The sequence below is a fragment of the Suncus etruscus genome, chromosome 15, assembly GCF_024139225.1.
Source record: "Suncus etruscus isolate mSunEtr1 chromosome 15, mSunEtr1.pri.cur, whole genome shotgun sequence".
Taxonomy (NCBI): Eukaryota; Metazoa; Chordata; class Mammalia; order Eulipotyphla; family Soricidae; genus Suncus; species Suncus etruscus.
Genome location: NC_064862.1, coordinates 34,336,788 through 34,408,660, shown reverse-complemented (window position 1 = coordinate 34,408,660; position 71,873 = coordinate 34,336,788). Strand labels below are relative to the sequence as shown.

General features: G+C 44.8%; 1 protein-coding gene, 1 non-coding gene and 1 pseudogene across 2 annotated transcripts; 1 reads left to right on the top strand and 2 right to left on the bottom strand.

Moving 5' to 3' along the window:
- Positions 1–3,310: 3,310 nt before the first annotated feature.
- Positions 3,311–3,474, bottom strand: LOC126031476 (U1 spliceosomal RNA). The gene has a single exon (XR_007503337.1). It is a non-coding gene; the product is annotated as a U1 spliceosomal RNA (small nuclear RNA).
- A 7,843-nt stretch (positions 3,475–11,317) lies between these two features.
- Positions 11,318–36,317, bottom strand: LOC126029792 (ankyrin repeat domain-containing protein 13C-like; annotated as a pseudogene).
- Positions 36,318–43,365: 7,048 nt separating this feature from the next.
- On the top strand, positions 43,366–65,488 carry CCDC117 (coiled-coil domain containing 117). The gene is made up of 4 exons (XM_049789024.1): positions 43,366–43,535; positions 44,364–44,414; positions 59,975–60,112; positions 64,832–65,488. Exons 1-4 carry the CDS (start codon positions 43,366–43,368, stop codon positions 65,067–65,069), a joined length of 597 nt encoding a protein of 198 aa, XP_049644981.1. The 3' UTR covers positions 65,070–65,488.
- The last annotated feature ends 6,385 nt before the right edge of the window (positions 65,489–71,873 follow it).

Below are 71,873 nucleotides of genomic sequence, written 5' to 3'. Positions count from 1 at the left end.
TGCTATCTCTCCAGGCCCTAAATTGATATTTATAACCCTCTAGTCTAGATGGACCCCTCCTAGATTTGTTTGTTTGTTTGTTGCTTTTTGGGGGGTTTTTTTGTTTGTCTTTTTTTTTGGGGGGGGGTTTGGGCCACACCCGTTTGACGCTCAGGGGTTACTCCTGGCTATGTGCTCAGAAATCGTCCCTGGCTTGGGGGGACCATATGGGACGCCGGGGGATCGAACCGCGATCCGTCCTACGCTAGCGCTTGCAAGGTAAGACACCTTACCTCTAGCGCCACCTTCCCGGCCCCTGTTTGTCTTATTTTTTGGTTTTGTTTTGTTTTTATTTTTCTTTCCCTTCAAACAGAACCACATAACTTGAATCATCTTGTTCTGCCTCATAAATTGAGGGGGGGGGGGGGGGGAATGAATGGTGCCACGACCAAACAGTTGTATGAACATTGAGTAGAAAAAAAAATGATTTGTCTTAAACACCAAATCCAAAGCCAATGACAACAGAATCGATACCCATTCTATAACAAACTAGACACAGAGGGAACCATTTATTCTAGCAGCCCGGGAGGCAAAAGAGGGGGATATGGGATGCATGCTGGGAACAGGGTTGGAGGGAGGACAACACTGGTGGTGGGAATGCCCTGGGTTCAATGCCACTATGTACATAAAATATTACTGTGAAATATTTGTAATCCACTTTGGTCACAATAAAAATTATTTAAAAAAATCATTGCACATGTCAATTAATACAGTGCAATGTAAACATTATTAAGGATAGGGGAAAACAACAAAAATAATCACTCTAAGTTGCCTTTGGGCTTCAGCACATTACACATGTTAAGCAATATGTCAAAAAAAAAAAAAAAACAGAAAAGTAGTTCTCTGTGACAGAAAGCATTGTTTTTAACCAGGGAAAGTTGAGGAACATTCATCAACACCTCTAGTCCTTGGAAAACTTAGCTCTGAACTATGCACATATATTCCTTGATTAAAATGTAACATTAACATGGCAAAAAAAAAAAAATAGTCCTTACTTTGCTGAGACTGGAAAGAAGAAGCAGCTTTGGATCTGGTACCTGTGTGAAACTTGAGGATGCATGGCAATTCAGAAAGAAAAAAGATCTTTAGTAAAGGGGAATATTGGGGCCCGGAGAGATAGCACAGCGGCATTTGCCTTGCAAGCAGCCAATCCAGGACCAAAGGTGGTTGGTTCGAATCCCGGTGTCCCATATGGTCCCCCGTGCCTGCCAGGAGCTATTTCTGAGCAGACAGCCAGGAGTAACCCCTGAGCACCGCCGGGTGTGACCAAAAAAAACCAAAAAAAGGGGAATATTGGTGGTGGGAGGTTGCACTGGTTAAGGGGGTGTTCTTTTGTTATAACTGAACCCGACGACAAATGTATTTGTAATCATGGTGCTTCAATAAAGATATTATTTAAAAAATAAATTAAAAAAAAAACTTTAGTAAAGCAAGTCCTCTCTGAATTTACAGAACTATCAGTTCCAGGAAACACCTGAAGACACAGGGACTGAACCCTAAAAATGTATGTGCAAACAGCAACCAAAAACTCTGCATCGACTGGGGCCAGCCCCTTTGGAAGTCCAAATTCCATGGGTTGATGAGCCACTGTGGTGTGAGAAAGTGTTGAAGTGGATTAGCAGGAGAGAGAAAGTAGACTGGCTTGAAAGTCACAAAATTCGACTGATGGAAGAGGCAATAAAGAGAAGAGCAAGTCCAACCTGTGTGCTGTGTATCTGAAAGCTGTCTAAATGGCTGAAAGTGGCCATGCCAACTGTGCTGCCGTGGAAAAGTTTGAAGGAAAGTTCTGGCTCTGGCCCTCCTCCTGACACCCCCCTCAACCAAGCCCGATGGAATGTTCCCCCACCCAGGCCCTCCTGTCGTTCCCCCCCACCCCAATGCAGGATGCCCTGGCCCAACGTTCTGAAGTTTACATTCAAACAACTGCCTCCTCCGCCATTTTGACTCTGAGCATCTGCGTGAGCAGTTCATTCTCTGAATCGTGGTCCCTATATTCTTCATTGTGAAGGCTGATAAGCGGCATTGGCCCCTGACTCAGTGAACTGGGATGAATTCAGAAGGAGGTCAACCTGTGAGGGGGGTAGGAGAGGTTGAGTGTGTCCTTAGTGTCATCCATGGTCAACCTAAAATGACAAACAGCTACTGAAAGCTGGAAATCTCCCATAACAGTCTGAGTCAGACTGTCATTATCTGATCTTTTCAGTCCCTACTGTTATCATGTTGAAGTTCATGAAACTCGGGGACCCAGTGACAACTGAGGTAAACAGAAAGACTGAGGAAGTGTCTAGTGTTTAAAATGGGTGGTATACAAATATAAAATACCACTGGATCAGGGACTTGTATGCACTTTTGCCCATATTGAATAGAGAATAACAAAAATATTTAAAAGAAATAATGAGAAAAAAATACGAAAGTTTAATGGAGGATGAAATGTTATGTTTATTATTGATGTTAGGAAATGACAAAAATTGTTTTGCTGGCTACTCAAATCTCGTCCCTTACCTATTTTCTGAAATGTTAGGAGTTATAAGTATGACTGCAAATCTAACCTTTAATAACATAAATACTAAATGAGTGTTAAAACCTCAACCTCAGAAAAACTCTTAAAGCTAATTTCAATGATAGTTTGTTTTTGTTTTTGTTTTGGCTTTGGTTTTTGGGTCACACCCGACAGCACTCAGGGTTACTCCTGGCTTCACGCTCAGAAATCGCTCCTGGCAGACTCAGGGATCATATGGGATGCCGGGATTCAAACCACTGTCCTTCTGCATGCAAGGCAAACACCCTACCTCCATGCTATCTCTCAGGCCCCTCAGTGAGAGTTTTGTTTTTTTTGTTTTGTTTTGGTTTGTTTTTTTGGGTCATACCCAGCAGTGCTCAGAGGTTACTCCTGGCTCTACGCTCAGGAATTGCTCCTAGCAGGCTTGGGGACCATATGGGACGCCGGGATTCAAACCACTGTCCTTTTGCATACAAGACAAATGCCCTACCTTCATGCTATTTCTCCAGCCCTCAGTGATAGTTTTTATGCAAAGCAGTTTTAGAACTCTGGTTTTCAAATCCAGATTTGAATCTACTTCACTTTCTAAAATAATGTATGTAATGGTCATCATTGTTTCCATTTAGAATTTAGTTGATGTGGGGGAAAAGATACATTCAAAATTACAGGGGGTAGAATATACTCCACTTGAAAATGATATTAGGGAAAAAAACTTTTATGACAAAGAAATTTCAAAATATTAATTTGAATAGCAATATTGGTGGTTTGTGTGTAACAAAAAACTTAATCTGACAACTATTGTATTTTTGTTTTCAATAATTTCTTTTTTTTTTTTTAATTTTTGCAGGGGTCAGCACACCTGGAGTGCAATGGGTGAGCCTCACCCTGGGGAAACCACCTTCATGATCATGGTATCTTCCCTGACAGGTAAGTATGTTTTTAAGAATTTCTATCACAGTTCAAAAACTAATGTTCCGGGCCAGAGAGGCAGCGCAGTGGTAGGGTGCTTGTCTTGCACGAAACTGACTCAGGCCAGACCTCAGTTCTGTCCCCGGCATCCCATATGGTCCCCCAAGCCAGGAGATATTTCTGAACACATAGCCAGGAGTAACCCCTGAGTGTCACTGGTGTGTGGCCCAAAAACCAAAATAAATAAATAAATAAAATAAAATAATGTATCAGGTTTCCATATTTTAAGAACATAATTTTTAACTGCCATCACTTAACTGACTTAATCATTAGATTACAACTCCTGAGCCATGACATTTGTCTTACAGTCCAGAATTTTCAGTGTAACAAATGAACTTCATGGTAAGTTGGCAACAGTTTACTACTAAAAATTGTGGTGGATTCTCACGTTTATGTCACCTGCTTAGTACTGACTATCTCTTCTATGAGGACCATCCTGAGAAGATGGCCATTATCATTTGCCTTTAAATGACATCAGATTTTGGAAGGGCTTTCTGTGAACTTTGATATAATTTTTATAAACATTTTAGAAAGGATAACACCATTCTGTTTATTCACTAATTCTGTTCATTAAAAGAAGCCAGGGACAGTTGATGGTATTCATGAGGCTTTAACAGTTCCTCATATTAGTTGTATAGTAAGGAAATAAAGCACTAACTTAATGTGTAAAACAAAAATGAGTGGCATAAAGCCTATTTGGTGTTGATCATGTATCCTTGGGATAGTTCAGCCACTATTGGTGGCTGCTCAAGGCCTTTAACCCTCAGGCTTATGACCTGAGTACACGTAATACCTTTCCCATGAGTCTGTAAGGCAGAGGTCCAGGGTGTTCATGCTCTCAGTGCAGCTATCACACCCAGATGCCTCACCTGAGCACTAAACTCTGGGTCTGGATGAAAAATAACTGAGCTTGAGGTGAAGGATCCCACGGAGTCAGGAACCCAATGCTGAGACAGTGTTCACTGCCCTTTACCCGCAAAGGGCCTTTAGTAGTGAGAGCTGGGGCTGAGGGATTTCCCCGGGGAATATAGATGGACATGAGTCCCTTCCCCCTTGCACACTCCTCACTCTCATCCCCCTTTCCTCTGTCTCCACAGCATTTCCTGAGCTGCTCCCAGACATGACCCTGAACCCTGGTCTTGCCCTTCTTCACTCCAGAGCCTATCCAGCTGCCTTCCCGAAAACCAATTTGGTTGCCCCTTGTGGTGACCTCGGTCATCGATCCTGAAAGCCCTCTGTTGCTCTCCCCTTCCCCCACAATTCCCTGGTGACAAAAGATGCAGGACATGGACCTCATGACGCTGAGCCTTGTACGGCCATTATCCAGATTGGACCTGAAGCAGAGCTTGAGGCATCAGTCCAGAAACAACCTGTGACAATAACATAGGTTACACCCTACTGGGATGCAGCAGGTCTCTGCCTGGGGGTGCTTGTTATCCTGCACTCCTTTTCTCAACATCCTCTGTGCAGAAGACCTTGATGCCCACCACAGCCTCCAGTGTCACCCAGGCTGTCCAGGGGGGCGGGGCTTTGCTCCTCAAGCTCCACCCCCAATGATCCATGTGGGCCCCAGGGTCCTCCCATCTAATGATGGGCCCCTGGCCCTCTGGATAACTGAGGACATTGGTGTAACCCCTGCCCAAAGCAAAGTCTCCCATGAAGATTCTTGCAGCTTCCAGAGTGTTTATATCAGAACTACCAGCACTGGCAGCGCTACAAGCCCCTGGCCCGAATACCTTCCTCAGATTCTAGACACTGAAGCCCTTCCTTGCCTGCTTTCTTATGTGAGTCCTTTGGAGCCTCAGGCTCATGGGAGCTTTTCAGAAGGGACAGCTAGAGGAAGGACCCAGTCCACAGGGACTGCACACACACAAGAGGCCCCCTCCACGTTATAATGGCCTTCAGAGCTGTGTTCACATTGGCCAGCACAGTAAGTCCAGCCTCACTATCCATATGTCCTCAGAAATGCCATCAGAAGAGTTCTAGATTCAGTACCCGATAGTGATCGAGTCATGCCCTAAACACCTCAGGAGATGGCTCAATAACTCAGCGGTAAGGAATTTGCCTTGCACACAGCTGACCCAGTTCGATCCCCGGCATCTCATATGGTCCCCCAAGCCAGGAGAGATTTCTGAGCGCATAGCCAGGAGTAACCCTGAGCATCACTGGTGTGGCCCAAAAAGCAAAAACAAAAAACACTCACCTCAGTCACCTCATTGGGGTCCATGCCCAGCCTCTGGAACCGAGGGACAGTTCTCAATGTTAGAGCATGATATGCAGTGGTCAAAGAGACCCATCTCTGTCTGGGGCTTGGGGAGGGGGGTCTTCTTATAGCACCTTTCACAATTGAGGGTGGCCAGTAGCAGGACAGTAGGGTGGTGTGTGGCAGAAAGAGTCCAATGTCAGAGGCCGATTGCATAGGAGTGGAGGCACATGGCTGGGGCAGACACTCACCCTGACTCTGACATTCCAGCCCAGTGCTGGCTTGCTGGCCCGCTTGAAGCCCACCATGACTTTGGAGGAAAGCCTAGGAAGGACCATGCAGGAATCGAAGTACACAAGCAACTCTGAGCGACTAAACTACTATGACATGGCAGCAAAGTGAGTCTGGCCTCAGGCTTGGGGTTGACTGCAAGCGTGGGGTTGCTGGGGCCTCTCCAAAGAGAGGCTGTGTGGGGTGAGGGCTAGAGCACAGGGGCCCTGCAGCCCAAAGAGGCCCTTCCCTGTAGAAGTTTCTCCCTCCCTGGGGCCCAAGGCATTCCCCATCTCCAATCTGGGACCCTGACATGACACCCTCGACGTGCCTTGAAATTCCGACAGCATATGTCGTCTCTCACTGGGTACACAAGAGCCCATGTCATTCCTATTCTTAAGAGTCCTGGGTTGCTGAGCCACGAGAACCCCAAGACCCACTCCCTTCTCCATTGCCCGTGCCTGCCCTTGGACTCTGTTAGAGTCCGGCTATGCCTATCTCAGAGGAACTGTGCTCCCCCACTGCAGGTTCATTGAGTTTGAGGCAGAGGAGCAAATGCAGGCACTGAAACTGCAGTGCAGCAAAAGGGAGCAAGGCCTACAATCCCCCATCCCCTCAATGCCTGAACTTCAGGGGGTAACACCCCCAGCTGTGGGCCAGCAGCCAGGTAGGAGCCTAAACCACAGGGAAAGGCCACAGGTCATGACAGGAACGCTGTGGGTGGATCTGTCCCTTTGCAGGAGCCTTTGGTCTTCAGAACCTCCCCAGTTCTGGAGCTCAGCTGCTCCTGGTCCTTTGGTTTCTTCCTGTCCTTCACCCTGTCAGTTCCTCACACACTCCTGTGAGAAGGGGGTAGGAGCTCTGCACACAATGCATCCTATCCTCACACTGAGGGTCTACCCCAGGCACGGGGCTCAAGGGTCCTGACACAGCCTTCAGAAACCGTGCCCCCAACTCTGTCCTCAGCGCCATGTGCTTGTGTAAGAATCTGGGCCCCTTACCCCCTTCTTCCTGCCTTCCCCTCAGCCGGTGTTCCAGGAATGGCAGTCCTGCAGGCCCTGGCAGCTCTATCCCAAACACACAACCATCAGCAGCAGCTCCCCAGGACCCAGACACTTCCTGAGATACCCCTGAGGTCATGCAGGAGTACATGGACCTTATGGATGAGCTGCTGAAGGCCCCACATTGGAAGAGGCCAAAAAGGAACTAGAGGAGGACACCAAGCCTTGGTCTGACCCCAATGACCCAAGCTATCTGGATGAGCTGTGCTCCAGGAGAACTTTGTCCCAGGTGACTGGGAGGGTAATGGAGGGTAGGGATGGTCCATGGTTATGGAATGACTCTGCTTTCTGTGTCTAAGCTGTGTATATATGCCCGTGTGTGTCTGTATGACCACTGATACATGAGTATGTGCATTCTTGGGTTGAGTTTCCATATTTGAGTGTACATGTTGGCTCCTCTGCATCTGCTCATGTGCGAGCACCTAAGTCTCCACATTCATGTGTTTTGAGCAGCCATCCCAGCCCCTGCCCTGTTCCTGAGAATTGGGTGTGTTTGCTCCCTCATCCCTCCTGTTCCCTTTAGTGATCTTCACCCCACTCCCTTCTGCCCAGGTGGAGACCATCATTGATTTCCAGTTCCTGGATCACCTGCTCTCCCCAGATCCCCAATTGGATCCCTCGACCCTGGCAGAAGAGTTGGAAGAGATGGAAGGACTCACCCTCTCACAGGGTTAGTTCAGGGAGGGACTCCATTGAACCTCAGAGAGAGTAGGACTTGGACATGGGGGTGAAGAGAAGGACCATGGGCCATCAGGAACCTGAGGTGCACCAGCAAAGCTGAGGTTGTCTATTCCTTAGAAGACTTGGGTCACCTTGTCCCCCACATAGCTCATCACTGCACACCATCCTCTCATCTACTACTTTCCCCTTCTTCCACCCCCAGTTTGCAGATAAGCAGCTGCAGGCCCTCCATGATTAGCAGTTGGGGAAAATTCATCTCCTACACCAGATGACCCCTGAGGACTCGATACCAGATGAGACTGAAGCCATCCACGGTGACCCAACACTCACTTATTGTGTGCCAACAACTTACTCTGGACGCGACCCAAGGCCTATCCTCGTAGAAGCTTCCTTGTTGGCAACTGAAGCCTTTGACCCCAAACCCAGCCAGTGTCCCCAGCCTGCTCTCCCCACCCTAGACAGCAGGGCTGACCACATGCTGGGACAGGACCCTTGTGGCATGATAATGCCTACATCTACAAAGAGTTCTAGTGAGGAGGAGAAACTGCCCAGCTTGGCCTTCCTCCTGGCCTCTCAGCAAAGCCTGCAGCCCTGCGACTTACCCCTGGGTCCTGCAGCTGCTCCTGGCCTCCACAGCTCTAAAATTTGTGTGGGTCTCAGGCCTCGCCCTCCTTTGAGAAGGGCCATCCAGACCTCTACCCCTAATTCTGTTCCATCTCCGAAGCCTCGTGTGGTTAGGCGCCCAGGGTCTGTCCCTGCTGAGCAGATCCCAAGCCCTGAGGGGCCCCCAAGGATGTGTGGAGTGTACACTGTCACTTTTGTACCTGACAACCCACACTCTGTCCAAAGAGGAGGGCTTTGTCCTTGAGTCCTGCCCCTGCCTCTGACCCCCACTGCCCTAGTGGTCGGGAGGGTCTCCAGCCTCACCCTCCTCTGAGAAGGGCCTTCCAGCTCCCTGGTCCTGCTGCTCCCCCATCTAAAAAACGTTGCATTTGTGTGGACTCAGGGTTTTGCCTGAGGAGACCCCCAGAAAGTGTGGGCGTGTGACTGTGGAGCTGGATGGCCCCACACTTCCTCCTGAAGGTTGCAGCCTGTGGTGGTCCTGAAGAGGATTAAGATTCCTGGCACCCCTTAGAATAGGGGTGTAGGCAACTCCCTCCTCAGCCTCACCTGGGGTCTGAGAGCCCCCAAGAGCCTCCTGGGGCTACTCCTCCTGACCCTTAGATTGGGCTGTTCTGTGTTAGGGGAGGGTAGAGAGGGAGGGTATAAATAGTGCATTGTTGTATTATTATAAAATATAAAGTCTCTAGTGTTGGGGTGAGGCCTTTCTCTGCATGGTGCCTGTACCCTTACTGCCAGCTGGTCCGAAAGCACAGGATAAGGGCATAGAAATAGTCATAGTCATTTCCTGGAGCCATGGCGCAAGCAGTAGGGCGTATGCCTAGCATGCACTAATCTAGGACAGACCTCAGTCTGTCTCATGTGGTCCCCCAAGCCAGGAGCGATTTCTGAGTGCATAGCCAGGAGTAACACCTGAGCGTCACCGGATGTGGCTCAAAAATCAAAAGAAAGAAAAGAAAGAAATAGTCACAGAGTTTCTTGGGAGTCAGCTCAGTTTATTCCACAGCCCTACTGCCATAATGCCATTTATTTCCTCATATGGTTTCTATGCTAAGCCTTTTCGGAGCAGTTTCTCTGCTGCTCTCCATCTTCCTTGCTGCTTTTTTCTCCTCCCTCCCCACAGGCAACACCTTATATTCTTTATTCAAGATACCCCCCCATCCCAGGTGTGGGTGGGTCTGACCATCTAGGTAATATTATCATACAGTATTGAAAGAGGGGTAACATTTCCGTCTTCTTTGTTTAAAAAAAAGTATTTACAAAGCTTTTGTATTCCTGTTCTCTGCCAAAGGGGTGAACTCTAATATAACCCCAAACATTAAAGTTTAAATTGTGAGTAAGCCCTGAGCGTCACCAGGTGTGGCCCAAAAACCAAAAAAAAAAAAAAAAAAAAAGTTTAAATTGTGCACAATTTCTCTCAAAACAATCAGCCTTTTCCATGTCTTACAGATATCACAAATTTTTTTCCTAGACTTTTTGGTTTTTGGGTCACACCCAGCAGCGCTCAGGGGTTACTCCTGGCTTCACGCTCAGAAATCGCTCCTAGCAGGCTCGAGGAAGCATATGGGATGCCGGGATTTGAACTGATGACCTTCTTCATGAAAGGCAAACGCCTTACCTCTATGATATCTCTCCGGCCCCTAAATATTAGAACTTTTCTACATATACTTAGAGTTTGAACAGTATTTCCAAGGCAGGGAAAAGTTTCCAGTGCAGCCCTGCAGCAGTGCATGGGTGATGGAACTGGGAGTTAGTTAAGCACAAAGGTGCCCAAAGCATCGCTTTCTTCTGCAGAGTGAAGGCTGAACCCGACCCTGATTCACCACCCCTATTATAGAACTGGAGGCAGCACGCAGCAACCACCTGCCACCACCAGCAGCAATCCAGAGCTCTGTTGGGCAGCAGTCCTGTCTCAATGTCCCTTCATCAGAGCCAGCCTGCCCTGGCACAGTGAAGCCAGGGGTGCAAGTCTTGCTACAGTGCCCTCTCCTCTTGGGCATACAGAATCACATTTGCAGAGGGCTGGGTGACCACTGGGGCCCACCACGCTGGCTCCATAGCTAGGTTCATCATATACCAGATTTCCCCCAGCAACGGGGCTCAATCTTGTACCACCAGGCAATACCTGGTCTGGAGCCCAACATTCAGTCGCAAGTTGGTACATCTGTTCACGTTAGTTTCCAGGCCCTGCAAATCTGGTGCTTGCCTCCAGCAGGTTTGCGGAAACTTCCCTATTTATTCTATGTTGGGGCCTGGGACTCCCACTTTGGGATCTGGTGTTCATTTCCTATGCCTACACAGTCCACACCTGGGTCTGGGGATGGTTTGGGCCATCACCAGAACTGGTCCAGTGATGGCATCTGGAACACTACCCTCTGATCGTTGTAAATGCTGCTGCTACATCTGGAGTTCAATCCCAGGTGATCCCTTCTGGGGATCAATACATCCAAGGCACACAGGGTCCGGACAAGGTGAACACAAAAGCCTGCCAGCACACAACAGCCACAAATACTTGCATGAATTTGGTAGCAGGGCACATGGTCATTGCAAATCTCTGTGACAGTCTCTGGAGTGATTGTGTCTCACCCAGGAAAACCCCCCAAATTTGACTTTTCTTTAACCAGGCCACACCGTAGGATGAAGGAGGTAATAATCCAATAATCCCATCATCAGATCACATCCTAGGGTGAAGTGTGAATATTGATTAGGGTGGAACCAGTAATCCAGCATACATATATAAATATACTTATTTATATAGATATTTCAAGAAGTGTAAAAATTTAAAAAAAAATCAGCACTTAGAGCTGTTTTACATAAGAAGGACTGAGGGTCATTAAGATGTCAAACTATCCATTTATGGTTACTTTGAAAAAGCCTAAATAAATGGCCCACCAGGAAATCTTCTGAAATCTTTAGAGGTCCATTTCCTTATATTCCTGATGGGTTAGTCCCATATGGAAATTCCCTTTTCTTCTATTTGGGTATACATCTGAAATCTTTGAATTCTCTTGCTCTCCTAGTTTTGGCAGTGTAATGTTTCCAGCCATTATAGGTTAAGAAATGAGCTTGGGTCTTGAAGTCACAGGTAAGAGTGAAGATGAAACCATCAAATTCATTGAAGCAAAACTCCTGAAAAGTGGCTGTGATGGCAGGAAACACGGGTATGTCTAGTTTCACAGGAAAGCCTAGAGGAAGCTTCTTCTGAACAAATTATCTGAGCTTGTTAAAGTGCTTGAAAAGAACTATTCCAAAATAATGACTTGATTCCCAAGGGAAACTGGCTCATGGCAATTGTGATTTTCAACGCTTTCTTTCTTTCTTTGCACACCAAGATGAAGAGCTTTTCTATTTTCAGCAGATAGATACTGATGTTCTGAGGGGGAGAGGTAAGGCTCTTTGAACCAGTTCAAAATTTTGTTTCATAATATTTCTGCCTTTACTTAAACTCTCCATAATGGCCTTATTTAGAAAAATGTCGTCTTCAGCGAGCTGTTCTTTTCTTTTTCTTGATTCTAAAGCAAGTCCATTGACCAGAAAAATGTCTGCCAAAGTTTCCTACTCTTTTTTTTTTGGGGGGGGGCTAATTTAATTATATTTTTAATAAATTATCTTTATTTAAACACCGTGATTACAAATATAATTGTAGTTGTATGATTACAGTCATGTAAGGAATACCCCCCTTCACCAGTGCAGGAGTCCCACCACCAATTTCCTGGATCTACCTACTCCCCACCCCATCCTCACCTGTACTCGAGACAGGCTTTCTTTTTCCCTTATTCATTCACATTGTTACGATAGTTTTCAGTGTTGTTATTTCTCTAACTGCACTTATCACTCTATGTGGTGAGCTTCATGTCATGAGCCGCACCTACATGGGAAGTTGGGGGGAAATAAGGGTTGGGACTGAGGCAGTAAAATATTAGAAATGAGATTTGTAGGGCAGTATCAAGGTCAATACAAGATGGATGTTATGGATATATAAAATATATGCATACAATACTATCAATAGGAAAACAAGGAGAAAAAAATTCCAGTGACTGTCCCAACATAAACCAGTGCTAGAATGGCCCGCCCTCCACCCAAAGCGAATTCCCATTAGTGTAGGGAGAGGTAGGGGGGAATCCTGAGGACCATTAAGAGTCCACCTGAACCCACTTCTGGCCATCTGAGCTGGCACCCAGGGAAGGCCTGGAGTCAGGGGGAAAAGACAAGGATAGCTGGGGGCCTGCCAAGCCTTCCAGCACTCCCCAGGCTAGGGAGAAGGGCTCCAGTATGGGGCCTCCCCAAACCCCATACCTGGCAAGAGCTGGTCGCCAGAATCAAAGAGGAAACCGGAAGCCAGATGTCTGCCTGCCCTAGTTTCCTACTCTTTTGGTTTTATCTTCCCAAAAGAGCCATCCTACTTAGACATATATGAAAGAAAGTGATTTGGTTGATAAAGATGCAGAATAAATATCACTACTCATCAAAATGTCAGCCTCCTCTTCTGTTTCCATCTCTGATTTCTCATGGTGTTCTCACTGATAAACTTTGTTCATTGTCTAATACTACAAAAGATACAGAGGTTACCACATCCCCTCTGAAAATGAAGCATAGAACCCCTTGGTGGCACTTCATGTCAGTAAGTCTATAAGAGTAGTGTCAAGCCTGATTTAGATACCTTGTTTGGTAATCTTACATGCATGGGAAGGCAGAATTCAGGAAAGTAAGGGCACCCAGCTTTGAAAATCCCAGTGAAGTTCTAGTAAGTCACTGAGCTCTTTTAGAGCTTTTAATAATTGAGTCATTTTTCTTTAACACTTTCCCTGGATTGCTGCTTAGACTTCCTTAGGAGAGTTGTCATCATCTATCACCACAGCTGATGGCTTTGCCATTGGGCTCCATCCTTGAGCATTTTTCACCTATACTGAAGCATTTTGAGTCAACAGTAAGTGGGCACATTCTTCATTTCCCAACATCACAGCGAGATGCAAAGGATTGTTTCTGTGATTATCTTTTTGCCCGATATTGTGCCTACAGATGAACCAAGACTGTCTCTGCACATTCCTTTGAATATACACTCTCTTTCTATGGGAAGTGGAAGGATACAGAAGTTCACTAAGGAAAAGGTCAGTTGTGTCTACAGTTCAAGTGTTTGGCTTGTTATGGGTGGGCTCTGGAGCATGACTGGGCCAGTCCTGTGATGTTCAGGCTGCCTTACTCCTGACTCTGCACTTCAGGAATTACTCCTGGTGGTGTTCAGGGGACTATATAGGATGCCTGGGATGGACCCTAGAACTGCTGCGAGAATGGCAAGAGCCTTACCTACTGTACTATCTTTCTGGCCCTGGGATCATTCTACATTTAAGTGACAGTTTGAAGGAGCATCACGGAGAAGTACTAAATCTTAGTCATATCTGATTTATTCCTGTCAGCTAGGTACTGGCCTAATGTCTCACTTCCTGTGTCCCAGAGGCAGATGGGGAGACAAGGAAATAGCAGAAGGTTTCTTGGTAGGTTTGGGGTTAGTTTGTTGTTAAATAAGCTCTTTATGTTGCCTTTTAATTTGTATGTTAGGGGGCTACACTCAGCAGTGTCATGGGTACTCCTGGCATGCGAAGGGAAACATATGGGATTATGGGAATTGAACCCAGGCCAGCAGCATGAAAGGCAAGTGCCCCCTCCCTGCTATGCTATTTCTCTGGCCTCTAAGTTACAATTTTTTTTTTTTGGTTTTGGGGTCATACCTGGCAGTGCTCAGGGGTTACTGCTGGCTCTATGCTCAGAAATCACTCCTGGCAGGCCCCCTAGATTACTTTATTTTAAAATTAAACCACTGTTTGGGGCCAGAGAGATAGCATGGGGGTAGGGCATTTGCCTTGCATGCAGAAGGACGGTGGTGCTAATTCTGGCATCCCATATAGTCCCCCGAACCTGCCAGGGGAGATTTCTGAGTATAGAGCCAGGAGGAACCCCTGAGCACTGCTAGGTGTGACCCAAAAACAACAACAACAAAAATTAAACCACTGTAATGTATAGACTTAAAAAGCATTTGGTAGTTGAGTTTCAGTAGTAAAATATTCCAACACCCGACCCTTCACCAGTCTTCATTTCCTGCCACCACCAATTTCCCAGTCATCCTCCCTGCCCTGCCAAGCACACACCCAGCCTGCCTCTGTGGAAGACATTTTATTCACTCTCTCTAATCTCTCTTTCCTTTTATGCACCATGAGTGCAAGCATTCATATCTTTCCCTTCTCTCTCTGACTCATTTCACTCAACATGGTACTTTTCATACTATCTATGTATAGATAAATTCCATGACTTCATTTTTTTTCTAACTGTCCCATAGGATTCCATGCTTTCTTTATCCTCTCAGTTCTCAGGTACTTAGGTTGTTTCCAGATTCTGGCTATTAAGACTAGAGCTGCAATGAATGTAAGAATACAGATGCCTTTTCTGCATTGTGTTTTCCCCCCTGTGCAATATATTTCAGAAGTAGTTATAGCTGGGTTAAATGAAACTCAACTATCAGGTATTAGAGGAATGTCCATTTATTTTCCCAAAAGTTGAACCAATACACATTCCACCAGCAGTGAATGAAAGTCCCTTTCTCCCTCTATCCTCAGAAGCACTGGTTGTTATTATTCTTTTTTGTTTTGGTTTTTGGGCCACACCTAGTGACTCTCAGGGGTTACTCCTGGCTATGCGCTAAGAAATCACTCCTGGCTTGGGAGACCATATGGGATGCTGGATTTGAATCACCGTCCTTCTGCATGCAAGGCAAATGCCCTACTGATGTGCTATCTCTCCAGCCCCCTATAATATACTTTTTGAGTCAGGTAACATGGTGCTCTGATTTTTAGTCTGCTCCCAATGCCCCCCAATTACCTAGGAAATCTTTAAATGTTGTTACTTAGGGCCGGAGCAGTGGCTCAAGCTGTAAGACATCTGCCTTGCCTACGCTAGCCTAGGACAGATGGCAGTTTGGATTCCTCCCATATGGTCCCCCAAGCCACAAGTGATTTCTGAACGCAAGCCAGGCAGTAACTTCTGAGCATCACCCGGGTGTGGCAAAAAAAAATGTTATTTACTTATTTAAACACCATAGTTTACAAAGTACTCATAATAGAGTTGTTTCTGGCATTCTATGATTTGACACCAGTATCCCACTTTCAGTGTAACATTTTCTCGTCCACCATTCTCTCCCAGTTCCCACTCATCTGCTAGCCCTGCCCCCTGAGAAGGCCCCCAATATTGATTTTATATTGATTTTTTTTTGTTTTGTTTTTGGGGCCACACCCAGCGGTGCTCAGGGGTTTACTCCTGGCTGTCTACTCAGAAATAGCTCCTGGCAGGCACAGGGAACCATATGGGACATCGGGATTCCAACCAACCACCTTTGGTCCTGGATCGGCTGCTTCCAAGGCAAACGCCGCTGTGCTATCTCTCCGGGCCCTATATTGATTTTTTTTTAATTAAGTGGGCTATGGCTTCAGGAGGTGAGGACCTCAGCCCACTCTCCTCCCAAAGTGTCCCAGAATTTTCAGCCAGATGATGGTGTTCCCAATGAATTTTAGAGGCTTGTGACATCTCTTCCAAGATTCACCACAAAAGTGAACTACCCAACGTTTTCCTTGATTATAGAGAATTAACTCTAACTCTTGTGTAAGCTGCTTACCACTTACTGAATAAACTGTTTTTTTTTTTGAACTTCCCAAGTAATGGTGGGATTGTGTAAGATTATGGCATGCCAGCTATATGCCAGATATGTGCCAGGGATTGTGTAAGATTATGGCATGCCAGCTATATGCCAGATATGACAATAAAATTGATAAAAAAAAATTCGAAACCACTTTAACCAGAAAAAAGTAAGAGCGAAAGTCAACATTATTATCTGGTGAAAAAGGGGGACATCTCAACTGTTATCATGGACATTGAAAGTATAATGAAAGAATGCATTGGTCAACATAGGTCACAGACTGTTTGAATGGTAGATTGTATGCTATTATTGCACATGACCTGATTTTCTTTCTTCAGCATGACATGCTCCTGAGCATCAACGAAAATGGCCTACGTTGGTCCCCAAGCTCCACTCAGATGTACACTGTCCCTGGTTTTGGATGTGAATTAAAAAAAAAAACACTAAATGAAAAAAACATGTTTCTAAGTCTAGCCAACATGTCAGCTTACCCTAGATTTTTTTTTTTTTTTTGGTTTTGGGGTCACACCTGGTGGTGTTCAGGGATATACTCCTGGCTATCTGCTCAGAAAATCGCTGCTGGCTGGCACAGGGGGACCAAATGGGACACTGGGATTCAAACCACCTTTGTCTTGGGTTCGACATGCTTGCAAGACAAATGCACTACCATTGTTCTATCTCTCCAGCCCCTTACCCCCCTGGATTTTAATGGAAGTCTTCTCCTCTGACAGGCCCAGCAAGTTCATGCATTTGCTTCTCTTGGAAGCAAAAGAACACAGCATCTGCCAGTCTCATTATGCCAGCATTTATGCAGAGTTTTCTGCTTGATGTACACAAGAGATTAGTGTATAGATTGGTTAAAAGCAAGAGATAAGTTGCTGATGAGTCATTCTCTGAAGGGGAAAAAGGCAAATGGGATGAGAAAAAGTAGAAAAATAGAGTCTTTGTCTTAAAATTTGTAATGCCTCAAATGTATAGAGACTTGTGATGCATAATGCTACCTCTAGATTTACTCGTCTGTTTTTATTGATTGTTTCAATTCTTACTTTACCTGCAGGATTCCCCTTGAGGAAACATATTCTACAATTTACATGTTATATCCAGAAACCCAGTTGTAAAAATAAATAAAAAAATAAATTCTGGTTCTGTGACAAGTGTAAATCAAAGGTGATTATCGAAAATTGTGCCCTTTCTTTCATTGTTTCAGTGTGACTTGAATTAAACTGATCCTCCATGAAGGGAAAGTTCCATGAGAGTGAGGCATTTGTACTTTTACCTGCTGTATACAAACACTGAAACACAAACAGTAGATACCAGGTTAATAAATGAATGATAACTTAGATTCTTATTTGTCAGTGTTCACACAGTGAGTTGTTTAAGATCTAACCATTTTGAAGACTAATGATAACAATGCTATCAAATAAACAGTAATGTTTTGGTCTTGTTTTTCCACATCCAGTGGTACTTGGCTTACAACTCTGTCCTCAGAAATTACTACGGGTGGTACTTGGGGACCATATGCAGTGCCGCGGATCACTTGCAAGGAAGGTGACTTAATACCCTATATTATCTCTTCAGCCCTCAATATCAGTACGTTTTCTAAGATATTTATTTTTAGGAAGCTGCAGGTATGTGGTGGAATTTGGGGTGACATTCGCCAAGTGTTTCTTTGTGTTGCTGACCAGAAATAGTGGCTCTTCTGTGAAATTTCACAGGCTTAGCGGGTCAAATCTGACAGGCCATTTAATCCTTATTATGGTTACGAACTTTTTAAGAATCTCTGTAGTCTTGTCCAATTCTCAAGAGATGCTGGAATACATTTCCTTGTTCCTGTAGACACTCTAGTCAGACCACCTTGTTAGTGTGTTCCATGCTGGTCATTGCTGCAGAAAATCAGCATGAACTTTATGCTGAGCTTTCATTTTATGGACACACTTTAGAGCTTCCAAGCTCAGTAATTCATCTTATTTATCAAAGGAGTGCTATTAGTAAAACAACCACCACAATTATATGTAGTAACATAATGCTACTGTATCGTAGTTAATGTATCTTGACCGTGCCAGGAAACATTGAAAATTCATTTTCTTCTGTGTCTACAAAAATTGTGAACACTAGATTTGACCTCTAATTTCTGAGGTTAGAGAGGCAGAGTTAAACATTCTTATCATACCTTACCATATTCACCAACAGAATACACTCTTGTCATACTCTCCTAGAATATTCTCCAGACAGTAGTTCAAACTGTGAAACACAACACCCTGAATTTAAATAAATATAGACCAGACAAATGAGAAATAGGTTCCCTGGACAGGTACCTATCAAGTAAAGGAATATAAGAAATAATTAATATTTCCCCAAATTATTAAAACTCACATGGTTTCACTGACGATTTGTATCAAATTTTAGCAAAATAAAAATCTAAAAAAAAAAATTTAGCAAAGTTAATATACATTTTCTGAGTTCACCAGAATAAAGATCTTTACACAGGTGGCCGGAGAGATAGCATGAAGGTAGGACATTTGCTTTGCATGCAGAAGGATGGTGGTTGGAATCCCGGCATCCCATGTGGGTCCCCCGCAGCCTGCAGGAGCAACTTCTGAGCATAGAGCCCCCAGGAGTAACCCCTGAGCACTGCCCCACAAAAAAACAAACAAACAAAAAAAGATCTTTACACAGGATCTTGTTCCGAAGTGTTATAGCCCCTTTAGTGATAATAACCAAAGAGAAAGTGATCAATGTATTTCAAAGGGTGAGTTAAAAACAGAAAGACATACCAAGCAATATGGTTTCTTAGTTGGGCCAAAGAGATAGTACAGACCATAAGGTAGCTTGCATTGCAATAAGGTTCCCCAGTCCCTCCAGGATTGATTCCTGCACATTGCCAGGTATCACCCAAAAGACAAATTAAAATTATTCCAATATAACTAATGCCATCTAGCCACTAAAAGGTTATTAATGGGGGCTGGAGAGATAGCTGGAGGTAGTGGCATTTGCCTTGCAGGCAGAAGGACAGTGGTTCAGATCCCAGCATCCCATATGGTCCTCCCGAGCCGGCCAGGGGTGATTTCTGAGTATAGAGCTTGAGCGCTGCCAGGTGTGACCCACAAACAAATAAACAAAAAAAGGTTATTAATGAACATCTAGGGACCTCCAGGGGTGAATGCTGGAGATAGAACCCAGGACAGTCGCATGCAAAGCAAGCATACTATCCACTGTGCTATTCACTGCAGCCCTTTTTGGGTTTCAGACTGCACCAGGCAGTGCTCAGGGGTTTAACACCTGCCTCTGAGCTTAAGAAATCACTCCAGGGGCCCGGAGAGATAGCACACGCGGTGTTTGCCTTGCCAAGCAGCCGATCTAGACCAAAGGTGGTTGGTTCGAATCCCGGTGTCCCATATGGTCCCCCCGTGCCTGCCAGGAGCTATTTCTGAGCAGACAGCCAGGAGTAACCTCTGAGCACCGCTGGGTGTGGCCCAAAAACAAAAAAAAAAAAAAAAAGAATCACTCCTGGGGGCCTGCGCGGTGGCGCAAGAGCTAGTGTGTTTGCCTGCCTTGCACATACTGACCTAGGACAGACAGCGGTTCTATGCACCGGTGTCCCATATGGTCCCCCAAGCCAGGAACTATTACTGAGCGCATAGCAAGGAGTAACCCCTGAGCATCACCGAGTGTGCCCCCTCCAAAAAAAAGTTAAACTGGGGCGGAAAGATAGCACAGCGATAGGGCATTTGCCTTGTTCACAGCAGACCAGGATGGACCCAGATTAGGTTCCCAGCATCCATAAGGTCCACTGAGCCTGCCAGGGGCAATTTCTGAGCAAAGAGCCAGGAGTAACCCCTGAGCGCCATCGGGTGTGGGCCCCTCCAAAAAATGTTAAACTATGGACAATGCACTGAAAGACGGTCCATTCTGCGAAATTTTAACAGTAAGTTGATACCCAACATTAGCTTCACATAAATAAACACTCGAATTGTAATTTTTTGTTTGTTTTTTGGGCCATACTTGGTGCCACTCAGGGGTTACTTCTGGCTATGCGCTCAGAAATCACCCATGGCTTGGGGGACCATTTGGGACGCCAGGGGATTGAACTGCAGTCCATCTTACGTTAGTGTGTGCAAGGCAGATGCCCTACCTCTTGCTCAGGCTCCAACCTGTATTTTTTTTTTTTTGGTTTTGGTTTTTGGGCCACACCAGGGGCACTCAGGTACTCCTGGCACTGAACTCAGAAATCGCCCCTGGCAGGCTCAGGGAACATATGAGATGCCAGGATTCAAATTGGGAACTGTCCTGTGTTGGCGCATGCAAGGCAAACGCCTTACCACTGTGCTATTGCTCCAGCCCCCAGGAGTAATTTCTGAGCACCACTATCCATGGCCAAAAAAAAGACCAAAGAAAAATCTACATATAAATAGCATTTTGGGGGGGGCCGGAGAGATAGCATGAAGGTAGAGTATTTGCCTTGCACGCAGAAGGACGATGGTTCAAATCTCAGCATCCCGTATGGTCCCCTGATCCTGCTAGGAGCGATTTCTGAGCATAGAGCCAGGAGTAACTCCTGAGCACTGCCGGGTGTGACCCAAAAACCAAAAAAAAAAAAGAACATTTTTGTTTGTTTGTGAGCCACACCTGAGAGCTCTCAGGGGTTACTACTGACTTACTGTCTCTACACATAAATCACTCCTGGTTGACTCAGGGACCATATGGGTTGCTGAAGATTAACCCAAATTCATGCTGAGTCTGCTGTGTGCAAGGCAAACACCCTACTGCTGTGCTATAGCTCTGGCCTCAACAGAACTTTTTTTTGGGGGGAGGGTTTGGTTTTTGGGACACACCCGGTGCTGTTCAGGGGTTACTGCTGGCTCTGTACTCAGAAATCGCTCCTGGCTTGGGGAACCATATGGGATGCAGGGGGATCAAACTGAGATCCATCCTGGGTCAGCCACGTGCAAGGCAAATGCCCTACCACTAAGATATCACTCCGGCAGAACTCTTTTAATCAAAGATTTTCAACCTTTTATACCTGAAAACAGTGACATTAGGAGAAATATGTTGTGATCTCTAAGGAGATATTTGGGGGGGGCAGTTTTGGGCCACACCTGGAAGCACTTCGAGTTCTTCCTAACTGCACTCAAAAGTTCTTTTCCTGGGGCCTGAGCAATAGCACAGCAGTGGGGCGTTCGCCTTGCACGTTGCTGACCTAGGACAGACCTGGGTTCAATTTCTGGCATCCCATATGGTCCCCTGAGCCAGGAGCGATTTCTGAGTGCATAGCCAGGTGTAACCCCTGAGCCTCACCTGGTGTGGCCCAAAAACCTAATTTTAAAAAAAAGTTGCTCCTGGCAGGCCTGGGGGAACCATATGGCATACCGGGGATCAAACCTGGGTCAATTTCCGGTTGGCTGCATGCAAGGCAACCACCCTAACCACTGTGCAATCACTCCAACCCTAGGGAAGATTTATTGTTGTTGTTTTTGTTTTTTGGGCCACACCTAGTGACACTCAAGGGTTACTCCAGGCTATGCTCTCAGAAATCACTCCTGGCTTGGGGGACCATCTAGAAGGCCAGATTTGAACCCAGGTCTGTCCTGGGTCAGCCAGGTGCAAGGCAAATGCCCTACTGCTGCATCACTGCTCGAGCCCCACTAGGGAAGTTTTTTTTTGGGGGGGGTCACATCCAGTGGCACTCAGGATTACTCCTGGCTTTGCACTTAGAAGTTGCTCCTGGCAGGCTTAAGGGACCATATGGGATGCCAGGATTTGAACCAACATCCCTCCTGTGTTAGCTGCATGCGAGGCAAATGCCCTACAACTGTGCTATCGCTCTGGCCCCCATCGAGGCAAGATTTTTAATTTTATAATAGGGCCAGAGAATACAGTGGGTAAGGTATTTGCCTTGCATGCAGTCGACCCAGCTTCAATTCCTGACATCCTGTATGGCCCCAAGCATCATCAGAAGTAATTCCTGAGTGCTGAGCCAGAAATAGCCCCTGAGCATTACTGGGTATAACCTGCTGGGAGACCTTATAAGTGGCAGGTAACTTAGCTGAAATGCAGGGCCTTGTGACAGGCACAGAACTTTGTTAAAAGCAGGCAGCCTTGAGAAATAAATGTAAACATTTAAGATTTAAGGCTTGTACAAATAGGGCCGGTGAGGTGGCGCTAGAGGTAAGGTGTCTGCCTTGCAAGCACTAGCCAAGGAAGGACTGTGGTTCGATCCTCCAGTATCCCATATGGTCCCCCCAAGCCAGGGGCAATTTCTGAGTGCTTAGCCAGGAGTAACTCCTGAGCATCAAACGATGTGGCCCGAAAAAAAAAAAACAAATAATAGCACCAAGCTACCCAGGTGTGCCAGTTTTGAGCTGCAATCACTCTTGAGGGCCAATTCTGGGCCTCAGACTGTTGAAAGTCGTTCCTTACTACTTATTTTGCTCCCAGTAATCACAATGCAAACAAGTGTTCTGAGTTTGCTGTCCTTGCAGAGAGAGAGATGAAAGGGCTGTTTGAAATAGATGTGAAAAAAAGGGGGCGGGGAAAATGAAATAGATCTGCAATCTTCATTCCTTCACAACAATGATCACAAAACAATCTGACCATAAAAAGAAATCAGATTAGTATTGCCTAAAATGACAGCTTTGAAGAGACTTCAGAGAAACTCCCCTGATTTGTTACTCTCAGCTGGAAAGGTCAGTGGGCTTCCAGGAAAATAATTTCTAACTTAGGAGATAAATGAACAAACTTTTTGAGTCACAGCTTCTGAGTCAGTGAAGTGTGTTCCCATCTTCTGCATTCCTTCCCTTTAAGCCTGAACTTCAAGTTTAGCTGCACTTTTTTTTTTTTGGTTTTTGGGCCACACCCTGTGACGCTCAGGGGTTACTCCTGGCTATGCGCTCAGAAGTCGCTCCTGGCTTGGGGGACCATATGGGACGCCGGGGGATCGAACCGCGGTCTGTCTCCTAGGCTAGCGCAGGTAAGGCAGGCACCTTACCTCCAGCGCCACCGCCCGGCCCCTTAGCTGCACTTCTTATTCCAAGATTCCCCCCCACACTTTCTTTTGTTTTTTGGGCCACACCCTGTGACGCTGAGGGGTTACTCCTGACTATGCACTCAGAAATTGCTCCTGGCTTGGGTGATCCTACGGGATGCTGAGGATCGAACCATGGTCTGTCCTAGGTTAGCTACATGCACCATAAAAGCTTTACAGCTGAGGCCCCCTGCTTCCAGGATCCCTTTTAGTTTGTTTGTTTTTGGGTCACACCCGGCAGCAATCAGGGGTTACTCCTGGCTCTATGTTCAGAAATTGCTCCTGGCAGGCTCAGGGGACCATATGGGATGCTGGGATTCGAACCACTGTCCTTCTGCATGCAAGGCAAATGCCCTACCTCCATGCTATCTCTCTGGCCCCCATATAGAGTATTTTTTGCATGATTTCATCAAACTAAACCCATTGCAGCTCATTTCACAGATGAAGAAATGAATTCTCAGAAAGTAGAAGCTAAGAGCTGGGATTCCAATCCAGTTCTACTTGCAAAACCTTCTCTTTTAGGAACTCTGAAGTAAATACTAGTCAAGGGACTAAGCAATGTGTAGGAAAGATCACTCATTAGAGCCTGCCAAGCAGTAGCTGCTTTGCTGCCAGTCCTGTTTCTCAAGCCCATTTCTATAGCTTCACTGGGCACAAGACTGTTAGGCACAGTAAGAGAAAAGAAGACTGGGATAACGTGAGAGTACAATGGGGAGGACACTTGCCTTGCATGTGGGTTGACCTGGCTTTGATCTTTGGCATCCTATATGGTCCCCTGAGCACCACCAGGAGTGACTTTTGCGTGTAGAGCACCACTGAGTGTGGCAAAATAAAACATAAAAAAAAAAAGGAGGGAAGGAAAAGGCTTTGGGGAGAAGAGACAAATCTAGCTAAACAGACAGAAGTTTGCCAAGGGTTCCTTGACCAGCCCCCAGTTCAATTAATCACTAGGAGAACCCAGAAAACTCAGTCTATGGTCTTTCTCAGGATGCTGACTGACTTACAGCAAATGAACACAAAGCTCCGTCAACAGAGGGGGCCAGAAAGATAAGCAGGGCTTAAAGCATCCCAGGACAGATGGTGGTTCAATTCCCGGCATCCCGTGTGTTTCCCCAAGCCTGCCTGGAGCGACGACTTTGAGCACAGAGCCAGGAGTAACTTGTGAGAAATGCTGGGTGTGGCCCCAAAACAAACAAAGAAAAACAGGCCTGAAGGCCAATCTTTGTTTGATCCTCAGCACAGTTTATGGTCCCCTGAGCACCACCAGAAGGGATCCCTGAGCACCAAGCCAAGAATAAGTCCTATGCAACACCGGGTGACCCAAAAACTAGAACCAAGAGAAAAACCGCCTGGGTGAAAAGTCAACATGAAAGAGAAGGCAGGGCCCGGAGAGACAGCACAGCGGCGTTTGCCTTGCAAGCAGCCGATCCAGGACCAAAGGTGGTTGGTTCGAATCCCGGTGTCCCATATGGTCCCCCGTGCCTGCCAGGAGCTATTTCTGAGCAGACAGCCAGGAGTAACCCCTGAGCACCGCCGGGTATGACCCAAAAACCAAAAAAAAAAAAAAAAAAAAAAAGAGAAGGCAGTTGCAAAACAGGCAACAACCCCCATGTGTCCTCTTCTGCAGAGTCACAACCCAGGATAACACTTAATTCTTCCAGTAAACAAGTCTGGTTGGCTAGGAAAATTTGTAGGAGACTCAATATGAGCAATTCCTTTTAGTGCTGTTCACCCAAGTTCTCTTTGATTCTCAGCAGGAAAACAGACATTGAGAATCTATGAAAATTTGGCCAGAGCAATAATACAGTGGTAGAATTGCCGGTAGGCAGCTGGCCTGACCTTCAGCACCCCAGATGGTTGCCCAAGCCCTACTAGATGTGATCCTTGAGCACAGAACAGGGAGTAGGTCCTGAGCACTGCTGGGAGTGATCCAAAACCAAAGAAAAACTAAAGGAAGAATCAGCCCTGGAGCAGTAGTACAGAGAGTAAGCCTTGCACATGGCTGATATAGGTTCAGTTCTCAGCATCCTATCTGGTCCCAGAGCCAGGAGTAATAAATATCTGAGCACAGAGCAGAAGTGAATCTGAGCACTGCCAGCTGTGGCCCCCAAAAATAAAAACCATGGGGGAAAAAAAAAAAAAGAATCAACAACTCTGTGTGGGGCCGGAGAGATAGCATGAAGGTAATGCTTTTGCCTTTCATGCAGAAGGACGATGGTTCGAATCCCGGCATCCCATATGGTCCCCTGTGCCTGCCAGGGGCGATTTCTGAGCATAGAACCAGGAGTAACCCCTGAGCGCTACTGGGTTTGACCCAAACAAAACAAAACAAAACAAAAAAACCAACTCTGTGTGAATCACGTAGGCAGGGAGGGCCAGGACTTTTGGTAATAGGAAACCCTCCCCCAAATCAAATTCTCAGACACCAGCCTAAGACCAGCTTCCTGAGCAGACCTTTCTGGGCCTATAGCCTCACATCTTGCTATGTTTTGCTTTTTGTTCTTTGGGTCATGGAAGCCCTGGGCAATCCCACCATTAAACAGATCAGATCATTTTTATTTACTTACTTATTTGGGGGGGCACACCTGGTGATGCTCAGGGGTTACTCCTTGCTTTGTGCTCAGAAATTGCTCCCAGGGGCCGGGCGGTGGCGCTGGAGGTAAGGTGCCTGCCTTGCCTGCGCTAGCCTAGGACGGACCGCGGTTCGATCCCCCGGCGTCCCATATGGTCCCCCAAGAAGCCAGGAGCAACTTCTGAGCGCATAGCCAGGAGTAACCCCTGAGCGTCACAGGGTGTGGCCCAAAAACCAAAAAAAAAAAAAAAAAAAAAAAAAAAAAGAAATTGCTCCTGGCTTGGGGGACCTATGGGATGCCGGGGGATTGAACTGCGGTCTGTCCTATGCTATCATCGGCAAGGCAGAAGCCTTACCACTCCACACCACCACTCTGGCCCCCAGATCAGATCATTTTAAATGATTAACTAGATTAACTAGTCCAGAGAGGCAGTTTCCTCCATTGCTGACAGCCATTTTCTCTGCGTGGGCAAAGCAACCATGCCACCCTGTATGTTCAGTGACTAGCCACAAATGACATCAGACTCATGAACATAAGATTTGCTTTTACAGAGAATTCCTTTGGTTGTTACTGTTTGTGACACGGTTATTTCAGATGTGGCCTTATTTAAAAAAACAATAACACAGGGGCCAGAGAGATAGTACAGCAGTAGGGCATTTGCCTTGTAAACCCAGGAGGGATGGTGGTTCGAATCCTGGAATCCCATATGGTCCCTTGTACCTGCCAGGGCGATTTCTGAGCACAGAGCCAGGAGTAACCCTTGAGTGCCACTGGATGTGGCCCCAAAACAAACAAACACATAAATAACAAGAGGGGCCTAAGAGGGAGCCAATAAGCTGAGCAAATGTGTTTTGAAAGCTGGAGGCCTTGTTTTGATCCTTAACACGGCATGGTTCCCCAAACACAGAGTTGGAAGTAGCCCCTGAGCACAGCCAGATGTGGCCAAACCCCTCTTCTACATAAGAGAGGGCTGGGAAGGCGATTCAAGGGAAGAGCACATGCCTGGCATGTAGAGAACCTCCTAGCACAACAAAGGAGGGACAGAGAGAGAGAACAAGAAAAAGAAGAAAGAAATGGCTGGGGAGATAGCTCAAAGGACTGGTGTATATGCTTTACTTGCAGGAGGTGTGGGTCTGATCCCTGGTACCAGCAGAAACACAGAAATAACCCCAAGCACTGAGCTTAGAGTAGTTACCAAGCACTGCCAGATCTCTCTCTCTCTCTCTTTCTCTCCTGCCAGGAGCGATTTTGTGTGAAGAGCCAGAAGTAATCCCTGAGTTTCGCTGGATGTGACCTAAAAAAAAAGAAAGAAAAGAAAAAAGAAAAAGAAATAGTGGCATGGTCTAATAGTGATGTGGTCTCAGGTGATAGATAAGCCCTTAGCTGAGGCAGCGTTGTGAGGCAAATTTGAGAGATTTGGGACGTTCTAAGTTAAGAGACCTAAAGTTTCCAGTATGAGCACTGGAGGGTAGGAAGCCCCTTCAAGTTGAGGAAGGGCTGAGCTCGAGTCCATACAGGCTGAATTGGGGGGTCTTGAGTCTTCCAGTGCCAGAAGCAACTAACGGGGGGTTTTCAGCTGAGGAAATGAGAGGCAGGCTGGTGGGTGTGTTAAAAAGGTGCTGCTATGTTCCCTTCTAATGATCTCCTCCTCTAGATCCCTCAGTCAGGGCCATCACCATATCCATTTTCACAGAGGGTAAGAAGAGGCTGGGGCTTGAAACGGCTCATCCAAAACCTCCCAGTGACCATTTGGGGGAAATCAAACTCATGCCCCAACATTAGACAACAGGACTTGACTCCTGACTTCAGCGTAACTTGGGAAGATGAATAGATTCTGGTGAGGCGCGTAGGGCTTGCCCATCTGTGAGAATGTGCTGAATGCCACAGACATGCAGCTGAAAATGGTTAAGGCAGCAAATATTTATTTTACAAATCCTGCAGCGAATCCTTGTGTAATAAATATTTTGACAAAGCATAAATATTTTACCACCACTACAACAAATGAAAGGAAAAGATGTCCTTGTGCAGCAGTGCTACAGTTCACACCATTGTTTGAGCGAGTGTAGCTTTCTCTGAGCTCTCGTTAGGCGAGGCCACTGTCATGGGGATGTTCCCTTTTTACTTTTTTGGTATTGGTGGTTGTTTTGTTTCTTGGGCCATACCCAATAGTACTCAGACTTGCTCTTTGCTCTGTGCTCGGGTATTATTCATGGTAGGGCTTGGGGGGTGGGGGGTAATATGAGGTGCCAGAGATTGAACCTAAGTGAGCTGTGTCCAAGGCAAGTGCCCAATTCATTGCATCTTCACTCATTTATCTTCAGCCCTACTTTATATTCTGTCTGGCTCCTATTGTTTCAAATTCTTTTTTTGTTTTTGTTTTTGGGCCACACCCAGCGGTACTCAGGGGTTACTCCTGGCTGTCTGCTCAGAAATAGCTCCTGGAAGGCACGGGGGAGCATATGGGACACCGGGATTTGAACCAACCACCTTTGGTCCTGGATCGGTGCTTGCAAGGCAAACGCCGCTGTGCTATCTCTCCGGGCCCTATTGTTTCAAATTCTTAGAGAAGAAGACAAGCCTCAGATGATTGTGGGGCTAATAGACACCCTCTAGACAAAGGGCTGTCATTTGAATCTTCTCTTGAGTCTTTTCTCCCCACCCCCACTGCACCTCAATAAATCCTGCTCCTATTCAAACAAGAAGAAATTAAGAAGTAGGGCTGGGGGCCGGGCGGTGGCGCAAGAGGTAAGGTGCCTGCTTTGCCTGCGCTAGCCTAGGACGGACCTCGGTTCGATCCCCCGGTGTCCCATATGGTCCCCCAAGCCAGGAGCAACTTCTGAGCGCATAGCCAGGAGTAACCCCTGAGCGTCAACGGGTGTGGCCCAAAAACCAAAAAAAAAAAAAAAAAAAAAAGTAGGGCTGGAGCAATAGCACAGTGGTCGGGCATTTGTCTTGCACGTGGCTGCCCAGGACAGACCTGGGTTCAATCCCCGGCATTTCATATGGTTCTCCCGCCGCCCCCAGCCAGGAGTGATTTCTGAAATAGTATCTTATAATTTTTATTTGAAATTTAGTGATGGGGCCGGAGAGGTGTTTGCCTTAGACGCAGGACAATGGTTCGAATCCTGACATCCCATATGGTCCCCCAAGTCTGCCAGGAGAACCACTGTCCTTCTGCATGAAAGGCAAACGTCCTACCTCCATGCTATCTCTCCGGTCCCTCCCTCCCTCCCTCCCTCCCTTCCTTCCTTCCTTCCTTCCTTCCTTCCTTCCTTCCTTCCTTCCTTCCTTCCTTCCTTCCTTCCTTCCTTCCTTCTTTCCTTTTTTTTTTTTTTTTGGATTTTGGGCAGCGCTCAGGGGTCACTCCTGGCTCGATGCTCAGAAATCGCTCCTGGCAGCCTTGGGGGACCATATGGGGTGCCGGGATTCGAACCACTGACCTTCTGCTTGCAAGGCAAACGCCTTACCTCCATGCTATCTCTCCTGCCCCTTCTTTCTTTCTTTCTTTCTTTCTTTCTTCTTTCTTTCTTTCTTTTCTTTCTTTCTTTCTTTCTTTCTTTCTTTCTTTCTTTCTTTCTTTCTTTCTTTCTTCTTTTCTTTCTTTCTTTCTTTCTTTCTTCTTCTTTTCTTTTCTTTCTTTCTTTCTTTCTTTTTTTCTTTCTTTCTTTCTTTCTTTCTTTTTCTTTTCTTCTTTCTTTTTTCTTTCTTTCTTTCTTTCCTTTCTTTTCTTCTTCTCTTCTTCCTCCTCCTCCTACTTCCTCCTCCTCTACTTCCTCCTCCTCCTCCTCCTCCTCCTCCTCCTCTCCTCCTCCTCCTCCTCTCTTCTTCTTCTTCTCTTCTTCTTCTTCTTCTTCTTCTTCTTCTTCTTCTTCTTCTTCAGTTTTTGGGCCATACCCAGTGTTGCTCAGGAGTTACTCCTGGCTCTGCGCTCAGAAATTGTTCCTAGTAAGCTCAGGGGACCATATGGGATGCCGGGAATTGAACCAAGGACTATCCTGTGTTGGCCACGTGCAAGGCAAATGCCATACTGCTGCGCTATCACTCTGGCCCCATCTCTCTTCTTTTTTTTTATTTGTTTTATTTGGGGGCTGTATCCAGCAGTGCTCAGATGCGATGCTGGGAATCAAACCCAGATCAGGAGCATGGAAGAAGGCAAGTACCCTACTCACTGTCCATCTCTTCAGAAATCGTTCCTGGCATAGGAGACCATATGGGACACTGGAGGATAGAACCGTGGTCTGTCCTGGACTAGTGCAGACAAGGCAAATGCCTTACCCCTTGCGCCACTGCACTGGCCCCCAGATCACAATATATATATATATATATATATATATCTTTGTGTGTGTGTGTGTGTGTGTGTGTATTTGGTTATTTGGTTTTGGGGCCACACCCGGCTGCACTAAGGGGTTACTCCTGGCTCTATACTCAGAAATCACCCCTGGCAGGCTCGGGGACCATATGGGACGCCAGGATTCGAACCACCGGTCTTTTGCATGCAAGGCAAACATCCTACCTCCATGCTATCCCTTCGCCCCCCCTTTTTTAAATTTATTTAAAGAAAATATATTACATAGTTAACACAATTGATCATAATACATTTGTTTCAGAAAGAACAAAGGCAAAGTTATTAAAAAATAAATAGAAGGGAGCCGGAGAGATAGCTTGGAGGTAAAGCATTTGCCTTGCATGTGGAAGGATAGTGGTTCAAATCCAGGCATCCCAAATGGTTCCCCGAGCCTGCCAGGAGCGATTTCTGAGTGTAGAGCCAGGAGTAACCCCTGAGCGCTGCTGGGTGTGACCCAAAAACAAACCAAAAAAAAGAAAAAAAGAAAAAAAGAAATTGCCCCTGGCAGGCTCAGAGGACCACATGGGTCAGTACCAGGTCAGCCACTGTGCTATTGCTCCAGCCCCCAAAATGGAATTTTTCTTATTTTGTTTTGTTTTAGGGTCACACTCAGCAGTGCTCAGGACTTACTGGCTCTGCTTTTATGGATTACTCCTGACAGGGCTTGGGAAACAGAAGGGGTGCTAAAGATCAAAGCCAGTTCAGCAGTGGGCAAGTCAAGTGCCAACTTGCTATACTATTACTTCAGTTCCCAAAGATTGAATCTTAATACTCAGTTAAGGTAGCTAAAGAGTATAGGAGTTAGGGACTTATATCTGAATATGTCCAGGTATAGCCATCCAGCCATCCAGCCACACACACACACACACACACACACACACACACACACACACACACACACACACACACACAAATACTGCCCTAGCAATTGATCTTATTCTGAGTCTCTTGCTATTATGAAACCATGACACTACTCATATACAATTATAGCCAGACTTTACATGTTAAAAGCATAGACTTAAGTCCAACAAGCCTCTTTTATTTTTAGGAAGGCCTCACTATCAGTGCTTAGATACTCTAGGGCAGGAGTCTTCAAACTTTTTAAAGTGGGGGCCAGATTATGGTCCCTTAGAGAGCTGGAGGGCCGAACTATATGAGCTACTAATTCCTACTCACACTGCACATATCTTATATAAATAAAATGAAAACCATTTATAAATAAACAGGTCACGCACCAGTATTTCAATGGGAACTGTGGGCCTGCTTTTGCTAAAGAGATGGTCAATGTCCGGTTCCATATTTGTCACTGCCAGCCGTAACAAGTGATGCAAGTGGGCATCAGTTAATCTTGATCTGGTTGGAGATTTCAGATGTTTCATTCTGAAAAAGTCTGTTCACAGGCATAAGTGCTGCCAAAGATGGTTACCATTTTGAGTGCATGGTTCCTGATATTTGGATATACACTGAGTGTATATGCTGGCAGGTATCTTGGCAACCAAACAGCGCTCACTGCTGGCAGGCTGGATCAGACTCCTCTGCGGGCCACATGTGGCCCGCGGGCATAGTTTGAAGACCCCTGCTCTAGGGACTATGTGGTGACTGGGACTGACTCAGGGGCTCCTGCATGCAAAGCATTCTCTCCAACCCACAGAGAGACATTTCCCTAGGCCTAACATGAATGTGTTTTTCAAATAGTAATCCTCTGGGATTCTCTAACCATCAATGCTTCTGATATATTGGTTCTAGATTAGAGATGTAGATCAGTGGTAAAGTGCTTATGTTGCATTTGTTTTATTTGTTTGTTTGTTCTTTGGGGGGCCACACCTGGCAACGTTCAGGTTCTGGCTCTGCTCTCAGAAATCACTCTTGGCAGGCAAAGGAAACTGTATGGAATTCTGGGAATGGAATCTGAGTCAACCGTGTGCAAGGCAAACACCCTACCCACTGTGCTATTGCTCCAGCCCCTCAGCTTGTATTTGTAATATCCTGTATTCATTTCTCATATAATATGGTCCACTATCACTGTTGGACACAGCACACAGCACTGGATGCTGGAACAAGAGTACAGTAGATAGGTAGGATGCTTGCATTACACACATCAGACCAGGTTTGAGTCCTGCACCATCCATATATAGTCCTCCTAGCCCTGCCAGGAGAAAACACTGTGCATCAAGTCAGGAGCACTGAACTGAACTGACCCAGGCCCCTGAGCACCACTGGCTATGGCCCCCAAACACAAAAATAAAAATAAAACATTAAACCAGATTTCTTGCTAATTCAGTAATTTCCCATGATCCCTTTCAGGCTCAGTATAGTCTCTTCAGTATATCACAGAACTCTATCACAGTTGTATAATAAATTATACAAAGGAGATTAACAGTTCAAGATCTGGGGATTCAGAGCTTTTGTGTGTGTGTGTGTGTGTGTGTGTGTGTGTGTGTGTGTGTGTGTGTGTGTGTGTGTGTGTGTGTGTGTTTTCCCTCTGGGAATCTGAATAAGTCCCCTCTCAGCACTTCATTTTCCCTAACCGAAAAGCTCCACTGAGCCTAGTGTCCAGAGTTATTGGGGGCTGTTATTATATCATATCATATATTATATTATTTCTATTACTAACTGAATTTATTATATTAGTTTATTTGTTTAAATAATAATAAGTATTATTATTTGGGGGAACCATATCTGGTGGTTTAGGATTTATTCCTGACTCTGCTCCAGCATCACTCCTGGAGAGGCTCAAGGGACCAAATGGAATACCAGAGATCAAACTCTGGCCAGGAGGTCCTGAGAGATAGTATATTTGTCTTGCATGAAGACCTAGGTTCGCTCCCAGGAGTCCCATATGGTTCCTTCAACCCACCAGGAGTGATTCCGGGCAAAGAACTAGGAGTAACTCTTGAATACAGCTGAGTGTAAGCCCCTTCCCAAACAAAAACAAAACTCTGGTTAGCTGTATCCAAGGCAAGTATCTTTCTTGCTCTATTGTCTCTCCAGCCTTTTGGTTTCTTATACAAAAGTTTAGCTTATTGATTTGAAGACTATTCTTTTCTAAAATAGACACTTATAGCTACAAAATTCCCTCTGGCATTGCTTTTGATGAATCTCATAAGGTTTAGTATTTTGCGTTTCCATTTTCATTAAACTGAAAGCATTTTTTTTTCTTTTTTTGGTTTTTGGTCACACACGATGACTCTCAAGGATTACTCCTGGCTATGCGCTCAGCAATCACTCCTAGCTTTGGGGACCATATGGGATGCTAGGGATTGGGACTCCGAGGATCGAACCACAGTAGGTCCATCCTAGGTCAGCCAAGTGAAAAGCAAATGTCCTACCGCTGCGTCACCTATCTGGCCCCTGAAAGCATTTCTTAATTTCTCCTGTGACTTCTTGACTCCCTGGTCCTTGCAAATTTTATTGTTGTTACTCCTTTGGTTTAGTTTTGCTTTGCTTTGCTACCAATTTGAATCTTCCAAGTTTTTGTTTTGTTTTGTTTAGGTTTGGTTTTTGGGTCACACCAGGCAGCACTCAGGGGCCACTCCTAGCTCTGCACTCAAAAATCACTCATGTCATGCTCAGGGGACCATATGGGATGCCGGGATTCCAACAGTCCTGAATCAACTGCGTGCAAGGCAAACACCCTACCGCTGTGCTATCTCTCCAGCCCATGTATCTTCCTAGTTTTCAGAAAGCAAATGTCATTCAAGTTTTATCTCTTGTGAGGACATCCTAAGCAAGCAGGTAACAGCCATACAACATATTCTAGAATTTCTAAATTTCAGCTCTCTTCCTGTTTGCTTGTTTTTCTAAAAAGTCCTTGTAAAAAAAAGTTTCTCTGAGGTGAAAGATAAAAATATTCCAGTGGCAGAATATGACCAAGAAAGAACAATTCTCACCATTATGGGGCACAGAAATCAAACCTGAGGGCCAGAGAGATAGAACAGGTTGAGGCACTTGCCCCGCATGTGTCTAACCCTGGTTGGTTGAATCCCAAATGGTGCCATGGGTCACTTCTGAATACAGAGCAGGAATAGCTTGTGAGCATGGTTGGGTGTGATCCAAAGTCCCCTAGGTCATCCCACTAAAATCAAACCTGGTAGATAGCTCAGGAAGTAAATCAAAGCACATGTTTTGCATGCAGAAAGACTGCGCTCCATCTCAGGCACCACATGGTCTCCTGAGCACCTCCAGGAGCAAGCCCTGAGCACCAAGCCAGGAGCAGCACCTGAGCACTGCCCAGAGTGGCCCCAAAGAAAACAAAAGACTCGGGGCTGGAGAGATAGCATGGAGGTAAGGCGTTTGCCTTTCATGCAGAAGGTCATCGGTTCGAATCCCGGCGTCCCATATGGTCCCCCATGCCTGCCAGGAGCAATTTCTGAGCATGGAGCCAGGAGTAACCCCTGAGCACTGCCGGGTGTGACCCAAAAACCACAAAAAAAAAAAAAAAAAGGGGCCGGGCGGTGGCGCAAGAGGTAAGGTGCCTGCCTTACCTGCGCTAGCCTTGGACAGGACCGCGGTTCAATCCCCCGGCGTCCCATATGGTCCCCCAAGCCAGGAGCGATTTCTGAGCACATAGCCAGGAGTAACCCCTGAGCGTCACCGGGTGTGGCCCAAAAACCAAAAAAAAAAAAAAAAAAAAAAGAAAGAAAGAAAGAAAGAAAACAAAAGACTCAAACCTGACATGTAAACATGATTATAGGAGAATAAAGGGCTCATAAATGTTGCTGTTTGTTTTGTTTTGAAGCATACCTGACTGATGTGCCGGGCTTATTACTGGCTTAACACTCAGGATTACTCCTGGAGCGGCTTGAAGGACCATATGGAGTCCAGGGATCTACACTGAATGCAAGGCAAGTGCCTACCCATTTGTACTATCACTTTGGTCCCTTCTCATTAGATTTTTATATCTTACTGAATGCCAGGATAGTAAAATAATTCTAGTTAATCTACATATCTTAAATACCACTCTCCTATCAATAAAAAAACCTAAAAATTAATAAAGTAAAATAAATCCTATTTTAATACTGGTCATATTAATGAGCAGAAGTCTCTAGAGTTCAGAAAAGTGAAAGTAATGGAAGCACTTAAAAGAAACTGCCTTTGATCAAGCCTCTTTACTCCCCTGGAATGTGCACCCCAGCCAACACACACATTTCACCCTGTGTCAGACCTCATATAAGGGAATGTGTAAACCACATCAGAGTACTGGAAAATAACTCTCAGTAAAACTTTAATAAATCCAATTGACTTTGAACAAAACCTTGTGAGAGCTGAGAGTTCAAAGTACCACAAACTAAGAATGAGTGCCGGAACCCCATCATTGTTCTTTAGGACAATGTAGAAACAGTGGTGATGCTTCACTGCTCAAGCCAATTGCCCATTAATTTTGTTCTAGTCATAGGCACCAAGGAAACCAAGGAACACTGTGGGCATTCTCATTGAAGTGAACGCCAAAGAGCCATGTGAAACCCCTTAATTTCCTGCTTTCAAGCTGCTGGCAGAGTGCATTCCGTAAGGTTTGAAACAGGACCACTTGTCATAACCAGCAGTCCACAATACTGCTTTGATTCTAATTCCAAAAAGATCCCAAATGTCTGAGATCCTAGAAAAGCGTGCTTAGAGGCCAAAGATGGCAATTGCTATCAGGGAGATGGACGAATGTATGCAGAAATTTGGAGTTGAAAGAGGAACAAAGAGAATGCAATAGAAAATTGTAGAAAATTCAAATGGCTAGGATTACAAGAATCAGATGGAGAATGAGAAGTAATGAAGTGGAGAGTTAGGAAATTGAGGGATTGTGAAGGGCTTTGGCATCTGGAAAGGAAGTTGAACCTTCTCAAAATAAATAAATAAATAAATAAATAACAGAGTTCTGGAAGAGTTTAAAGCAAGAGAGAAGCCTGGGCCAGAGATATAATATAGCAGGCAGGCCTTTGCCTTGCAAGCTGCTGACAGGGTTCTCTATCCCTGGCACCTTCTAACTGGCATTCTGAGTATCACCCACAAGTAATCCTTCAGTGTAGAGCCAGGAGTAAGCCCTAAGCACAGCTGGGTGTGGCTCAAAAATAGTAAAATTAAAAAAGAGAGAAACTCAGTAGGGTAGCAAAGCAAACCTCTTGATCGCTAGCAGGTTTCTTGATGCACTGTGATTGATGAAATAGAAGGGTAGAGAGATAGAGAAGAGTTTGGAGACTCCAGAAGGCAAGAGAAAAGAGAACTGTGAGATCATTGAAATTCTGACAGCTCCACTTCTTCATCAAAGTTCTACTTTCTAAGATGGGGAAGAAACAGTTTCCAATGAGAAATGGACTTACACAGTCTGTGGCAGTACCTGTCATATTCTGGCTTTTCTGTTCCATGTTGACAGGAAAAGCCACACAATGATCTATCTGTGCCTCATTGCCACCATCCAAGTTCTTCAGGACAAGGTCAATGTCCGGATGACCCAGTTAGTTAATATACAATATATCAGGCAAAAAGTATACAGGTATGCTAAGGAGACTCAAATTTCAGACAATATTTAAAGCAATATTGAGTCATGAGACCATAGGATCATCTATAAAAAGACATTTTGGGGCTGGAGAAATAGCATGGAGGTAGGACGTTTGCCTTGCATGCAGAAGGATGGTGGTTCAAATCCCGGCACCCCATATAGTCCCCCGAGCCTGCCAGGAGCAATTTCTGAGCATAGAGCCAGGAGTAACCCCTGAGCGCAACAGACTGCGACCAAAAACCAAACCAACAATAAAAGACATTTTGTTCTATTTAGGAAAATGTCAATACTTAATAGATTATTTTTCAAAGTTATTATGAACTTTATTATGTGTGATTACACTGTGGTTATTTACTTTGGAACAGTACTTGTTAAAGATAAATTTTTAAGTTTTCATAGATTCACAGATAACAATAAAATATGATTCTGGGTTTTTTTTCTCCAGGATCTTTGTGAAGATAATAATAAGGTAGAGCTAATAAGAGAGAGAAGGCACTTGCCTTGCATATGGATGACCCCAGTTTGACTCCATACTATCTATGCTCCCCTGAACACTGCCAGGGTTTATTTCTGAACAAGAGTTACCCCTGTTTTATTATCTTTATTTAGACATGTAAATAACTGTGATAGTGAGATGAGAAAATGCAGAACTCCTATCTGTGCACCACACATTAGCCTAAAGGCGTGTGCTTGTGGACACACAAGTAAGAAAAAGGACTGGAAGGTTGATGCAATAGTACAGTGGGTAGGGCACTTGCCTTGCACATGGCTGAATCTGGTTCAACTACAGCCACCACATAGGGTTCCCAAGTCCTGCCAGAAGTGATTCCTTAGCACAGGGAAGGAAGGAGGAACAGAGGATGGAATAGGGAGGGAAGGAAGGAAGGAAGGAAGGAAGGAAGGAAGGAAGGAAGGAAGGAAGGAAGGAAGGAAGGAAGGAAGGAAGGAAGGAAGGAAGGAGGAAGGAAGGAAGGAGAGAGGGAGGGAGGGAGGAAGGAAGAAAGGAAGAAGGAAGGAAGGAAGGAAGGAAGGAAGGACGGAAGGAAGGAAGGAAGGAAGGAGGGAAGGAAGGAAGGAAGGAAGGAGGGAAGGAAGGAGGGAAGGAAGGAAGGAGGGAAGAAAGGAGGGATGGAAGGAGAGAAGGAAGGAAGGAGGGAAGGAAGGAAGGAGGGAAGGAAGGAGGGAAGGAAGGAGGGATGGAAGGAAGGAAGGAGGGAAGGAAGGAGGGAAAAAAGGAGGGATGGAAGGAGAGAAGGAAGGAAGGAAAGGAGGGAAGGAAGGAAGGAAAGAAGAAAGGAAGGAGGAATAGAGGGAGGATGGAATAAGAAAGAAATGAAGGAAGGAGAGGGGAAGAAAAGAAGGAAAGAACGGAGAGAAGGTAGGAAGGAGGGAGAGAGGGAGAGAGAGAAGTTTGGAAAATATTTTTCTTTTTTATTTTTTTTTATGCTAGGGCTGACTCCCAGCTCTGCTTGATGGGGGTGAAACAGGCAATGCTGGGATTAAACCTAGGCTTCTAATATACAAACCTGTGCTCCAGGACTGCAAACATATTTCAGCAGTTGTATGTACACTTACTTGCATTGCATATGTAAGGCTATGGGCTTGATTTTAGCATTAACAATGAGAATAAAATAGCACCCAAAATCAAAATAACCTTTGCACCAGAACTTTGAGCTATCTTCCAGACCCTGGAAGGCTATTCTTTTTCTTTTTCTTTTTTTTTTTTTTTTGCTTTTGGGTCACACCCAGCTGTGCTCAGGCAGGGGTTATTCCTGGTTCTGCACTCAGGAATATCTCCTGGCTGACTCAGGGAGTCAGATGGGATGCCAGGAATTGAACCCAGGTTCGATGCACATAAGCAAGCACCCTGCCTGATAAATATCCCTCCAGCCCCTGGAAGGATATTCTTAAAAGAATAGTGTGTAGGTGACTTTTTTTTTTTTTTTTTTTTTTTTTTTTTTTTGGTTTTTGGGCCACACCCGGCACTGCTCAGGGGTTACTCCTGGCTGTCTGCTCAGAAATAGCTCCTGGCAGGCACGGGGGACCATATGGGACACCGGGATTCGAACCAACCACCTTTGGTCCTGGATCGGCTGCTTGCAATGCAAACACCGCTGTGCTATCTCTCCGGGCCCTGTAGGTGACTTTTAAATTTACTTACCTATCCTTTCTTCACTGATTCTACCAATGTCCGTCCAAAAGCATGTATGTGTTTTCTAACCAGAAAATATTGCTGTTTTCTAAGGAGATAAAATGGACTAAGCAGAAAGGGATCTACTCTCTGCAATGCCAAAGAGACAGGCCTGGACTGTCGCTGATAAGAAGAAATGTCTTCTGTTCTTCTGTAGCTGCAACTGGCAGAAGAATAAACACAATAATCCTCAGTCTTCTGCTTCCAGAGGTTTCCTTCAGATAGAGTAAGGCCTTGACTGATTCTCACTTCCAGGGCTGTTTTTCCCTTCTTTCTTTCTTTGAGCAAAGTATAGATATTTAGGATACAGTTAGTATTTAACAGCCGTACAAACTGAGCACAGCTTGATTTCCTTACCAAAAAAAAAAAAAAAAAACTAAGAAAAACATACAGTTGACTGATGGTTTCTGGAAGGAATCCTTAATATGTAAAGAGCCTTTGCAAAGATGTAAACTTCTTAGTATAGAATTGTAAATGAGGGAATAAATTTGAATAGGCAAGAAATAGGTGGAATAGGAGTTTCAAAATAATATATAGAATATAACTCATTTGCTCATTTATTTTATTTATTTATTTTTGGTTTGGGGATCATACTCGGTGATGCTCAAGGGTTACTCCTGGCTATGTGCTCAGAATTTGCTCCTGGGCCGGAGTGATAGCACAGCTATAGGGCATTTGCCTTGCATGTGGCTGATCCAGGATGGACCTGAGTTCAATCCCCAGCGTCCCCTATGGTCCCCCAAGCCAGGAGCAATTTCTGAATGCGTAGCCAGGAGTAACCCCTTAACATCACTGGGTGTGGGCCAAAAAACAGAAGACAAAAACAAAACAAAAAGAAATTGCTTCTGGCTTGGGGGACCATCTGGGGTGCTAGGGATCGAAACCAGGTCTATCCTGGGTCAGCCATGTACAAGGCAAATGCCCTACCATTGTGCTATCACTTTGACCTCATTTGTTGTTTAATTATTTTTTTTATTTTTATTTTTTTGGTTTTTGGGCCACACCCGGTGGTGCTCAGGTGTTACTTCTGGCTGTCTGCTCAGAAATAGCTCCTGGCAGGCACGGGAGACCAGGATTCGAACCAACCACCTTTGGTCCTGGATCGGCTGCTTGCAAGGCAAATGCCGCTGTGCTATCTCTCTGGGCCCATTGTTGTTTTATTATTAACTTTCTAGCAGTGATCAAGGGTCTGGGAGCCACTCCAGACAATATTTAGCTTGGCTGTGCAAACCTGGCCATTTGGGATTCAGGACTAGCAATGTGATGCTTTTATATCTAGTTGGGCATAATTAGGATATTATCTTAGGGAGGTAGAACTGGATTGTAGGGGCCGGGCGGTGGCGCTAAAGGTAAGGTGCCTGCCTTGCCTGCGCTAACCTTGGACGGACCGCGGTTCGATCCCCCGGTGTCCCATATGGTCCCCCAAGCCAGGAGCAACTTCTGAGCACATAGCCAGGAGTAACCCCTGAGCGTTACTGGGTGTGGCCCAAAAGCCAAAAAAAAAAAACAAACAAAAAAAAACTGGATTGTAAATGCCACTAGGAAAACCTAGACATGGGGCCAGAGAGATAGCACAGCAGGTTGGGTGTTTGCCTTTCATGCAGTCGACCCAGGTTCGATCCCCGTCTTCCCATAGGGTCTCCTGAGCCTGCCTGGAGTAATTTCTGAGCACAGAGCCAGGAATAACCCCTGAGCACCGCTGAGTGTGGCCCCAAAACAACAGCAACAACAACAAAAAGAAAACCTAAACATAACGTATTATTGCATTATTTACCATTACATTAAGCAGAGGGATTTTTTTGTTGTTTTTTTCGGGCCACACCTGTTTGATGCTTGGTTACTCCTGGCTAAGCGCTCAGAAATTGCCCCTGGCTTGGGGGAACCATATGGGACGCCGGGGGATCGAACCGTGGTCCTTTCCTTGGCTAGCACTTGCAAGGCAGACACCTTACCTCTAGCACCACCTCGCCAGCCCCCAAGCAGAGGGATTTATTACTACTTTCTAACACTATCTCAAGGGCAATAGAGATGAAGAAAATCTAGAAGCCTATAAAACTAGTTTGTTGGGCCGGGAAGGTGGTGCTAAAGGTAAGGTGCCTTGCAAGCACTAGCGTAGGACGGAGGGAGGTTCGATCCCCCGGTGTCCCATATGGTCCCCCCAAGCCAGGGGCGATTTCTGAGCGCATAGCCAGGAGTAATCCCTGAGCGTCAAATGGGTGTGGCCCAAAAACCAAAACAAACAAACAAACAAAAAAAACTAGTTTGTTACCCTTCCCCCAACTTCCTCCTAGCTTACCTGGATGGGAGGGGTCTGTTGTTGCTAATAAAGAAGTTGTCTCAGGGATGAGGAGGGATTCATGGAGAGAGGCAGGAGAAGAAGCCAAAGCAGGAAGAAGCAGGATGAGGAAGGGAGAGACAAGTTGGGTGCAGAGCTACTGTTTAGCTTAGAGACCAAACATGGTGGCTAGGGCCTTTAATAAAGCTGCATGTCTCCTGACTTGTACTGACTGCTTGTCGATCATTTTTCTCGCCGCTACCCTGAACCCTCAGACCTGCCAGGCCAAAGAAGCTGCAGCCCCCACCACAGGCTTCGAAAGGCCTCACCATCATCCACAACCATCCAAGACTCTATAATTAATAATTAATTCTACACTAGCTAACTGATTAAATATGTGAATAAAAAAAGGCATCAATGGTGATACTTGAGATTTTTATTGGAAATGGAAAATTATATGGAAATGGAAAATCAAGAACAGGGCAATAGCTCAAAGGCCTGGAGCACATGCTCTGTATGTAGGAGGTTCAAGTTCTATCCCCGGCACTGCATGGTTCCCCAAGCACAGCATGGTGTTGAAAGAAGCCTAGGAACAACCCCAGGAGTGGGAAAAAGACAGAAAAAAAGAAAGGGAGGAAAAGAGAATGAAAGGGAAAAGCATCTTCTCTATTTGCTGAAATGTGCTTGGTACTCTCACAGAGGCCTTGGCATCTTTTTTGGTTTTTTTGTTTTTCTTCTAAGGTTTGGGCAATACCCAGCCATGCTCAGGGGTTACTTACTTCCTGCACTCAGAAATGGCTCCTGGCTGTGCTGGAGAGACCATAGGATGCTCGGGATGAACCTGGGTCAGCTCATGAAAGCAAATGCCTTGGCTGTACCTGGTATCTTATTCTGAAGCAATTCCTATTAAGTAACATAAGTATCAGTCAGGCACTGATGTGGCTCTTATGCATCAAAATAAAAGCAAAACCAGATTATCCTCAAATAAAAAAGTAAACATTGTTTCATACCACAGAAACATTCTTCTATTCTGCTACAATTTGCCAGTTACAGGTTTAGTTTTCCTTTATTCCTCTCACCTAGAAATGATGGACTCAGCTAACCAAGAGTAATCTCTGTCCCCTCCGTTAGTATTAGTGGTAAAGGAAAACTCTCTAAGGGAACCTTAGAACCTTTCTTCAAATGCACCCAAGTCCTTTCCTACTTGCTTAGCTGATCCTTCACTGCAAGGAGTCCTCAAACTCATCTTTGTCCCATTCTAGAGATCAGTAGCCTTTTGCAGAAGGGCATTGCCAATGTATATGAGGTGGTGGGACTGAACTATGGGACCACTCCCTGATGTAGGAAAAATGGGCCATGAGCAGTTGGATAGCATAGGGCGAATGTGGTTGACAAGTTTTCTAGAAATTTGCAGATTAGACCAACCCTGTTAATCAGAAAAGGGCTTATCTCCAGATGCTCTAGGCGGTGCCTGGAAGGCTTTTTGTTTTTGTTTATTATTATTATTTGGGGGGGATCACACCCGGCAGCTCCAGCTCTTTTGGCTCTGTGCTCAGAAATTGCCCCTGGCAGGTTTGGGGGACTTTATAGGGATGCTGGGTATTCAAATCACCATCCATTGGCATACAAGGCAAAGGCTCTACCAGTGCCAATTTTTGTTTATTATTATTATCATCATCATCATCATCATCATCATTATTTTATTTTGGGGGACCACACCCAGAGGCACCCAGGGGTTACTCCTGGCAGGCTTGGGGTGGCCATATGAGATGCTGGGAATCGAACCTGGATCATCAGTGTGCAAGGCAAAGGCCCTACCCTCTGTGTACTATGGCTCTGGCCTTGAAAGTAGTCTTTATCTTATTTTTTTTTTTTTTGTTTTGGGGCCACACCGGAGATACTCAAAGGTTACTCCGGGCTATGCGCTCAGAAATGCGCTCCTGGCTCAGGAGGCCCATCTGGGACGCCTGGGGATCGAACCGCGGTCCGTCCGTTCTAGGTCAGCGCGTGGAAGGCAAAAAACGCTCTACAGCTAGCGCCACCTCTCCGGCCAACGCAATCAAATAATCTGGAAAATCGATCGCGTGCCAAGTAGATCCTCAGGGTCTTAGAGACGCCATGAAGACAGTCAGTCCTCCTGAGACTCGGAGTGTCAGTCGGTGGACTTGCCCAGGCAGGCCTTAACTGAGCGCGCCCCGTCCCGTCCCGGGGCCCGCGCCGCCATATCGGCGGCCGTTCGGCGGGACTACAACTCCCAGCGTGCCCCGCGGCGACTCAGGCCCCTCCCGGCGTGCCCCGCGCGGCCCGGGCTGGAGGGTTCTAGAAGGCGTGACGCGCGGCGGGGCCCGCGGGAGGCAGAGTCGAGTCGAGTCGCGGCGCGGCGCGGAGCTGCGCGACGGCCGGGCCGAGGGGCGAAGCGAGCGTGTCCGTCCGTCGCGTGGCGCGGGCATGGCGGCGCTGGGCCGGCCCTTCGGCGGCCTCCCGTTGAGCGGCGCCTCGGAGTTCCTGCCGCCGCCCGCGGCCTTCGCGCCCGACGCCGCCGCCGCCCAGCCGGGCCCGAGAGCGGGGAGCCGCGGCGGCGCGAGCGGGGGCCCGGGCGGGGGCGCGGCGCGAGGACGGTGAGGAGCCGGAGCCGGGCCCGGGCGGGCGGGGGCGCCCCGGGGAACGGAGGCCCGAGGGAGTCGACGTGCCGCCGCCGCCGCCTCCTCCCGGCGGACAACTTGCGCTCCCGAGGGAGGGGAGGGACCCCGAGCGGCCTCCCGCCCCGCCCCGCCCCGACCCGACGGGCAGGGCAGGCACCCCGGGGTGATCGCTCGCCCTGCGCGGTGGGCTCGGGTCCAGAGCAGGGGGGACACGGAGGAGGGACACACACAGTCCAGAGCAAGGGGGGACGCAGGATGGAAACACACACCCCAGAGCAAGGGACACACACACACACACACACATACACACACGTCCAGAGCAAGGGGGCTCGCAGGAGGGAAACACACCCCATAGCAAGGGACACACACACACACACACCCCAGAACAAGGGACCACACACGTCCAGAGCAAGGAGGGGACGCAGGAGGGAAACACACACACCCAGAACAAGGGACACACTCACACACACACACGGGTCCAGAGCAAGGGGGGAACTCAGAAGGGAAACATACATACACACACATCCCAGATCAAGGGACACACACACACACATACACGTCCAGAGCAAGGAGGAAACTCAGGAGGGGGGAACACACACACACACACACACACACACACACACACACACACACATCCCGGCCTGTGTCAAGGGACACACACACACACATACACGTCCAGAGCAAGGAGGAAACTCAGGAGGGGGGAACACACACACACACACACACACACACACACACACACACACACACACACACATCCCGGCCTGTGTTTCTCAAGGCACTGATTTCTGTTTGTTTCGGCAGCTTTACGCTTCACTGTAAAAAGAAGCACAAGCGAGAGGAAGAGGATGATGAGTAAGTTCCAGGGGCCTGTTTTTCCCTCCCATGAACCGTCATTTATGTCCTCAAATACCTGTTTTATTATTTTATTTCATTTCATTGCATGGTGTACAAAAAAATCGAACTTAGTGGGTTTTTTTTGTTTTTGTTTTTTTGTTAATATTTTGGGGAACCACACCCGGTGAGGCTCAGGGATTAGTTACTCTTGGCTAAGCGCTCAGAAATTGCTCCTGGCTCAGGGGACCCTATGGGACACCGGGGGATCGAACCCAGGTCCGTCCTGGGTCAACGGCATACAAGGCAAACGCACGCACTACCGCTTTGCCATTGCTCCAGCCCTTTCATTTTTTTTTTTTTTAATGGATTTCTCGATTCTATGTGAATCATCGGAGCTCACACCTGCTCTTGTTTAAGCCTCTTGGCACCCACTAGCGAACTTTTGTTTCCATTCCTGTCTTCAGAGTGACAGTCCCCACCTGGTGTAAGCATTCTTAAGCGGTCCTTTTTGTTGTAATTTGTTTTGTTTATTTCGGTAACTAATGTTTTGTGTTAGGAAAACCATCTGGTACTTAACTTTAACATTCTGACCAACTTTGTCTAGCACCATAGCCTGGAGTTCCATTCTTTTCTTGCAGTGAGCAGAATGTTGACCTTTTTAATAGCCAAGTAATACTCCATTGAGTTTGTAGAACAATACTCCTTTATCCAAAGGGGATGCTGAGTATCTTAAGTACCTAACCTGGGTTGGCCACATACAAGGTAAATTCCCTACCTGCTGTGTTTTTGCTGTTTTTTTTTTTTGTTGTTGTTGTTGTTGTTGTTTTACATCATAGGTAATCAAAGTTTCCCAGCATCATTTGTAATAGAAAATTTCCTATCTCTATTGTTGTCTTGGGTACTTTATGACAAATTATACTCCCCCCGCCCCCCAGTCTAGCACAGCTCAGGGCTTACTCTTTTTTTTTTTTTTTTTTTAAGTTTTTGGGTCACACCTGGCGGTGCTCAGGGATCACTCCTGGCTGTCTGCTCAGAAATAGCTCCTGGCAGGCACGGGGGACCATATGGGACACCGGGATTCGAACCAACCACCTCAGGTCCTGGATCGGCTGCTTGCAAGGCAAACACCGCTGTGCTATCTCTCCCGGCCCAGGGCTTACTCTTGGCTCTAGACTGAGAGGTCACACCTAGCTCTGAATGGAGCTTGGGGTACCATATGGGATGCCAAGATTGGTTCTGGGTTAGCTACGTGCAAGGCAAGTGCTCTGCTTGCTGAACTATTTTTTCTTTTCTTTTTATGATTATTATTTTATTTTTTTAGCTAAACTATTTCTTGGCCCCTCTTTTTTGGTCATTTTTTTCACACGTATATGAGTTTATTTCTAGACCCCCAATTCTGTTCCCTTGGTCTATAAATCTGGTTTTGTTCCAATCTATGCAGTTTTAAGTATTTTATGATGTGGTTTGAAATCTGTGAGCAAAGAACTTTCAGTTTTCTTCTCCAGATTGCTTTGATTATCTGGTGTTTTTTTATGGTTCTATACAAATTTTAGATTTTCAGGGTTTTTTGTTTTTGTTTTTTGGGTCACACCCAGCAGGGCTCTGGGGTTACTTCTGGCTCTGCGCTCAGAAATTGCTTCTGGCAGACTCAGGGGACCATATAGGATGCTGGGAATCGAACCCTGGTCCTTTCTAGGTCTGTTGCATGCAAGGCTAACACCCTACTGCTGTGCTATCACTCCGGCCCTGAGGCTCCTAATCTTTTACCTCCTCTGTTATGTGTAATTTGTTTCTGTATTTTTCGAGGGTCTCCCAGATGGTGCTTAGGGTCTAGGAGTAACTGATAATACTGGGCAACCGGTCTCTATGACTGAATGATAAGCCCAAAGGATGTGGTGCTGCATGGACCCAGTGATGTCCTTGGGCTCCCATGGACCCACCCAGTAGCGTTCGGGGTTGACAGTTACCCTACTCTAACCCTGTTCTATCTCTTGATGGTCCAGGTATTTTCTCCTTTTTTCTTTTGCAGTGTCAGGGATCAGACCTAGACTCTCAACATATTCTAGATACCATTTAGCCATATCCTCCACCCTTTTATATTTTTTTAGATGGGATTGTAAGTGGATTTATTTTTCATTTCATTTCATCTCAAAATTTGTAAGGAAATACACACAAAATTCTTATATATTGATTTTTAGCCTGCTGCTTTACATTTCATTTATTATTTTTAGTAAAGGCTTTTTTTGGGGGGGTTGGGGCCACACCTAGGGGCGCTCAGGGATTACTCCTGGCATGCTTGGAGGACCATATGAGATTCTGGATCGAACCTGGGTCGGTTGTGTGCAAGGAAAATGCCATACCAGCTGTGCTTTTGCTCTGGCTCCTATTTTTAGCAGTTTCTTATTGAAGTCTAGGTTATATTTATGTGTATTGTTATCTGCATACAGCGATAGTTTTATTTTCCAGTTTGAATTAATTTTAAAACCCTGATCTAGCTTAGCTTTCCTGATTGGATTAGCTTTCAGCCTTTTTTTTTTTTTTTTTTTTTTTTTTTAACTGTTACGGTGTAACTGGATTTATGAAGTTTACTATCTTTCTGGGCCATGTATTCCAAGTTTATTGAGAGTTACTGAATATTGAATGAAAATGAATCTTGTCTGAGTGAACTTTGTCAAATGCTTTTCAGTGTCTTGTTATGCTTATAGGATTTTTAAAATCTTCTTGATGTGGTATATCACATTGATTTGCATTTATTGAACCAAATAACAGTTGGTCATGATTCTTAATGTGCTGTTAGGTCTTAATTACCAAAATTTTGTTGGGGATTTTTGTATTTTTTGGTCAGTCAACTCTTGTTTTAAATAAAAATGTTATCTCTGAAAAGAGCACAGGAATTTGTAACATCTTTTAGAGGTTAACAGTAACTGGCAGTTTAGAGGGAAGCAGTTTTATTACTATAATTTAACAGTTTTATAGTGTTTATTAATATTTATGGTTTTGATGTACAGTTATTGCATTTGTGGGAAACTTCGCTCAGAAGTTAGTTGGTAGGAATGTGGATTTTTGAGTCATGTGAATATTGTATAAAAGAATTCCAAGTGAACAAAGGCATACATATTTCAGGGAAAACTCCCTCCCACTGTGCTAATGCTCTGGCCCCTGGTTTTTCTTTTTCTTTGTTTTTAAAGCATATATATTATAAACAATAAACAAAGGCATTATCTTCATTACCTCTTCTTTTGAAGACCATTTAAAATTTCACACATTTCTGATATTTGAGCACAGAGCCAGAAGTAACCCCTGAGCATTGCCTGGTATGGCCCAAAAACCAAAAAATAAAAATAAAATTATACACACTTAAAATTGTATATACCATAGATTATTTTTAAGTCTGTGGGGAAGATATAGGAAATGCACACGACAAATTGACCTTTTTATTTTATTCTCTATAAGTTCATTTTAATTTTATTCTTTTGTTTTGGGGCCATACCCAGCAGGACTCTGAGCTCAGGAACCACATCTGGTGGACTTGGGGGACTATATAGATTGTCTGGAATCAGACCTTTGTTGGCCACATGCAAAGCAAATATCCTACCTGCTCTACTATCACGCTGGCTCCTCAATGAATTTTTTTTTCAGGGCTTACTCCTGGCTCTAAGCTCAGAAATCGCTCCTGGCAGGCTCGGGGGACCATATGGGATGCCAGGATTCGAATTGATGACCTTCTGCATGAAAGGCAAATGCCTTACCTCCATGCTATCTCTCCAGCCCCTGAAAAAACTTTTTTAAATTAATTTTTGTTTGGGGGGCCACACCTGGCAGTGCTCAGTCCTTACTCTTAGTTCTGCACTCAGGATCACTCCTGGCAATGCTCCAGGGACCGCATGTGATGCTGTTTATCAAACCCGGGTTTCCATGCAAGGCATGCACCCTTTTGCTGTATTGTCACACTAGACCCTTTATGAAATCTTTATTGCCACTTAAAGTGGCCCACAGCTTGAGTATCGCTGGGTGTAGCCTCAAAACAAAACAATAAAATAAGTTATAGGACTAGAGAGATCATATGGTAAGGCACTTGTCTTTTTTTTTTTTTTTTTTTTTGGTTTTTGGGCCACACCCTGTGACACTCAGGGGTTACTCCTGGCTATGCGCTCAGAAGTTGCTCCTGGCTTCTTGGGGGACCATATGGGACACCGGGGGATCGAACCGCGGTCGGTCCTAGGCTAGCGCAGGCAAGGCAGGCACCTTACCTCCAGCGCCACCGCCCGGCGTCTTTTTCTTTTTTTAATTTTTCATTTTTTGGTTTTTGGGTCACACTAGGCAGTGCTCAGGGGTTGGGTACTCCTAGCTCTATACTCAGGAATTGCCCCTGGCAGGCTCGGAGGACCATATGGGATGCCAGGATTTGAACCACCGTCCTTCTGCATGCAAGGCAAATGCCTTACCTCCATGCTATCTCTCTGGCCCCTACTTGTCTTGTACTCAGCTGATCTGGTTTCAATCCAAGTACCCTAGATGGCCCCTTGAGCTCTGCCAGGAGTGATCCTAGAACAGTAAGCACAGCCAGCACAGCCATGTGTGACCCACAAACCACATAGTGTTAGTAATTTAAAGAGGTTTTAATAATAATTTTAGTAAGTTTAATAATAGTAATTTAAATAGATATATTATGGGTCAGGGAAATAGCTCAAAGGACTGGAGTTTTGCATACTAGAATCCTGGGTTTGATCTTCACTTTGTGTGTGTGTGTGTGTGTGTGTGAGAGAGAGAGAGAGAGAGAGAGAGAGAGAGAGAGAGAGAGAGAAACCTGGGGGTGTGTGGGGGGGTTGTGTGAACCCTGGGGGTGTGTGTGTGTGTGTTGTGGTGGTTGATCCTCACTTCGTGTGTGTGTGTGTGTGTGTGTGTGTGTGTGTGTGTGTGTGTGTGTGTGTGTATTTAAAGATCAAATAGAGAAGTGTGTGTGTGTGAACCCTGGGTTTGATCCTCACTTTGTGTGTGTGTGTTTAAAGGTCAAATAGAAGGGGCTGGTGTGGTGGCGCTAGAGGTAAGGTGTCTGCCTTGCCAGTGCTAGCCTAGGACAGACCACGGTTCGAACCCCCGTGTCCCCTATGGTCCCCCAAGCCGGGAGCGACTTCTGAGCGCATAGCCAGGAGGAACCCCTGAGCGTCACCGGGTGTGGCCCAAAAACCAAAAAAAAAAAAAAAAATCAAATAGAAATCCAAATGTGGAATTGTTAGTAGTGTTTATTATGGTAGCCCTACCTGTAGCCCTAGCTTTAGCTCCTTTTTTTCCATTATTTTTGGTTTTGGGGCCACACCTAGTGTTGCTCAGAGATTACTCCTGGCTCTGCACTCGGGTTATTCCTAGGGGTGTTCAGAGGATCATATGAGATGATGGGGATAGAGTCTGGGTCAGCCACTTGCCCTATCCACTGTACTATGCCTAGCTCTGTCCGCCTATCTTTTTTTGGGGGGTGGGGTTGGGTCACACTCAGCAGTGCTCAGGAGTTACTCCTGGCTCCATGCTCAGAAATCGCTCCTGGCAGGCTTGGGGGGGCATATGGGATGCAAGGATTCCAACCACCATCCTTATGCATGCAAGGCAAATGCCCTACCTCCATGCTATCTCTCCGACCCAGTTCCCCTATCTTTAGCTTCTTGAAGAAGCGTCTTTGTGTTTTTCAAAATAGTTGGACCTGTTTATTCCATTGTTTTTCTCTATGTCCCTTGTAACACTTGTTTTTGCTGTGTATTAAGCTGTTTGCTTAATAGCCTGAGTAGTTCCATGCAAGGCGAATGCTCTATTCACTGTACTTTCGGTCTGGCCCATTGTTTTCTTTTGCTGTACAGAAAATTTTCTATTTATGTACCTTAAATATTACTCTGAAAGATGTGTAACTCACTTTGGCCACAATAAAAGTTTTTTAAAAAGTTTTTCTATTTAATGTAGTCCCAACAATTTATCTTTACTTTTACATAATTCATTAAGAAATAGCTCTAAAATTATCTCTAGGGGTTGAGAGATAATACAGTGGGTAAGGCACTTGCCGTGCATGCAGCTGACCTAGGTTCAGTCCCCAGCACTGCATATATAGTACTCAAGAATGGCCTCTAGTTCCTGAACATTGTTAAATGTGGTTTTCCCTCTTACCCCCCCCCCCAAATAATTTTAGGGGGGGTCACACCCGGCAGCGCTCAGGGGTTACTCCTGGCTCTATGCTCAGAAATCACTCCTGGCAGGCTTGGGGGACCATATGGTTTGCCGGGATTCGAACTGCCATCCTTCCGCATGTAAGGCAAACGCTTTACCTCCATGCTATCTCTCCGGCCCCAAAATAAATTTTTTAGCAGTAATGCCCTGGAACATTTTAACCAATATTACTTCCTGAGTATTTACTTTATGGCTTTAGAATCATTTATACTTGGGGACTTAGATTTAATCCATCTTTAATTTGTTTTTGTATATGGGGTTAAAGAGTAGCCTTAGTTTTGTTTTGTTTGGGAGCCACACTCACTGGTGTGCCCCCTGTACTATGTCTCTGGTCCATAGTTTCATTCATTTTGTGTGTGGCTGTCCAGTCTTTTAAACACCATTTTCTGAAGAGACTGCTTTCCTTTTAGATCCGTTGTCACATTATATAATTTTTTTTCCTGCCACACCTGGTGACATTCAGGGTTGGGGGACCATATGGGACACCGCAGGATCAAACCACGGTCTGTCCTAGGCTATTATGCCCTGCACCACCACTGCAGCCCCCACATTAAATATTGATCATTGTGTGATAACGTCTCAGGGCTTTCAGTTCTGTTTCATTGATAAATGTCTGCTTTTTTTCCCAACTATACAATTTTTCTTTTTTGGTTTTTGGGCCACACCCGGCGGTGCTCAGGGGTTACTCCTGGCTGTCTGCTCAGAAATAGCTCCTGGCAGGCATGGGGGACCATATGGGACACCGGGATTCGAACCAACCCCCTTAGGTCCTGGATCGGTTGCTTGCCAGGCAAACACTGCTGTGCTATCTCTCCGGGCCCAACTATACAATTTTTAATTGTTGCTTTGTAGTGTTTGTTTGAAGTCAGGTAACATGAAATTTTTCTTTTCATTTTTCTTCCTCAGAATTGCTATGACTATTTGAGATCTTTTATGATTCCATAAAAATATTAGTATTTCTGTTCTGTCTCCTTAAATAATATAATTGGAATTTGGGAGCATTTCCCTAGCTGTACTTAGGGCTCATACCTGGCTGTGCATATGAATGACACACTGCCAGCACTCAGAGACTCTGCATGCAAAGGATGTGCTCTCCCGGGCCCCATCATGGGAGTTTTTATTGGAGTGAATTAAATCTGTACATTACTTTTAGGAGAATAAGCATGCTGACCAGATTCTCCTAAGCCATCAAGATCCTCTGCTTTTCTATTTCTCCATCCACATCCTCATCATTACTGCAGGTGGCGCTGGAATTGTGAGACTCAGCTCTTTGGCATTATCTTGCTGAGTCACCACCACATTGACATGTGTAGGTTCTGTCTTCTCATTGCTTCTCTCCAGGTTTCTTTCTTTGGTACCACCTTCCACTTTAGATGGAGTGTTTTCTGGCAGCGTCCTTTGAACATCTACAGAATCTGCTTTGGTAGTTGTGAAGAGATCAAGAACAGAAGTCACTTCCACATTTTGCACCTGATGCTCAACATTCTCCGACTCAGCTGCCTCAACACTAACGCTGTCATTCGTCTGGGCCTTCACTGTTTTCAGCTCCTTTGGTATTTGGACCCTGCCCAAGAGAGAGGCACTGAGTGCTGCTTCAGGGGTAGAGTTGAGCTCAGTCGAGGTTCATTGTTTTCTTGAGAAAAGTAGTATTTTTAGTTGTACCTTCTCTGGTCTTAAACTGATGTATATTTTTGGAAATAAGCACTATAAAAGAGAGGGTCTGCCTGTAAGGAGGGGAGGAATAAGAAAGCTGACATCATTATATCTTGATTAATATTTTGTTGGGGTTTTTTATTATTATTTTGTTTGTCTTGGGCACTCCCAGTGGTGTCCAAGACTTATTCCTGGCTCTGTGCTTAGGGATCACACACCTAGTGGTGCTCAGGGGGCCATATGGAATGCTGGGGATAGAATTCAGGTTGATTGCATGCAAGGCAAGCCCCCTATCTCTCCAGCTCCTATGTTTGCACTTTATGAGTATATGATTTTATTGTTAAGAAAAGGAATGATAATTTGTATTTTGTAAACCATAAGTGCTATTTAACTTCTTTTCATTTAAACCATTTGAGTATATTTTTGTGTTTAACCATATGTATACGTATTTCTGCAAATTATTGACTTATTAGACTTTGTTAATATATAAGAAATTTTAATTAAAAATTCAGTTTATTTTGTCTTATAAATATTTCCCACAAATTTGTCATCTGTTTTCTATGCATCATTCTTTGCATATGATTTTTATGTTACTGAGTTGAAACAGATTCACAACAGTGGATTTGAATGTTGTCTTAGAGTAAAGAGGGAAAAAACAACAGTACTTTACCAGACAATATGTATGCCCCTCTATATGGCTTTGCGATTGCAATAGATTCAGAAGTTTTGGAGGAAGGGTGGTAGAGGACATTCCCAGCAGGCCTTGGAGCACTACTTGATGCTGAAGATCAAACCTGGAGCTCTCAAAGGGCACTCCAGCCCTGTGAGCCATCTCCCCAGCCCTCAAAGGGTCACATTCTGCTTTAATCATTTGAAGTTTCCTATAAGGTATTTTGATTAAGGGTTTTATTAGGTTTTTAATTTATTTAATTTTTTGTTTGGGGGCCACAACTGGTGGTGCTCAAGGGTTACTCCAAGATCTGCAATCAAGAATCATTCTTGGTGGTGCTTGGGAGTGCATATGGAATATTGGGGATTGAACCTGAGTTGGCTGCAAACAAGGCAAGCACCCAACCCACTATACTATCACTTCAGCCTTTGGAGACCATTTGGGATGCCAGAGATTAAACCTGGCTGTGTGCAGGGCCTAAAAATGCTTCAAACTTAAAACTCTTGGTTTGAGGCATAGGAGATAGCTTCAAGGACTGGAATAAAATGCATGCCTTTCAAGCTTGAGGCAGAGTTCAAGCCCTGGGGTTCCTAGCAGGGTTCCTAGCACCTAGGGTCCTGAAAACTATCATACTGCCAGTCCAAGTATTAGTCCTTCTGACCTGACTATATAGCCAAGAGTGGCCCTGGGGCTCTTTTCCACCCACCCCCCAAAAAAAACCCCAAAACTATGGGTGTTGAAATTAATCACTTTTAGTTTACAGGAGGCCTTGTAAGAATGAGAACTTTACAAATGATGTCCAGAGCTAGAGTGTCCTTCCCAGCTAACACATCCATAGCTCTCTATGGTACACTAAAATCTTTTAGAAAAATTGTGTTTTTCTGTGGCTAAAGTGATAGTACAGTAGTTAGGGCATTTGCCATGCATACAGCCAACACAGGTTCCATCCCCAGCATCCCATATGGTCTCCTGAACACACCAGTAATAATCCCTGAACATTATCAGACATGACCCCGAAATTAAGAACTCCCCTCCCCCAAAGGGCCAGAAAGATAGCACAGAGGTAGGGCATTTGCTTTGTATGCAGGATGGTGGTTCAAATCCCGGCATCCCATATGGTCCCCCCAGCCTGCCAAGAGCGATTTCTGAGTGTAGAGCCAGGAGTAACCCCTGAGTGCTGCTGGGTGTGACCCAAAACCCAAAAAAAAAAGAACCCCCCAAAATTGTATTTTTCTTTTTGGGGCACAGCTTGGAAGTCATGGAACCATGATAGAGCACCAGAGATAGAGCCCATACTTACTCTGCTAACTTGTTGAGTCTGTCATTGACCTCTATGTCACCTATATTTCTTTGGCACTTAATGAACTTTGAGTCTTATGTAATACACCTGCAAACATGAGCTAATTTTACTTAAATCATGGTGGAGATTGAGAGCACAGCTCTTTACACTTATTTTTATTCTATACTTGAGGGCTGGAGCACATGGCTTTACATTTAGGAGCCCCCGATTTGATCCCTAGTACCTCAAGAACCTTACCTGGTATCATCAAAAACAAGCAAGAAAAGTTGAATTGTTGGGTATGCTAGAAAAATTAACTATTCCTTCTGTATCCATTGTTTTGTTTTAGCTGGTTTCTTATATATGTAATTGTTCCTCTCTAAACATCACACACATGTCAAAACTATCCAAATAGTACAGAACATTTTTGTTTTGTTTGGGGCCACACCCAACAGTGCTACTCCTGGTTTTGTGCTCTGGGGTCATACCTGGTGGTGCTCCAGAGATATGGGATGCCAGGGGTCAAATCCCAATCGGCGACATGCAAGGAACGTGCCCTACCCGCTGTACTGTACTGTAATCACTGAGGTCTGTTAGTAAAGAACATTCTTAATATTCTCTGGATTAGGGCCGGAGAGATAGCACAGCGGCGTTTGCCTTGCAAGCAGCCAATCCAGGACCAAAGGTGGTTAGTTCGAATCCCGGTGTCCCACATGGTCCCTCCTGCCTGCCAGGAGCTATTTCTGAGCAGACAACCAGGAGTAACCCCTGAGCACCGCCGGGTGTGACCCAAAAACAAAACAAAACAAAACAAATATTCTCTGGATTAAAATAATTATATGGGGCTGGAGAGATAGTACAGGAGGAAATGCACTTGTCTTACTGTGACTACCAGTTCAAACTCCAACATTTGGTCCCTTTAGCACTCAATGCTTCTAAGTTACACTGGGTATGGCCCACCCCAACCTACCCTCCAAAATAACTAAAGAGTACAGGCCCTGAGTCCAGTTTCTGACACCAAAAAACAAACCAACAATTATGAACTGAACATATAATTGCTAATTTATTTTTTAAAATAACAGATTGGAGAATACATTATTACCAGGTTTTACATCAACACTTTAAAATTTTTCATATTCTTTTATTTAGGTGGGGGGGATCATGGGATTACTCCTGGCTCTGTGCTCAGAAATCACTCCTGACAGGAACGGTGACCGTATAAGATGCCAGAACTTATACCACTGTCTGTCCTGAATTGGCTGTGTGCAAGGCAAATGCCATACCGCTGGGCTATCTCTTCAGGCCCCCAATTATCATTTTCTTTTTTTTTTTTTTTTTGGTTTTTGGGTCACACCAAGCAGCACTCAGGGGTTACTCTTGACTCTATGCTCAGAAATCACTCCTGGCAGGCTTGGGGGACCATATGGGATGCCAGGATTCGAACCACCATCTTTCTGCGTGCAAGGCAAACACCTTACTTCCATATTATCTCTCTGGCCCCCAATTATATTCTTTTTCTTTTTCTTTTTTTTTGGTTTTTCGGGCCACACCCATTTGATGCTCAGGGGTTACACCTGGCTAAGTGCTCAGAAATTACCCCTGGCTTGGGGGGGCCATATGGGACGCTGGGGGATCGAACTGCGGTCGCAATCTTTCCTTGGCTAGCACTTGCAAAGCAGACACCTTACCTCTAGCGCCACCTCGCCAGCCCCAATTATCATATTCTTTTTTTTTTTTTTTTTTTTGTGGTTTTTGGGTCACACCCGGCAGTGCTCAGGGGTTATTCCTGGCTCCAGGCTCAGAAATTGCTCCTGGCAGGCACGGGGGACCATATGGGGCGCCGGGATTCGAACCGATGACCTCCTGCATGAAAGGCAAACGCCTTACCTCCATGCTATCTCTCCGGCCCCAATTATCATATTCTTAATGTGAAAAAGAAAACTGCCTTGTATATTCCATGCTGCCTCCATACCCTCAGTTTCAAGACTCAGAAGCTAATGATAACCACTAGTGAATTCTTTGATTGCAGAGCTGTTTTTTGGTCTTGAGATTGCCTTACTGGAACCCAGGCTAGATTGCATTTCTGGTCTAAGTATATATAGACTTGGGTCAGCTTTCTGTTTAACTTGCTTCAGACAGCGTCTAACTACTGAATATGTTAGGGTGGTTGCACATTCTTGATTATAAACTTGTATGGTGAATGAAAAGAGGCAGAAGGTTTTAATAAAATGAATTATTTTGGTAGGACTTAGGAACTTTGGGTCTGGTTTCTAAAATACTAGTTACTACATAATATTTTAGAGGTTATAATTTAGCTTTTCTAGTCCTCAGTTTAAAATCTGCAAAATAATTAAACTTGATAAATACTTGGGGCTTCAGAGATAGCACAGCGGTAGGGCATTTGCCTTGCAAGCGGCCGATCCAGGACCAACAGTGGTTCAAATCCTGGCATCCCCCGTGCCTGCCAGGAGTGATTTCTGAGCAGAGAGCCAGGAGTAACTCCTGAGTGCTGCTGGTGTGGCCCAAAAACCAAACAAACAAAAAACCTTGATAAATACCAGTCTTTGAAACATGTTTTTATTTTTGAGAGTTCAGAACCATATTTTCAGGTTTATGAATAATCTTCAATAACAGAACAAAATAATAAATAGAGCTAAGAAAGTCTCTTCAACAGATAGTTCTTGGAAAATTAGATATCCCATGCAGAAAATAAATTCAGAGCTGATACACAAAGTCAAATATAATTAGATTAAGACATTAATATCAGAGGCTGGAGAGATAGCATGGAGGTAAGGCGTTTGCCTTTCATGCAGAAGGTCATTGGTTTGAATTCCGGCGTCCCATATTGTCCCTCGAACCTGACAGGAGCGATTTCTAAGCGTGGAGCCAGGAGTAACCCCTGAGCACTGCCGGGTGTGACCCAAAAACCAAACTCCCCCCCCAAAAAAAGACAATATCAGAACTTAATCCATAAATTGAGAAGCATATAGATACCTTTGAAACCTTGGGTGGGGGGCACACCCTGTGATGCTCAGAAGTTACTCCTGGCTATGCACTCAGGAATCACACCTGGCTTGGGAGACCATATGAGATGGCTGGGGATCAAATCACGGTTCGTCCTAGGTTAGCATGTGCAAGGCAAATGCCATACCGCTTGTGCCACTGCTCTAGTCCCTAAAATATATATATATATATTTTGTTTGTTTGCTTTTGGCCACACCCAGTGACGCTCGGATTACTCCTGGCTATGCGCTCAAAAATCGCTCCTGGCTGGGGACCATATGGGACACTGGGGGATTGAACCACAGTCCGTCCTAGGCTAGCAGGGCAAGGCAGATGCCTTATCAATTGTGCGACCGAACCAGCCCCACTGAAACATTTTTCTAAGAAGTGAAGTCCTTTTATTGTAAGAAGGGAGTAATTTGTACCCTGTTAGTCAGGTTCTTATGCTCAGATGGACAGTTGACATTTTGGAAAGGCCCAAGAATTAATGTTATGAACCTGTAGTTCTTGGAACAGACCTGATAATTTCTGCTCTCAGGGACAGGATGACTACCAGACTAATCCGAATACAATGGGTGACAAAATGACTGGTGCTGAACTGCTGTTTTGAGATCTGTCATTCCTTTATTTCCCACCCGACCTTTTCAGAACCAGATCAGAAGGAATTCTGACTGAGTTCTTGCATTGAATAATGTAGGATCAGAATAGGCAAAAGTCAAAGAATATGATTAGAGATAGGGATGTAATCCATTTCATTGCTTTCAGGAATATTGATTTGTTTTGTTTTGTTTTCAGTTGTCCAGTAAGAAAGAAAAGATTAACTGAAGCAGGCCTCAGTGCTGGGCCTAATGACTGGGTTCTTTGTGCACCTCAACAGTTAGAGGGACATGGAGTAAATTTGTGTACTAGTGCCCTTTCTGGACCTGGCATGACAGATGTTATTTGCGAAGAAATGGATCAGACAACTGGAGAACCGCAATGTGAAGTTGCCCGGAGAAAGCTTCAGGAAATTGAGGACAGGTAAATACAACATATGTATATCTGACTTGTTGCTCTATCTGTGTAACATTTCTTTTTTTGGAAGAAAAAAGGAAAGGGAGAGGTGGGATCATAACTGTTCATAACATGCTTGGATCACTCCTGGCTCTGCACTCAGGAATTACTCATGATGGGCTTAAGAGTACCATATAGGATACTGGGGCTCTAACTTGGGCTGGTGATATGCAAAGCAAACTTCCTACCCACTGTGCTATCTCTCTGGCTTGTGTAACATTTTTTTTTGTTTTGTTTTGTTTTGATTTGGTTTTTTGGTCACACCCGGTGGCACTCGGTTACTCCTGGCTCTGCACTCAGAAATTGTTCCTGGCAGGCTCTGGGGACCATATGGGATGCCAGGATTTGAACCACCATCCATCCTGGATCGACTGCTTGCAAGGCAAACGCCTTACTGCTGTACTATCTCTCTGGCCCCATGTGTAACATATTTTTTTTTGTCTTTGTTTTTGTTTTTTTTTGGGTCACACTCGGCAGTGCTCAGGGGTTACTCCTGGCTCTATGCTCAGAAATTGCTCCTGACAGGCTCAGGGGACCATATGGGATGCCGGGATCCGAACCACCATCCATCCTGGATCAGCTGCTTACAAGGCAAACGCCCTGCCGCTGTGCCCCAGGTGTAACATATCTCTTTTCTTTTTTTTTTTTTTTTTTGGCGCCCCCCCCCAACATATTTCTTAAGGTCTAATTCAGTGTTCCCAGAGTGGGTCATATGGCTCTTCTGAGTATGGTAGAGGGACTCAGTGGTTGGAGCACAGGGCATGGTGGTGGCAGTAGGCTAGTCTATGTAAATCTGAGAAAAAACTTTTGTCTAATTCAACATTATTATAGCACTTGCCTTGCAAGCTTAAGGCCTTGTGTTCAATACAGGGCACAGAGTTCAATATTTCTCATGTAATTATAATAAATAGTTTATATTGCTAGTTCTAAAGATTTTTGTTTTGTTTGGGGACCACACCCAATGGTGCTCATTGTTTACTCCTGATTCTGCATTCAGGAATCATTTGTGGCAGTGCTTGGGGAATCATCTTGGATGCCAAGGACCAAATGAGGTCAGCTGTGTGCAACGCAAATGCCCTACCCAATGTACTATTGCTCCAGGCCCCTGTTCTGAAAATTATTAATTTTTGGTTTATAAGAGCACATTTTTAAGATTTGCCTTAAATGTGAGATATTTAGGAAATGTTCAGTAACTATTAAATTATACTTTTTTGTTCAGATTTTTTTTTGGGGGGGGAGGGTTCACACCGGCAGTGCTCAGGAGTTACTCCTGAGTCTATGCTCAGAAATCACTCCTGGCAGGCTTAGGGAAGCAAATGGGATGCCGGGATTCGAACCACCATCTTTCTGCATGCAAGGCAAAACACCTTACCTCCATGCTATCTCTCCGGCCCCATTTTGTTTAGGTATTTAGCCTTTTGTTTTACTTGATCTTTTTCTGTAGATTCTATTGCTTTTACCCATTTTAATAATGTTCAGAGGCTGGAAAAATACATTACATGGGTTAAGGTGTTTGCCTTACATGTAGCTGACATTGATTTGATCCCTGGATATGGTTCACTTGGGAGGTGATCTCTGAGTACAGAACCAGGAATAAGCCTTGAGTCCTAAACATAGCCAATGTGGCCCAAAAAGGGGGTGGGTCTCAAAAGAGCATTCAGTTCAAATAACTTTACTAAATGATTGTTTGCTTTTGCCATCTTTATTTAGGATAATTGATGAAGATGAAGAAGTTGAAGCAGACAGAAATACTAACCATCTCCCCAGTCTTGTTCTTTCGGATACAATGAAAACTGGTTTGAAAAGGGAATTTGATGAAGTCTTTACAAAGAAAATGATAGAGTCCATGTAAGTTTTGCCTCTTGGTTTCCACTTGTACAGCATACATTGCCATCCTATCACATCCATCTATTTATTTCCTTATCACCAACCACATGAAGTTAAAATAGGATTTGTGCTGGGGCTGGAGTGATAGCACAGCAGGTAGGGCTTTTGCCTTGCTTTTGGCTGACCTGGATTCATCCCAGCATCCCAGTGGTCCCCTGAGTCTGCCAGAAGTAACCCCTGAGTGCTATCAGTTGTGACCCCAAACACTTCCCACAAAATAGGTTTTGTGTTTAGCCTAGTTTAGAAATTGTCATTTTCTTAGTTCATTGAAAGTAAACAAAATGCAGTATATGAAGGAGTTTGAAAATGCATAAATGGGGCCCGGAGAGATAGCACAGCGGCGTTTGCCTTGCAAGCAGCCAATCCAGGACCAAAGGTGGTTGGTTCGAATCCCGGTGTCCCATATGGTGTCCCATATGGTCCCCCGTGCCCGCCAGGAGCTATTTCTGAGCAGACAGCCAGGAGTAACCCCTGAGCATCGCCGGGTGTGGCCCAAAAACCAGAAAAAAGAAAAAAGAAAATGCATAAATGATGATAATACTTTCCCTTAGATTTATATTTTTAATTCTGAGTTATACCTGGTATTCCTCAGCAGTTACTCCTGACTGCACTCAGAAATTACTCCTTGCTGGCTTTGGAGACTATATGGGATGCTGGGGATTGAACCTGGGTTGGCCACTTGAAAAGCATATGCCCTTGTACTATCACTCAGGTCCCTCTCAGATTATTTTGTGGGGGAGAAGGACACATTACACACCTGGGGTGATTGAGCTACTCCTGGCTTAGTGCTTAGGATACTAGGATTCCTTCATGCAAAGCATATGCTCCAGCTCTTTGAACTATAATATTTGTTTTGGTTTGGTTTTGTTTTTGTTTTTTGAACTATAATATCTGTAAATGAAAGTACTTGAAAGTGAGAACTCACAACTTCAGCTGGTTCCTTCAGTTACCTGGGAGCAGAGCACCATAGAGATCTAAGAAATAAGTCTCCAAGAAGCCAGTTAAGGGACCCGAGTGATGACGCAGTGGAATGAAGTGATAGTGTTTGCCTTGTACTTGGCTAACCCAGGATGGACCTTGGTTCAATCCCCCGGCATCCACGCACAGCTAGGAGCAACCCCTGAGCGTCACTGGGTGTGGTGCCCAACCCCACCCCATCCACCCACCCACCCCCCAAAAAAGAAGCCAAAATTAAGCTGGCCACAAACCACTCTTTTTTGGTTTGGGTTTTTGGGCCACACCTGGTAACACTCAGAGGTTATTCCTGACTATGCACTCAGAAATTGTTCCTGGCTCAGGGGACCATATGGGACACGGAGGGATCGAACCCAGGTTCCTATTGGGCAGCTGCATGCAAGACAAATGCCCTGCCGCTGTGCTATCGCTCTGGCCCCAAACCACTTTTGTTTTGTTTTTTTGGGGGGCTACACCCATTTGATGCTCAAGGATTACTCCTGGCTGTGCACTCAGAAATCGCCCCTAGCTTTGGGGAACCATATAGGACGCTGGGGGATTGAACCACAGTCCATCCTAGGCTAGCACTTGCAAGGCAAATGCCTTTACCTCTAGCGCCACCTCTCTGGCCCCATCACTCTTACTTTTGTCTCCTAGTAGATAGCCCCTCAGTGCAGGACTTCAGCTTTAATAAGTATTTGCTCTTAATTAGCTACAGTTAAAGAGCTCAATTTTCTGGTTTTATAAATCATTAGAGTAGAAACCACACCCAGGTTGGTTGCATAGAAGGCAAGCTAAACTGCTAAACTATGGCTCCAGGTCCAAGATATTTTTTCTTAAAGGCAGAGCTTGGGGAGATATATATATACACAGACATACATATATATATATATATATATATATATATATATACACACACACACACATACATACACACATACTATATACCACACACACACCTCCTGCTCTACACTCAGAAATTGCTCTTGGCAGGCTCGGGGGACCATATGGGGATCAAACCCGGGTCTGTCTTGGGATGGCTGTGTGTAAGGCAAATGCCCTACAGCTGTGCTGTTGCTTTGGCTCCACAACAAACTCTTAGAAGCCAGTAGTGGCAGGGTTGTGTAGCACAGAAGGGGAAAGTGGAAAACAAATGTAAGAACCTGTTAAAATAAAATCTGATGATCGTTTTATAATCCTTGAGTTTAAATAAATCTCATTACCTGCTGAGTAAAGTAGTAGGTAAGATATAAAGTGCCATTTAGTTACTGCCTATAAAGGATTTATGAAGATCAGGCGATCCTTGGGAGTAAGTTTTCAATACCAGAAAAACTTAAAACACCAATCCCAGAGATATCAGGTGATGAGAGGTTATTGACCTTGGATATATTGGATATAGCTGCATCGTGACTGTAAGTCTCTCTGGTGTTGTTCTTAGCCCTTTTGATCTTAGTAATAGGACTCCAACCTGTGGGGCCAGAGCAGTAGCACAGCAATAAGGTGTTTGCCTTGCATGTGGCCAACCCAGGACAGACCCCAGTTTGATTCTCAGCATCCCATATATGCTCTCCTTTGCCAGGAGTAACTCCTAAGCACCTCCTGTTGTGACCCCCCCCAAAAAAAAAAAAAAACACAAAGCAAACAAACAAAAAGAACTACCAACCCTTAAGGGGAAGCAACTTAGCCAAGACTAAGCAGGTCACATTGCCCTCCAGCCTAAAATATATTACTTTTAGCTATTAGCAACTTATCAGAAGTTAGTTTTTAGTAGAAGGATCTTCTTTTATTCCCATTTCTTTGTTTTTTCCTTGTCTGTGAGTTCCCAGAAACCTTCCAGCTGTCACTGGATGAGAAGGGACTAAGGGCAGACACAGGCATTGTTATTGTTAATAAAGTTTGTCATAGGATGGCATATGATGACATAATGTTCCTCTCTAGTTTGGCAGGTACAGACATAAATGTTTTTTGGTTTTTGTTGTTGTTGTTGTTGTTGTTTTTTGGTTTTTGGGCCATACCCATTTGATGCTCAGGGGTTACTCCTGGCTATGCGCTCAGAAATCGCCCCTGGCTTGGGGGAACCATATGGGACGCCAGGGGATCGAACCGAAGTCCGTCCTACGCTAGCGCTTGCAAGGCAGACACCCTACCTCTAGCGCCACCTTCCCGGCCCCAGACATAAATGTTTTGACTTAATACAAAAGACTGCATTTCTGGGGCCCAACATATGGTTCCAGTGGAACATATGCCATGAGTGTGCAAAGCCCTGGATTCAGTCCTTGGCATTGCACATACCTCTCCTTATCTAGCATCCTTGGATAATTCCCTGGTGATCCCAGAGCACCAGCAAACTTGTGCACTCCAGAAAAGTCCCAGTTCCTTACGCACCTGCGAGGATTTAGCCTCCAGCATCATTTTCTCTAACTGTATTAAGCAAAGGTTAGAGTTCATACTTTATTGTTGTTTTGTTTCATTTTTGACCCACATTGAGCAGTGCTCAAGGATCACTCCTGGTCGGTTGAGGGAACCATATGAGAGTCCCAGAAATTGAACCCAGGTTGGTTGCATAGAAGGCGAGAGCCTTACTTGCTAAACTATGGCTGCAAGTCCAAGATATTTTTTCTTAAAGGCAGAGCTTGGGGAGACCGTATAGTACTAAAAATAGAGCTCAGAGCAGCATGCGTACTAGGCATATGTTCTACATGTCTAGTATGAGTTATATCTGGTTCGAACTGAGGTACTTTTGTTTTCTTGGTTTTAGGGCTATGCTGGATAGTGCTGAGTGGTTACTCCTGGCTCATTGCTCAGAAGACCAGACATTTCCAGGGGTTGAACCTGAGCTTCTTGTATGCAATGCTTGTGCTCATCCCATTGAGCTTATCTCACTGGCCCCTTGAGATACTTTTCTTTGGAGATGGGGAAATGGTCACAGGTCCCACACACAGTGGTGCTAGTGGTTCTAGGTTTGTGCTTAGAGACCATGTGTTACCAGGGATTGAACTGAGCTTAACTACATACAAAGCAAGTGCCTTAAAAAGTACTGTCTTGCTTAGCCCCCCCCACCAGATACTAATGTGACTGTCCAGTGTTTCATTTCTAATGACTTACAATAAGTAATGAAGCTGGAGCGATAATACAGCGGATAGGGTATGCGTTTGCCTTGCACAAGGCCAACCCTGATTTGATCATCAGTATCCCTTATGGGTTCCTGAGTACTGCCAGGAATAATTCCTAAGTACAGAGCCAGGAGTAACCCCTGAGTATCACCAGGTATGGGCCTTCCCCACATTAGAATATGATATATTTTTTATTTCATTCATTTATATTTGTTTTGGGGCCACGCCCAGCTATGCTCAAAGGTTGCTCCTTGCTCTGCACGCAGGAATATATGGCAGTGCAAGAGTACTCTACAGGATACCGGGGATATCACCCAGGTCAACCAGGTGTAAGGCAAACGTCCTGTCCTACCTGCTGTACAGTAGCTCTGACTCTTAACAATTTTATATGGAAAGGAAGTGAACCACATTATTGGTTGGTAAGGACTGCTCCTGGGTCTGTGTGCCAGGGGTCAGCCACATGCAAGGCCAGCACCTTAATCCTTATACTGTCTTTCCAGCCTGGTACTGTCACTTCTTATCTTTAATTATTAAATGATAATTGAATTTTCAGGGTATTTTTATGTTCCAAAATATCTTCTCAAAATTTTTATAAACATCTCTAATGCCTTAGGAGCCGTCCTTCCATGGAACTTGTGCTCTGGAAACCTCTCCCTGAACTTCTTTCTGATAAGCCAAAGCGGTCATCTAATGCTAAGAACTACCCAGGAGAGAACCAAACTAAGCATGCAACACCTGCAACTGCCTTCTCTCGGAGAACTGAACTGTTCTTGGAACCTCAGCATTTAGCAATGCCTGTTTACAATGGTTTGGAGGCAGCTGCTTGCACAGAAGAAGAAATGGAACTCTAATAGGTGTCTGTACTAAAGCTGTCCAAGTTGAGAAGGCTCATGTGTTCAGTCATGAATCCACTTGCATAGTAAGGGCCTTTAATGTTTTATGAAACGGGTGTCATAATATCTCTCCCTGTGTGGGCCTCTCATTCTGGGTAGCTATTTCTTGAGTTCAGTGATTTGCCAAGAAACTTGTCTCAAGGGAAAAGCAATTTTCTCGGGGATTTATTGAGGAAGTGTGAGATTTCAAACTGCAAAGGCAAGTATAGAAGTTCTACATGTAAGAATGATAGTCATCTGTCAGATTGTCTAAAACCATTCAGATACTTGACAAAGATGCATTGGGAAAGAAGTATGTTCCTGTTGTATACCTTATAGTTGGACTCACAGCTTTGTAGATATGACTTTGTTTATTTACCCTGGTGAATATATATACACACACAAATATATCTATACACATATATATACATATGTGCATATATGTACGTGAGTATATATATATATATGCACTCATATATGATTTGGGTGAAGAAGCCAAGGTAGTTGTTGTTTGGGCCTATCACTAAGAAATTGAACAGGCCCTGAGACTTGTGTATTTGTTGTCAATTTATTGTAGCTTAATTGATTAAATAGTAGCATTGTGGCTCACCTCATAGGAAAATACAAAAGAAAACTTTCCTTCAAGGCTTTACTTGCCTTGTGCTACTTTGTTGCTCCTTGGTTTCTCTTACATAATTGATAAGCCCAGTTATTCAGCAATGTTTACAACTTAATTAATTCTGAGTGCTAGTTTTGAAGAAAGCCTGACTAAGTTACTGGGAGAAGCATCTTGCTTCTTAGATAATCCCCAAGAAATGCTGTGTCTGCTAAGTCCTTGACAACTTCTGTATTTAAAAAGAAAAAGTTGTTGGGCTGGAGTGATAGTACAGCAGGTAGGGCACTTGCCTCACACACAATCGACTCAATTCAATCCTGTCATCCCACATGGTCCCCAAGCACTGCCAGGAGTAATCCCTGAGCATCACTGGGTGTGGTGTGTCTCCTCCCCAGACCCCCTCCCCAAAGAAAGCTGTTTCTGAAGTTAAGTTATAAGAAATGACTGAATAGTCAAGAGAATCGGTAAGTGACTAGCTAATTTGCCTACTTGGTACTTCAACCATGGTACAGATAGCCTAAAAATTAGTAGGAATTAGCTTCCTGATAGCAGGAAATCTTCATATTAAGATTTTAAACCAGGTTTAAGGTATAGGTAACCAAGTTTGAATCTTTTCCCCATAGGAAGATCTCTTCTGTGTGGCTAGCACTTGTAGTGCAAAGTACCCACTGTAATTTATGAAATGAATAAACTACTAGTGTAAGATTGGCTTTTTCATCACACTACAGAGACTACCCCAGTTCTTTGCATTTTATTTTCTGGCTTTATCCCCCTTTATAGGAACAGATATTTGTGTTTTTAAAACAAAATTGTTTATGTCAAGGGAGATGACTTTTTAGAAACCAGCTTCCAGGCATTTTTGAAATCCCTTTCATTTTTACAGATGGTATAGAAGTCACAGTCTGTTATTTGGACTGTTTCTTCTCTTGCCTGTTGTACCTGCTTTTTCTATTTCTTTCTGGATAGTCAGGAAAAGATTTAATGTTTAATATTTAAACAGTATTTAATATCTAAAGATAAAATTATTCACACTTCAAACCAGTATTGAAACCAGTTGGAAACCAGCTAATAGTTCCTTAATCTCAGATTTAGAGATGAATGTAAACTGTATTCTGTTGAAATGTGCAAGTGCTTGATTCATACCATTTAAAAATTCCTGCCTTTTAGTCATTGATTAATGGGACCAACTTAAAAAGTTTGTAGCCTTAAATCTTCATGCTGAAAGTTTTGAGTAGAATGCAAAAACATGAAGTGATTGCCTGGAATTTAGTTATAGTTCCAATATTTGGCTGGAAAGAGAGAACAGCCTTCCAAAGAAGGGCCCAAGAATACTTACTGACTGTCCAATATAGGAATTCTTGGGGGCAATTCTCTGATCAACAGTTTGTGCAATGAAAGAAGAAAACAATCTGCAAAAGAAAACTCCTATACTGTTGGTAAAATTAGGAAGTAAGGTCTGTTCATTAAAAACCAACAGCACTTGTTTCAGGCGTTAGATTATCTGCTATGACAATTTATTTCTGCAGGAAAATGGGTATTAAAAGTTCCTTTTAAAACTATCTGGCATCTGTTTGTACAAATTGTCTTCATCCTTGTGGTGCTTCCTAATCTGAGCCACAGTCCCCACGTCTTTTGCTTTGTTTTTCTTTTGGAGTGGGAAGCTTTTGCTTTTGCCTTAAGATTGTCCCTAGGAATTAACAGGTCTTCATTTTGTACAGCTTTTTAAAGTATGGATCAGCATTGACTTATGCTAATGTGTGAAGAAAAAAGTATCTAAAGCAGGCGAGCATTAATGAACAAACGTATATTTTCTGTGAGTTGAATAGAGTGTATGGTTTGGTGTTTTTAAAAAATTAATATGAAAAAGTTTGGTTTTCACAAATAAAGATTGGTATTTTTTAAAAAGCAGAAATAAAAATCTACTTGTTCTTGAAAAGATGCAAATGTAAGATTTAGAAAAATAGGGGTTAGAAATATAAGAAGAATGTTTATCAACAGGTTCATAGTTTTGGATTGGGAACTTAGTTGTTTTTAATAATGACAGCAATGACATAGTATTAGGAAAGTTTGGGAAGATGCTCTCAGTTTTACTTTAAAATGAATTTCGTGTTTCTGTATTTCATTGTTTTCAATAAAACTTGCTTGTTTTGGACCTTTGGGGATTTATTATGTTTCTGTATGTAAGTCAGTAAATTCAGTATATTCATTGCTTTTCTCTAAATTGTAATTGAAGCAGCTTTTGTTGCAGTTAGGGACTTTCTTTGTTTTAGTTTTGGGGCCAAACTCAGCTGTATTCAGGGGTTACTGCTGACTCTGTACTCAGAAATGGTGGTACATGGGGCACCATATGGGATGCCGGGAATGAGCCCAGATTAGCATATGCAAGGAAAACACCTTTCCCTCTGTCCTATTGCTCTGGACCTTTAGGGACTCCTGACGATGCTCAGGGGTTCCTCTACACTTAAGAAATTTCTCCTGGCAGGATTGGGAACTATATGGGATGCCAGGATTCGAACCACCATCCATCCTGGATCGGCTGTGTAAGGCAAACACCCTACCACTGTGCTATCTCTCCAGCCCAGGGTTTTTTTTCCCCCAATAAATTTTTTTTTTGTTTTTTGTTTTGTTTTTTTGGGCCACACCCGGCAGTGCTCAGGGGTTTCTCCTGGCTGTCTGCTCAGAAATAGCTCCTGGTAGGCACGGGGGACCATATGGGACACCAGGATTCAAACCAACCACCCTTGGTCCTGGATCGGCTGCTTGCAAGGCAAACGCCGCTGTGCTATCTCTCTGGGCCCTCCCCAATAATTTTTTTATGGGGGGGCTGGAGCGGTGCCACAAGCAGTAGGGCTTTTGCCTTGCGTGTGCTAACCTAGGATGGACCACGGTCCCCGGCGTCCCATATGTTCTACCAAGCCTGGAGCGATTTCTGAATACAAAGCCAGGATGAAACCCTCAGCATCACTGGGTCTGGCCCAAAAACCAAGAAAGTTATTCTGGGGGCCAGAGCGATAGCGTAGGAGTAGGGCATCTGCCTTACACCTGGCTGACCCGCTACCGACCCAGGTTCGATCCCCGGCATCCCATATGGTCTCCTGAGCCTGCCAGGAAAGATTTCTGAACAGAGCCAGGAGTAACCTAACACCTGGTCGCCACCAAGTATGACCCAAAACCCCCCAAAAAGTTCATTCTAAAGATTAATTTTTGTTTTGTTTTCAGACCACACCATCAATTGCTCAGGGCTTATTCCCTAGATCTGCACTCAGGGATCAGTCCTGGTAGGTTTGGGGAACCATATGGGGCCATATGGGTCATCTGAATGCAAGACAAACACTCCATCCTCTTATTACTGTCTGACCCCTAAAAAAATTATTTTTTTGTAGGGGCCAGAGAAATAGTAAGGCATTTGCCTTCACATGGCCAACCTAGTGTTTGATCTCTGGGTCATATAAGAGCATTCCATATGGTTCCTGGAGCACCACCAGAAGTGATTCCTGAGTGTAAAGCATAGAGTAACCCCTGAGTACCAAACACTGTGCGACCCAAACCACTTTCCCCCATAAAAACTTTCATATGTGGAGATGGAAATGTTACACAGTGTGTGCAGAAAGAGGTTTGGGATAATTTTAAAGATGGAAATTAAAAAATTACATGTTCAGGTTCACGTCTCTTAAGAATTAACAAATCACTGGGGGGGGGGTCAATATTGTCTGAACCACTGATAAATATGGATCCCGATTGCTGGCAAGTGGTGTTAAGTTTGGGTTGCAATTACAGAAAAATCAGAATATTACATTTAACCCAAAAATTGGAAGTTATATCTAGGAAGAGAGTCTAATTGCTTACAGGCTTGGAAACTAAAGCTAAGTCGATAGTGATTTAGTCATGTAATCTAATTCACCAGGTATTCTTCCTGCTTAATTAATATTTATTTTGTTTTTCTGTGTAAGAATTTTACTTTTTAGGCACCATAAGATTGCAGTTATTCATGATTGGCTTTCAGCATATAATGTTTCAACACCAATCCCTTCTAGTGTCTACTTCTCTCCACCAATTATGCCTCTTCCCTTTGCCTGCCACCTACTAGTTTGCTTCTACAAGAGGTTGTTTGTTTTTTTTGGGGGTTTTTTTTTTTTTTTTTTTTTTTTTGGTTTTTGGTTTTTGGTTTTTGGGTCACACCGGGCAGTGCTCAGGGGTTCCTCCTGGCTCTACGCTCAGAAATCGCTCCTGGCAGGCTCAGGGGACCATATGGGATGCCGGGATTCGAACCACTGACCTTCAGAGGTCTCAAACTCTGCGGCCCGCAGGCTGTTTTCGGCCCTCCTTACATTTTGTGGCCCTGCCCTAAAGGAATCTTTTTGTTTTGTTTTGTTTTAGTTGTTTGGGTCACACCCCCCAATGTTCAAGGCTTACTACTGACTTTGCACTGAAGGATCACCCCAACTTTGCCTCCTGCAGCCCCCAGGTAAATTGAGTTTGAGACCCCTGTCTAGCACCTTACCATCATGCTATCTCTCTCCGGCCCCACAAGAGGCATTTTTTAAATATAAGATTCTAGTTTGCTGATAGGGTTTCTTGTTGTTGTTGTTGTTTGTTTTTGTTTTGGGGCTACACCTGTCGGTGCTCAGGGGTTACTCCTGACCTGTTACTGGCTGTCTGCTCAGAAATAGCTCCTGGCTGGCACAGGGGACCATATGGGACACCGGGATTCGAACCAACCACTTTAGGTCCTGGATCGGCTGCTTGCAAGGCAAACGCCACTGTGCTATTTCTCCGGGTGCTGATAGGGTTTCACAACACATAACTCTTTACCACTTTTCAGCACTACCTCTTCCTCCTAGTTAAACACTTCCTGCTATCGTCATTGCCCTTCCCTGTCATCCCCAGGCCTCAACACACTCCAAGCTGAAGACTAGTTCTCATGCTTTTTTTTTTTCTCTTGTTGGGTATTTGTTAATACACAATTGTGTTTATTTATATCCTGTATATGAGAGGCAGAATGCTTTTTTTTTGGGGGGGGGGAGAGCACACCTGGCAGCACTCTGGTTACTCCTGGCTCTGCACTCAGAAATCACTCCTGGCTGGCTCGGGGGACCATATAGGATGCTGGGATTTTAACCACCATCCTGCATGGAAGGCAAACGCCTTACCTCCATGCTATCTCTCCGGCCCTGTTTGATTTTTATGGGTTTTTTTTGTTTTGTTTTGTTTTTGGGCCATACCCGGCAATGCTCAGGGGTTACTCCTGGCTCTCTGCTCAGAAATCACTCCTGGCAGGCACGGGGACCATATGGGATGCCAGGATTCGAACCACCATTGGTCCTGGGTCAGTGCTAGCAAGGCAAACGCACTACCGCTATGCTATTTCTCCGGCCCCCGATTTTTGTTTTTGTTTGTGTGTGTGTGTGTGTGTGTGTGTATTAGTGTGTTCTGGCTTTGTGCACAGAAATCAGAAATCATTTCAGGCAGTCTTAGGGGTCCTTACGGAATGCTGAGGACCAAACCCGGGTCCATCCTGTGTTGACCGCATGCATTGCAAACACCCTACCTCTGAGCTATCAATCTGGCCTCTATTTTTGTTAGTTTTTGAACCAAACCCATTGATGCTCAGGGTTTACTTCTAGTTGTGCACTCAGGAATTACTCCTGGTAGCCTGGGAGATCATATGGGATGCTAAGAGATTAATTAAACCCAGTTTGACCTTGTGCAGGGCAAATAAATGCCCTACCACTGTGCTCTCACTCCAGCCCAACCATGCTCCCCTACAGCCCAGATTTTTATATATTTTTATGGCCAAGTAATAGTTCATTGTGTATACTTAAAGAAACCACAGTTTCTTTATCCAGTCATTTATTCTTAGACACTTAGGTTGTTTCCATATTTTTGACTTAAAAAATATTTTGGGTTACAACTGGCAATACTCGGGTTACTCTACACTCAGGAATTATTCCTGTCAGTATCAGGGGACCATATGGAATGCCAAGGATCAAATTGAGGTCAGCCTCATGCTGCTCAAGGCAAACTCCTTACTTGCTGTGCTAATCTCCAGACCCCAGATATTTATTACTACAAGGAACATAGGGGTACAGATGTCTTTTCTCCATCTTGATTGGATGTTTTCCAATAACTGAACCGTGGGTCAATGAAAGCTCAATTTTCTAGGTATT

Excerpts from the sequence above, each read along its gene's own strand:
- CCDC117 (XM_049789024.1), top strand. The coding sequence starts at position 43,366 with ATGGCGGCGCTGGGCCGGCCCTTCGGCGGCCTCCCGTTGAGCGGCGCC. Across the intron at positions 43,536-44,363 it reads GGGGGCGCGGCGCGAGGACG|CTTTACGCTTCACTGTAAAA; the intron begins GTGAGGAGCCGG and ends TTGTTTCGGCAG. Across the intron at positions 44,415-59,974 it reads CGAGAGGAAGAGGATGATGA|GATAATTGATGAAGATGAAG; the intron begins GTAAGTTCCAGG and ends ATCTTTATTTAG.